The 72,089-nt window shown below is 38.0% G+C and overlaps 1 protein-coding gene across 1 annotated transcript; it reads right to left on the reverse strand.

The window, feature by feature from the left end:
* Positions 1-12,216: 12,216 nt before the first annotated feature.
* LOC128049530 (transmembrane protease serine 11E-like) lies at positions 12,217-46,462 on the reverse strand. Its single transcript, XM_052641772.1, has 10 exons — positions 46,224-46,462; positions 44,297-44,421; positions 40,343-40,464; positions 37,870-37,937; positions 28,590-28,753; positions 24,466-24,504; positions 21,574-21,751; positions 19,826-20,085; positions 18,623-18,765; positions 12,217-12,378 (listed from the first exon to the last, which is right to left on the reverse strand). The coding sequence occupies exons 1-10, from the start codon at positions 46,460-46,462 to the stop codon at positions 12,217-12,219; spliced, it is 1,500 nt and encodes a 499-aa protein (XP_052497732.1).
* Between the last annotated feature and the right edge of the window lie 25,627 nt (positions 46,463-72,089).

A 72,089-nucleotide genomic window follows, 5' to 3' on the forward strand; every position in this document is an offset into this window, starting at 1 on the left:
GTACATCATAGAATTCTAGTTACTGTTGAATAGAATGGGTGATAGCTGGCATCCTTCTCTTGTTCCTACTTTTAGGGAATGTTTTTTGGTATTTCACCATTGAATAAGATAGTTACTATCATTTTATCAGATTAAAGAAGTTTCTTTTTGCTTTTAGTTTGCTAAATTTTATAATAAATTAATTTTGAATTTGACCAAATGCTTTTTTCCATTTATTGAGATAATCATTTTTCTATTTTTGTTTGATCAATATTGTGAATTAAATTGATATTTAAAAGTCAAATCAAACATATTTCTATTACAATGACCCCCAACTGTATTGCAAATAAAATGTGATACATTTTGTATTTTACTAGGTTTGATATCTTATTTTCTTTAGGAGTTTTGTATTCATGCTCCTGAAAGAGAATGACATAATTTCATTGTCTTTTAATGTCATTGTTAAGCTTTGTAATCAAAGTAATGTTCTTATGAAACAAGTTGGAAAGCAATTATTTTATTGAAAATAAAATTCTAAATTTATATAAGGTGGAAAAATTCCTAGAGAAAATATTCAAGTCTCCAAAACTGACATAATCACCACTGTAAGAATTGCTACCTATCCTTCAGGAAAACCACATTTTGAACTTTACACATACTTAAACTTTCTCTTTACATACTCACTGAGATTCAGAAAATTATTTGTTGAAACAGCTATTAGAAATATAATCCATAACTCATGTATATGACATTTACTATCTGTTACCTTCTTAAAATAAGTCAAAGATTTGAAGCTAATGTATGTTATGTATTTATGTTAGATATCAATCGTCTCATGTGCAGGCATACGTGTCAGTCATTTCAGTTGTATTCGACTCTCTGCAACTCTATGGACCATAACCCGACAGGCTCCTCTGTTCATGGGATTCTCCAGGCAAGAATGCTTGAGTGGTTTGCCATTTCCTCCTCCAGGGGATCTTCCCAAGCCAAGAATCAAACCCATGTCTCCTGGGTCTCCTGCATTACAGGAGGATGCTTTACCCACTGAGCCACCTGGGAAGCCCCAGTCATCTCATATGCATCTCTTTTTTCTTTTGATTTGCTTCCTAACATCAAAAATAGCAACTTCAGAAGATGTGTTCCTTCAACTTTCCTTGGATAAACAGCGTTGCTTATGAAACAGTATGAACCTTTCTTCCATCCTAAACAAAGCCTAAAATTTCAGTACTTATGCTATTTTTCTCCCTTTGGTCCCATAACTGCAAAAGGCCTCTCCATTGTAAAGGAAAAATATGTCATATTATATTAATGGCTTTGTTGAATCACCATTCTCTAAATGAGTACATTATAGAATGTACATGTGTTCCAAAACATTCCCATAGACTGCATGATCCAGTTTCAATTCAATTATGAGGTCTCAGTGTTTTAACAAACTCAGATAAAAATTAATCAAGTGCTCCATAGCAGCTGGAATTGTCCATCTTATGAGAGTACTTTTTCTTCCTGGGTTTATATTTTCCCCAAGTTGTATCATGACATTTGCATCCAAATACATTTCTTTTCAAAATTTTCAAAATCCTTCAAACCCACCTTAAGATTTTCTAGTCTATTGAATCTTCTGAAGTCACTCTGCCCACATTAATTTTATTATTTTCTGTCATAATAATTGCACATACCTCATAACAATTAATTATTATTTATTGTTCTATTTGTGTCACATTTATTTCCCCAAGAAGATGATAAGATCCTAAAATGTAGGGTTTACATCTTATACTAATTTTTCTTACACTCCAGTTTCTCAATAGGCACTTACAGTCTCATTGTCAGGAACAGGAAGCAAGCACCTCTTCTTTCTTTTTATTGCTTGTTTATTCTTACATAGTGCTGTGCTGTGCTTGGTTGCTCAGTCATCTCTAACTATTTGTGAACCAATGGACTGCAGTCCACCAGGCTCCTCTCTTCATGGGGATTCTCCTAGCAAGAATACTGGAGTGGGTTGCTATGCCTTCCTGCAGGGATCTTCCCAACCTAGAAATCAAACTGGGGTCTCCTGCATTGCAAGCAGATTTTTTTACCAGCTGAGCCACCAGGGAATTCCTACATGGTATTTGGCTCTTATTTGTACTATTTTTTTTATTTAGCATTTGCAATATTTTGGTTTAGCTTGTCTGGAGAGCTACTAGCAGCCTTTTAAAGGGCACTGTTTCTTAATAAGCATACTTCTCACAGGACTTAGTTCTCAAGATAGCAAAACTAGAAGCTCAGTTTTACCAATAGTTCATCATGATCAAGCTCTAGGGAATTATTTGATATTTATCAAACTCATGACACTGTTTTTGACCAATTTGTCATGTAGTGAACTTAGAATGGGAGCTGCAAGATTCTCTATCTCTAGGATGCATGAGTCCATAACTAGGATATTACTTTCATATTCTCAAGGAATCTGGATAACCTAGTTTATAAGTCCGTTACTCAAATGATGTGTGTGTATCAAATCCAAATATTCTGATACTAGACTGCCTGCCCGCTTCCTATAAATTCTCTAGATTAAAGCACCATTTTTTGTGCATTGGTAATTTTTGTTACTAAAAATATAACTTCATTATATAATTTATTCCTACTAAAGAAAGACTCAAGGAAGACTGACATTCTTTGCCAACGCTTGTAACATAGTGAACCGAAGTCTAATACAATAAAAAGATAGATTATAAGAGACCAAATTGCGGTTTGATGAGTTTCAGTCTTTTGTAAGATGAATTACATTCCTAAGTACTAACAGTACTTACAAATGAAACTATGTGTATTGTTATAATATAGCTAATGTTTATGAGATTTTGATGAATCATAAAATAAGAGGAATCCAAGAGTGGAGATAACATAGTTTATTTTTTAACTGAGGAAAGTTATTAGTGAAAATCACTTGCCACTAAATCAGAAAAAAATTGGGGTTAAAAAAAGTGGAGAAATTACTAAAAGTATGGCTTGGTCAAATCTAAAATTGGAAGCAGTCATTACTTGAAGCCTATGTTGATTCAGTTAAAATAAATATTGTCAGATTAACTTTATACCACTTTTAGAGTAGGAGATTAGGGCAATGTGGTAGACCGAGTTACTTAGAATTCTTACTGTCTTCATCATCACCTTAAGAATTATTATCATTATTAATACAACAAAAGTAATAACTATCATTCATTGAAGGTACACTAGTAGCCTTACTTTTTTATTTCCCAATGTCTCTATATACCTCTTTCATATTAATTTTTTCAACAATTCTATGAGATAAATGGGCTACCTTGGTGACTCAGTGGTAAAGAATCCACCCGCCAATGCTGGAGACATAGGTTTGATCCCTGGGTTGAGAAGATCCCCTGGAGGAAATGGCAACTCATTACAGTATTCTTGCCTGGGAAATCCCAAGGACAGAGGAACCTGGAGGCAGTCCATCGTGTTGCAAGAGTCGGAAACAATTTAGTGATTAAACATGAGATAAATATTGTCACTCCCACTTTACAAATGAGGATATTAAACTTCAAAGAGTTTGTAACTTATCAAAAGTTACCTAGTGAGTAGTAAAAAACAAGATTAATTTTTTTTTAAATGCACGGAACTGGTATTTCCTAAGATGATGGACTAAGAAAATGAGACCAACATTCCTGAAAATTATAGTAGGAAAAATGGGTAAAATAGTTAAGAACTCTGTTGATGACATCATAAAGCTAACAAAATAAAAATTCCAAGGCCAAGATCTTGGTGAAGATAAACTCAAAGAAGTAAATTAGCCTGCCACTTGGAGCTGCTATTTCTGAAAAAGGATGCTAAAGCTGAGAAGGGCATCTAATAGTATCAGGGCAATAGCATCAAAAATTGGAATCCAGGGTCCGTACTGAGTAAGGGTAGTTGTTAAACCCACCATGCTTTCAGTTGGGCTCCTGAAAGGCAATTCGCTTAGTGTGACTATATGCCCAATATCTGGATTGGATATCTATGAAAGAAAACCAATGATACTTGACCCCTACATGGCATTCTATTAATGGAGGATCATAGATCTCAATGCAAAATAATAAAACTTTTAGAAAATAATTTAGGAAATAATCTTCATGATTGTGAAGACAGCCACATCTTCACACAATAAAAAGGTATTACCACAGAAACCATACTTTGTGATATTTTCCATGTAATAAAACATTCTGCAGCACTTTAAGTAAAAGAACTTCAGATACATGCATCAACATAAATGATTTTCACAAATGAGAGTCATAATATATACTATACAATTTCATTTCTGTAATATTCAAACACTGTTAGATGTAGGGTATTGAATTTTAAGTCCAGGATACTGTTCTCTGGGATGCTGGCAGTGTACTATTTCTTGTCTAGGTGATAATTACATGGCCGTTTACCTCATGACAATTTATTGATCTGTACATTTGTCTTCTGTGTTCTTTTCTGTGTTATACTTCACCACAAAACTTCTGAACAATTAATATATATGCTATTAGAGAGGGAATTATTTCTGTATGAAAGCAAAATAAAGAGCCTGCCAACAACATGTACTGAAAAGTTGCTGCAAGGTGCTGTGAAAGTAGATATAAAAGATACAGAAAAGAATGCAATCTGCAATCTATAGAGATTACACATGATAAGAGAAATTAAATATATATGAACCAATACCAGAATATTGTTATAATAACAGCATGACTTTTTCCAAGAAAGCTGATGTGTCCAAGAGATACACATTTCAGTGCACTCAATTTTCATAAAAAGAAAGTGAGTACTCATTATTTGTGTAGCTAAATGCGTAATCCCCTGGAGTAGCAAATGGCAACCTGCTCCAGTATTCTTGCTTGGACAATTCCATGGACAGATGAGTGAGCCTGGTGGGCTATAGTTCATGGGGTTGCAAAGAGCTGGACACAACTGAACATGCATGCATAAACATATAAAATTTTAAATACATAGCTGGTTGTCAAACTTCTACTCTCAAATCTTTATAGCCATAAATGTAAATATATTTATTTGATAAATGAGATTTTGTTTATGCAATTAAGCATTTCAAATTTAGCGTTAACAAATACTTCCTAAATTCTGGGGCAAGAACTACTAAACTCATGCTGCTACTGCTGCTGCTAAGTCACTTCAGTCATGTCCGACTCTGTGCAACCCCATAGACGGCTGCCCACCAGGCTCCCCCGTCCCTGGGATTTTCCAGGAAAGAACACTGGAGTGGGTTGCCATTTCCTTCTCCAATGCATGAAAGTGAAAAGTGAAAAGTGAAAGTGAACTCGCTCAGTCGTGCCTCCAGCGACCAAATGGACTGCAGCCCACCCGGCTCCTTCGTCCATGGGATTTTCCAGGCAAGAGCACTGGAGTGGGTTGTCATTGCCTTCTCTGGCCATATGGACCAAAAAGAGGAGAAAACAAATCTTCAAAGAGAAAAGAAAGAATAGATGGGCAGAGTAAAACAAAGGTAAGAGGAGACAGTCCTATGGGCCTTCCAGTTATTCCTAGAAGCCGATCTGATTCCTTCCTGTTCTTGAGTTTTAAAAGCAAGATCTATATACTGAGATACTACAGATTTCTATTACTTGCAACAAAAAGGTCCAAGTAATACTGGATTAACTTTCTTACACATTATCTCTATTAGCACCCTGAAGGCAGAGGCTGTCTCTTCTATCTGCCAGACTAAGACAGGTCCTGTCATTATGGCTTGCAAAGTATTTTCAGCTTCCTGAAGATACTAATATTTTTACCACTTCACATGAGTTTTTTTGGGGGGGAGCGCAATCACAAATAGAATAGAATTCTCTTCTTCTATAATGTTTTTAAAATACAAATATCCTAATTGTCCTCACAGAATTCCTCCGCGTAGACCAGCAGATTTTCTCTCCTGACTGAAATTCTGATTTTCAGATTAGTAACACCATCTGGAGTTCTACCTACATATATTTCTGTGGGAAGAAAAGTCCATTTAAAAAATACTTCTATTTTATATTATACTATAGTTGATTTACAATGTTGTGTTAGTTTCAGGCATACAGAAAAGTGATTCAGTTATACATACACATATATCTATTCCTGTCCCATTTAGATTATTACAGAATACAGAGTTTCCTGTGCTATATAGTAGGTCCTTGTTGGTTATCTATTTTCAGTATAGTAGAGTATATATGTCAATTCCGAAATCCCAGTTTATCCCTCCTCCCCACCTTTCCCCTTTGGTAATCATAAGTTTATTTTCTTAGTCTGTGAGTCTGCTTCTGTTTTGTAAATAAGTTCATTTGTATCTTTAATTTTTTTATTAGATTCTCCATGTAAGCAATATCATATGATATTTGTCTTTTTCTGTCTGACTTACTTCACTTAATATAATAATTTCCAGGTCCATTCATGTTGTTGCAAATAGCATTATTTCATTCTTTTTAGTGGCTGGGTATTATTCCATTATGTATATGCACATCTTCTTTACCATTCATTTGTCAGTGGACATTTAGGTTGCTTCCGTGTCTTGGCTATTGTAAACAGTGCTGCAATGAACAGTGTGATGCATACATCCTTTCAAACCATAGTTTTTCTCTGACTATATGCTCAGGAGTGGGATTGCTGGATCATATTGTGGTTTTATTTTTAGTTTTTTAAGGAAGCTTCATACTATTCTCCATAGTGGCTGTACCAATTTACATTCCAACAGTACTTTCAATAGCTTAGAAATTTCCCTTTTCTCCACACACTCTCCAGCATTTATTGTTTGTTGACATTTTGATGATAGCCATTCTGACTGGCGTGAGGTGCCTCATTGTAGTTTTAATTTGCATTTCTCTAATAATTAAAGAAATGTCTTCTTTGAAGAAATGTCTATTTCAGTTCAAAAAGTCCATTTGTAATGGCACATTGCATGCAATTTATTTAATAATGCCCTCACATTTATTTTCAAATGTAGAATTACTTTTTAGGGTTAATTGTATTAATAATGTTGTACATTAAACCTATTACTTATTTATTTTATAACTGACACCATGATCTTGGATTTCCCAGCCTCCAGAACCACAAGAAACAAATTTCTGTTATTTTTAAGTCACCCAGTCCATGGTATGACTGCTTCTTTTTGCAGAAAGAAATCTGAGCATCACCAGTATTTGTCAATTTACACCACCAGAAGTGTTAGAACTAATAAGAGAAATATTCTAGATTTAATAAACATCATTGCTGCACTTGCTTTCTGCTAAAATCTATTTCTTTAAAAATGTTTTGTGAATTTATTGAATGTCACAAAATTTGATTATTAAATTCCCTATGTTTACATAAAAAGATATTAATATAATAACCCTATTAAGATATAACCTTATTGTATTTGAACATATATTGGCCAGGCAAAGTTTCCAAGTGGCCAGTAAGTGCATAGGATGGTACAGCAGGAACAGTGGTAAATGTAAAGTGTGTACACAAAGGAGGTTAGGGTCGACAATTGATGCGCTTCTGCATAATACTTTAAGATCGAGAAAAAAATGGAACCGTACAAACAATGAACAGTTATGTTCACACAAAGACCTACACATACACAAATATTGTAGTAGCTTTATTCATAGTAGCCAAAAACTATAAACAATTCAAATGCCCTTCGATGTATGAATGGTTGAACAAATTGCAGTGCACCCATACTGTGAAACACACACAACAATAAAGTAAGAATGGACTGTCATGTGCGGGCATGACACATGCAATTTGGATTGATCTTAAAGGAATTATGCTGAGTCAAGAGGCCAGCCTCCAAAGGAGACGTATTGTATGATCCCAGTTATTGATATATAACATTCTCAGACAAAATTATATAGATGGAGAACAGATTAATGTTTGTCAGGGATTACAGACTGGGAATGGGGATGGGGATGATGCCAGATGGCTGTGCATAGCATGAGGGATCCTTGACCAAACTATTCTGCATTGTGACTTGGTGGTGCACACAAATCCACATGTGAGATAAAATTATATGGAACTAAATACACACACACAAATAATCGCATGTTTTAAAAACATAAACTCTCATAAGGTTGATAGATTGTCTCATGGTCAACTTCCTGGTTATGTATTGTACTACAGCTAATCAAGATGTTACCATTTCCATGAACTGGATAAAGAACACATAGGATCTCTCTGTATTATATTTCTGGTCTTCCTAGGTGGCGCTAGTGATAAAGGACCCAACAACTGCCAGTGTAGGAGATATAAAAGATGTGGGTTCCATCCCTGGGTCAGGAAGATCCCCTGGAGAAGGGCATGGCAACCCACTCCAGTATTCTTGCCTGGAGAATTCCACAGACAGAGGAGCCTGGAAGGATACCATCCATGGGATCACGCAGAGTCAGACACAACTGAAGCAACTTAGCATGCATGTATTATATTTTACAGCTCTGTGTGAGTCTATGATTATCTGATTATAAAAATTATTTTAAGTGGTCAGAAATTTCAGGAAAAAGAATATCTCCACTTGAGAGAGTCGAGGAGGCCTCATGGAGGAGGCATCGTTTGAACTAGACTATAGATCTTCATATGGTCCAGTAGCTCTATAGCTAAAAAGGTTTATCATTTTTAAAAGTTGAAATGAAAAATGAAAATAACAAACAACTTGGTAATATGTTTTGGAATGATCGCAATAAAAGTTCTTTTGTAGAATTAAAATTAAACAAGAAACCAGCCCATTCTGTTGATCTAATCATCTTTTCATCTTAAAAATACTTACTCAACCTATTAATAATCAAGTAGCAATCATATAACACTGTAGCTTACAGCAACAGTTATAATCGCACAATTTCTTTAGCACCTGCTATGTTCTAAGAACTTAGTTAAGCACTTTTGAATATCTCATTTTAATCTCTACAGCATTCATTTGAGGTGAATATTATTACCCCTGTTTTATAAAATGAGTATATTGAGGCTTAGTGTGTTTAAATAACTGGCTTATATCACCCGGTGTAAAATCTGGATTACTTCTTAAAATTGATGTGTAAATAGTAACAAAGCTACACATTCTGCATAATACAAAAATAAATGGTCAGTTCAACAACATTTATTGAAAGACTATTATATGCAGAGCACTTTACTAGGTACTGTGGGAAAAGAGATAGAAAATATAGCTGAGAAATGCCTGCCTTCTTGCATAGTTAATAAATATTATTTGTCATGACTTCTTAACTTTCTCCAATGAAATGGCTAAAAAAGACAAGTTCAAGAATGCTGAAACCCTTTGTTGTGTTAGTCACTTGGTCATATCTGACTCTTTGCCACACCATGGACTGTACTCCAGGCTCCTCTATCCATGGGATTCTCCAGGCAGGAATACTAGAGTGGGTTGCCGTTTCCTTCTCGAGCAGATCTTCCCAACCCAGCGATTGAACTCTGGTCTCCTGCATTGCAGGCAGTTCCTTTACCAGTTGAGCTACTAGGGAAGATCTGAAATCCTGTAGAAGTTAACTTTCAAAGAAAATTGTCTTTTAAAAATATGATACTGTTTTATCTATTTCTCTGTGCACATTAAGTTTGAACTATCGCTTATATATTCACTATGGCCAAACCTCTATTTCTAAGATCTTTTGAGAAATATTTCTCTGAGAAATATGATGCCACTGTGAAATTGAACTTCTAAAATTTCTTCTTAATTTAAACCTCTTCAAGTTTGCCAAAAAAATTCCTATCACATTGCAAATTTTACCTAATTTGGAAACTACCTCCAGAAATGTGGAAAATACTAACATGCTGTCAATTTATATGGATTAATTTTTAAACACCTTCTTAAGGATGAATTGTATCCTTTTGGTTTTACAAGACCCTGATACAGAATGCCTACTACAGCTTCCATCACTTGACACCTTAACAGCTTGCTTCCCTTTACCTACCGACTACGGGTGCCACCTAGAGGCCTAACTGTGAAGTATACTCAAACAAGAGGCTGCGGCTGCTGCTAAGTCACTTCAGTCGTGTCCGACTCTATGTGACCCCATAGACAGCAGCACACGAGGCTCCGCCGTTCCTGGGATTCTCCAGGCAAGAACACTGGAGTGCGTTGCCATTTCCTTCTCCAATGCTTGAAAGTGAAAAGTGAAAGTGAAGTCGCTCAGTCGTGTCCGACCCTCAGCGACCCCATGGACTGCAGCTTTCCAGGCTCCTCCGCCCATGGGATTTTCCAGGCAAGAGTACTGGAGTGGGGGTGCCATTGCCTTCTCCCAAATAAGAGAGAATGGTAGGAAATGTGAGCGTCCCTTGAACTGCAAGGAGATCCAACCAGTCCATTCTAAAGGAGATCAGCCCTGGGTGTTCCTTGGAAGGAATGATGCTAAAGCTGAAACTCCAGTACTTTGGCCACCTCATGCGAAGAGTTGACTCATTGGAAAAGACTCTGATGCTGGGAGGGATTGGGGGCAGGAGGAGAAGGGGACGACGGAGGATGAGATGGCTGGATGGCATCACCGACTCGATGGACGTGAGTTTGAGTGAACTCCAGGAGTTGATGATGGACAGGGAGGCCTGGCGTGCTACAATTCATGGAGTCACAAAGAGTCGGACACGACTGAGCGACTAAACTGAACTGAACTGAACTGTACTTAAGTCTTTCTTTAAAATTCATCGTTTTCCTCAATGTTTTCAAAAGAAATCATTAAATTAAATATATGTCTACAAAATATTTAACAGTAAATTCAAGTCAGATTTCATATCATATTTTAGCCTAGTGCCTAAATTGTATCAGTTCACATGCCAATGCTATTTAGGTGGATTTTTTTTTCTACTAATGTTTCTTGCAAAGTGGTTATGGTACAATACAGAACTCATATGAGTAGTTATACACAATGAGGACAGGGTAATGCAAAGATTCAGTGAAGTCTCACCACTAACATGAAACCAATCCTAACTTCATAGTGCCTATATCACTTGAATGTTGTATATCTAACAACTCAATAGTAATTTATCAAAGCTGAAATCAGGAAAGTGATTGATATTAGGCTTTTTCTATCAATTTTCTTTCCAGGCAGTGAGCAATTCAGGGTCATGCTAGATGTAGCAGGGAGGCATCTTCCAGGATAAATTCCCCATAATATCCTCCCATCTGAGCCCAGGGGAGTCTAAGAGACACATGGTGTAAGAACAGACTGGAAATGAGGGCAAGGAGGTGGAGTGGTAAGGCCAGAATCAGCAGTCATCTCAAAATAGAGGTCTGACCTTTAGCTGCATTTATACAACTATATACACTCACACCTGGATCTTATTTCCCTTCACAGCTATGCAATGTGAAAAAACTTTAAATACAAACACACAAGCTCTTGGTGATAATACCATTTCATTCAACAGTTCATACAGATTCTATTTTTATTTCCTCCCACCCAACCATACAAAAATCTTACCACATAATATACGCTGCTTGTTCTTAGGTAAATTTTCACTCTAGCCTCAGATTTGAAAGGAATTCGCGGTAAATTGACGAGTAACATTTTCCCCATCTTCCCCTTCTTTGTGGATTATCAAAATGTCAAGCAAATTGATGATATTTATTTTTTATTATGATATGTTGACATTCTCAGTAGTGCCGTGTTAAATAAATACTATTTGCTTTAACTTAAATACATTACATAGAGTTTGTATAATTATTATAGGCGACAAGAAACTAGAATCTTCCCCACATTTATCTCTGTCAGTTTGCTGGAAGTGCAAACAAATTATATCTTGGTTTCTCTTTATTTCCTTAACTTAGTTCCCATTCTTTCACCGTCATGAAGTATTTGGTTTTCTGCTGTCTCTTTACCTGACCTTTCATAATGATTATGATCATTTTTTTCATCGCATTAAGAAAAAACACCTAATACTTTTCTGTATGTAAAAAATGTAGTTTTTTTCTTTTCATATTTCGTTTTACTCTTTGTCCTGCACCTTGAAAGTGGAAATTTACTGAGTTGAGAAAAGCCAGCGAAATGAAGGAAGGGATCACTTCAAACTGCACACACACATGAGAGAGATTTATGTCAACAAGTCAAAATTTGATGACAGAAAACTTCTAGAAAAACAAGTGACTGCAAGTTGAGACAGAATCCATCTGGTAGAAGCAAGATGGTGTGCGGAGAAGAGCTCGGAAGGAAATAGCAGACGGTTTAGTTCGATTGGTCAGATCTAGGTGACCTGCATGATGACTTCGGCAATTCTGTACCTCTAAGAATGACCTGTACACAAAAGTGTGTTCCATTCTGCTAGGCTGTTCTCTTAGACACCAGTTTTGGAAGTGATCCAGTCCCGGAAGGCAGTCACTTTAGTATAAACACCAGGCTTATTGGGTTGCCCACATTCGTCTCCCCAGCTCACGATTCCAGCAAGGTACCAGATATCTCTAGCATCTGGACTAACCAGAGGTCCTCCGGAGTCGCCCTAAAGGAGAAGAGAGAGATTAGTAATTAATATTGCAGCTTATTACAGAGAAATGTGTTATTTTTTAATGTGAATTTAATGAAAGGGGCAGTTTTAAAAAATCTTCTGTGTGCTCAAATGACAAGTGATGTCCTTTACCTATGCCAGTAATTCACATAAAAGAGGAGCTCCCCTGCCTGGAGAGCTGGTTAGACTCAGGGTTCAGTACTCTGAGATGAAAAGACTCCATCTCTTGGCAGAACAGCCCCAATCTGATACATCTGACAAATAACTGCCCACACTCTACCTGTATGACACATCTCCTAAAAGAAGGGTGAAGAGTTTAGTACTGATAAAAAGCATGGACATCAGAGTCAGACACCTGGGTTTAAAGCTCAATTCTGGCCCCTCCAAGCTGGCTAAGACCTTTAATTTACTTATTGCTAATGCTCCTAATAATACCTACCTGCAATGATAATTTTGAAGATTACATAAGACAGTGTACATAACGTGCTTAACATAAAGCCTGGCACAAAACAGAACTTAGTGAATATGTATATATAAACACAAACTCCAGTTGTTTATGCCTTGTGAAAGTCAGTAGGCTATTTCTTTTATATGGGTCATAAAAACAAGGTGCTGACTGATCTTCCCCCAAAATCCTAGGATCTCCAGTTACTGACCACTCATTACATGTTCAACACTATATGAAGTGCTTAAATAATTAATATATTATTTCATTAACTCGTGTAATTCTGGCAGCAAAGCATGGAGTTAGGTTTCATTTTCTCTATTTTAGCAATGAAGAAGCTGAAACTAACAGAGTTTAGCAATTTTCCTGATATCACATGCTATTCAATATCCAGAGTGATTTCACTAAGAAGTCTATGCTTTTTTCCTTTACATTACACTAATTTCTTTGAGAATTTTCTTTCATTTACATAAAAGTACTAACTAACACTAATAATAACTCAATTAGATATAATGTATTTGTAATTTTTAAATCAATTCACCAATAATTATATTTCCTTATACTCTCATATGTGGTTAGAGATGTAAAAAGCGTCTAAACACATGAGCCCTCCCCTCAAGGAGTGTGCAATGTACTGATAGAAACAAAGTGTACTGTATGAAGCTATCAGATAACAAATCATTTTGATAATTGACACCTAGGCCTATGTGAAGACATAGCAGATTAGGAAAAAGAAATGGAGTATGCCAGAAACTGCAAAGCTTAAATCTGTTTAAGAGACAGGAGTGAATGAGTCTAATAAAGTAATTAAGGGAAAAAGACAGCAGTAAGTCTAACAGCAATACAAGCTGAAAACTTAGGTGATGTCCAGCAAGTATCAAATGGAGAAAGAGACAGTTGGTTCTGTTAACACTAGTTAGCTCACATATGATTGGTGAACAGGGGAGTTACATCAGTACAAAGTGGAAGTTGTGATGGCTTATAGGTGTTTGGACTTGGGCAAGGGAGCCAGAATAATGGGAGTAGAACTGCAATTTCCAGAAAAAAAGGTCTCAGCTCAGCTATTGCACAGGCAGAAGCCTTGGAGGTTCTAGTTTAAGAAAATGTTAAGAGTGTCTATGCCCAGGAGCCCTTCTCCCTACCCAGAGAGGCACACCCTATCCTTGCCTAATTCTCAGGTCCTGCCAGGTTGTACTTCCTCCTCTGCCCAGAGCTACCCTCCCATGTACATTGTCTCACCCTCAGCAAGCCAGTATTTCTAGTCAGTATTTCTACTCTATTGTTTTTGTGCATTTTTAACTTTCCCTCAGTCAGCCGCCAGCCACCCTGGGCAATCTGCCTACCTACACTAAGTTATTTTTCATGGTACAATTATTTTTGCTGTTGATGATGTTGTTAATTCTCTGACTATAAAGTTGCATAACTTTTGAGGGGTCCGTTGGTCTGTATCCACTGCTATTTTTCTCTTAAATGCAGCTATTTTTAGTGAGTGGTTTAATGAGAAACAGAGCAGGAAGTTTATTCAAGGATATGGGTATGTATAGCTGATTCACTTTGATGTATAGCAGAAACTAGCACAACATAGTAAATCAACTACTCCACTAAATTTTTTTACAAAAGAATGTACATATCATATCAGAAACTTAAAGCCAGAAGCTAAACAAGAAACAAATTTTAGTGATTAAGATATGAAGCAATGAAGCAATAAATTAAGTTCTTAAACAGAAAGAATGGAGACGAAGAGATAAATATGGAAGAAATAGTAAGGGGAAAATACTCTATGATTTAATTGATTACATGTGAAAGAGATTTAAGAGTAAAAGTTTTCAAGAATAATGAAGCCAACCACATAAATGAGAAACTTGAAATGAAAACAACATTTCATGGACAGGGAAGCCAGGCATGCTGCAGTCCATGGGGTCTCAAAGAGTCAGACGTGACTCAGCGACTGAACTGACTGAAGGCCTATTGCATTTAAGATGGAACATATGTAAAAGTTGTCTTATACTAACAACTTAAAACATATAAATGGAAATGGTTTGGTGGAAATGCAAGACTGAATTTGAGCAAGAGATGAATTTTGGAGATGTATATTTGGAAGACATTAAAGTGGCAGCTAACTTAAAGAAAAGGTAATTTCTCTGAAGGTATATGTAGAGAAAAAAAAAGATGAGTCTTAAGGAACAGCCAAGCTTAGAGACAGGCTGAGAGGGAAATAAAGAGAAACCAAAATAAGGAAACAGAAATGAGTTGTTGGGAAAGGAGGGAGGGGGAAATCAGCATATTTCAGGATTATAGAACCCAAAACAAGATCATATTTTAAGAGGAGGTAGCCACACGCCGCTGACATGGGAGGGAGTAAGAGATCCAAGTAAAGATTTCTGCATAATAAAGTTATTGATGATTTTTGAGAGGGGGAAGTACCAGATTCCTCCTGAAACAGAAAAGCAGTGTGTTATAATCACAAGGCCAAACTTGGTTTCTCCTCTTTAGTTCCCCAAATTTATGAGACATTCACATCTAATAATATCATCAAAAAGGTATTGTATTAACAGAAGAGGTAACATATTTTCAAATGAAATTATACACAACTGTGATTTACTTCAAAATAGATCTGGAGTTGAGGATGGGAAGAAGAAGGTTGGGGGTTAAAATAGGTAGGAATGAAATAAGATTGGTCATGAGTTGATAATGTATAAGCTGGGTGATTAATGTGTACACACTGTGAGTCAATCACAAAAAAAAGTGTGGTTCCATCCCAACCCGATCAGCAAGGGCCAAGTGGGGAGACTGGACTTCCACCCTTACAGAATCTAAGGAAGTCCAATTCCCACCTGACTGGTGTCAGAGGAGGCTGAGTGAGGAGCCTCTCTTTCATCCCTGCCAGGTGATGATGAAGCCTTCCTCTTCCTCCCCTGTGGTAACCAGCTGGGGAGCATGGACTATCCCCCAATATCGATGAGGCAGAACTCTCTCTCCCTCTAGGGTGATGTCAGAACAGACCTAGTGGAGAGCCAAGCAGTGATAAGGCCACTATCCCATGATGTCAGTGGAGACCACAAGGAGAGCAGTAACAAGTTGCCCCCATCCAGAGTGGTATTTTTTTACTTCATCCTCACCATCCCAGACTTTATATGTGAAATCCCCTAAATGGAGCATGTGAGGGGATTTTCTGTTCCTCCACCAAGAAGGGTGAGGAGGGAAAATGGCATATATTTTTTAAAAAATTAGATCTAATAAGTTTCAGGACTTTTCTGGCAGTCCAATGCAGGGAGCATGGGTTGGATCACTGGTTGGGGAACTAAGATCCTGTATGCCAGGCACACCATGGTCAAAAAATAAAATAAAATAAATTTAATAATTTTCTCCCATCTTAAAAGAAAAAAAAAAACAAAAAACCACACTTAGTGAAAGTGATTCAGTCATGTCTTATTTGTGACAGTCTATGGAATTTTCCAGGCCATAATACTGGAGTGGGTAGCTTTTCCCTTCTCCAGGGGATCTTCCCAACCCAGGGATCAAACCCAGGTCTCCAGCATTGAAGGTGGATTCTTTACCAGCTGAGCCACAAAGGAAACCCTAGTGAGAAGCCTGCAATTCCACCTCCATCCAGCAGTAACAAAGGTCTCTTTCCCCACCTTGGCGTCAGGGGACAATGAATGGGAGAAGTGCTACCTCATTCCCCCACCCACTCCACTGTCATGTCAGAGGAGTCCTGTAAAAACAGAAGATTTAAATAAGATGCCGAAACTCATAACATAATATCCAAAATGTCCAGGATATATCTGAAAATCACCCGATACCAAGAACCAGGAAAATTTTGAATAAGAAAATTTTGAATAAGAAAAGGCAATCAATCAGACACTGACACTGAGGAGACAGATGTTGGAATTATCTGACAAAGATTTTAAAGCAGTCATCACAAAAATGTCTTAATGGGCAATTTCCATCATGAAACAAACAAAAAATCCAATAAAAAGCTCACTAGAAGTGCTTAACAGAAAAATGAAGGAGATGATGGAAGTAAAAACAAAATCAATGAAATTGAAGATAGAATGATAGAAATTGCTCAGTCTGAACACACAGAAAGAGGAATAGAAAAAAAAAAATGAACAGAAGCTCAGAGATCTCTGAGAGCATAATGAAAGTGCTAAATACCTATTATTGGATTCCAAAATGAAGCTGAAAATTTTTCAAGGAAATAAAGGCTGAAACTTTCCCAAGTTTGTCAAAGGGCATAAACTTGCAGATTAAAAAGGTGAGCAAGCCCTAAGCAGTATAACCAAGAGAAATCCATGCCAAGATACAAACTCAAACTTCTGAAGACTAAAGACAAAGAAAAAATCTTGAACATAGCAAGAAAAAAATGACACTTCATCTGCAAGAGAAAAACAATTCTAATCACAGCAAGTTCCTATCATAGATTACAGAGCCCATGATTTAAGCACTAAAAAAAAAAAAACAAAAAAACTGTCAAGCATAAATTATATGCCTGGCAAAATTATGCTTTACAAATAAATAGGAAATAAAGAACTTTGCAAACAAAGAAAATCTAAGGGAACTTGACACTAGCAGATCTATACTTAAAAAAAATGGCTAAAGGAAGTTTCTGAAACATAAAAGAAATGATATAAAAAGAATTTTAAGCATATACATTGCCATATGTAAAATAGATAGCTAGTAGGAATTTGCTGTATAATGCAGGGAGTTTAAACCTGGTGCTCTGTGACAGCCTAGAGGGGTGGGAGGTGAAAAGGAGGTTCAAGAGAGAGGGGATATATGTATACCTATGGTCGATTCATGTTGACGTATGGCAGAAACCAACACAATATTGTAAAGCGATTGTCTTCCAATTAAAAATATTTTTTAAAAAATTTTAGAAAACCAGAAGGGAAGAAAGAACAGATGAGTAAATAGACTTCCCTTCTCCTCTTAAGTTTTCTAAGTTACATCTGGCACTTGAAGCAAAAACTTGTCTGATGTGGCTCTCAGTATTTATAGAAAGGAAATATTTAATAGTTATATTTATTAATATTTAATATTATGAATGATGAAAGGTTAAAGAGGCTTAAGGGGAAGTATGTTTTCTATTTCAAATCGAACTAAAACTAGTAAAATCTCAACACCAGTAGACTATGATAAATTATGTGTATTTAACTTACAGGAATCATATAATTTTCCTACAAAGGGAGAGTATGGTTAAAAACACTAATAGACAAATCATGGTGCTTTTCAGGTCTACTATATTACTATACTTTTCTGTTTACTTATTCTATGAATTTTTGAGAATTTGATATTAAAACTCCAACTAAAAATCTTAATTTATCTACTTAAAAAATAATTGTAATATACAGCAGGACTATAAAAAAAATCAAAATGGAATTCTGAAAAAAGGCTACTGTATGATTCTGCTCATACAACATTCTTGAAATTACAAAATTATAGAGATGGCAAATAGATTGGTGATTGCCAGATGTTAGTGATGATAAAGCGATGGGGGAAGGAAATGGATGTTTTTATAAAGGAAGAAAGATCTCTGTGGTGATGGAAGAGTTCTTAACTGTAGTCATGATGACACAAATCTGCACACGTGATAAAAAGCAAGAAGTACACCTTGTACCAAGATCAGTTCCTAGCTTTTATATTCTACTCTAGTTATATGAGATGTAACCACTGGAGAATACTTGGTGAAGGTTAGAGGGGACCCCTCTGTACTATCTTTGCAACTTCTTGTAGAGCTGTAATTATTTCAAAATAAAAGGTGAACAAAAAATTATGCACTCAATCACTTACCTGGCATGCATCTCTATTTCCTTTCAAGGAGCCAGCACATAACATTGTAGGAGTTATGGCATTATTGTAAGCTTGGGGTGCATTGCAGCTTTTAGTGTCTATGAGATCCACCTGTACTTGCCGAAGATGATTTTGACTGCTACCTAAAGGGAAAAAAAAATAGACTTCATATTTATATATATACATATATTCTATAAACCTGAAGAAAGTCTTTTATAATTAGTTATTGGATGAGGTGGCACATAGAATCTTAGGAATGTATTTTTTCAGGTACAGTGGTATTTGGGAAATGAAGTATAACTATTTTAAATGAGATGGTTGTATGGCATCACTGACCCGATGAACATGAGTTTGAGTAGGCTCCAGGATTTGGTGATGGACAGGGAAGCCTGGGGTGCTGCAGTCCATGAAGTCGCAAAGAGTCGGACATGACTGAGCTACTGAACTGAACTGACTGATTGGATGAGATGGCACATAATATCTTAGGAATGTATTTTTTTAGATACAGTGGTATTTGGGAAATGAAGTATAACTATTTTAAATGAAGTTAGGTGGCTAGAAAAGAACCTCAAGTTGCTTAACTAATTACTATGTCATTATTAAGCTTAGAAGTTAATTTCAGTAAGGAAAGATGGTTTAATGATTCTCTGATCTTCACAATTGGGTGTAAGTATTAATGATCCCTAATCTCTTATGTGGTTAATACCCCAGTGGCTCAGATGGTAAAGAATCTGCCTGCAATGTGGGAGAGCCAAGTTTGATCCCAGGGTCAGGAAGATTCCCTGGAGAAGGGAATGACAAACCACTTCAGTATTCTTGCCTAGAGGATTCCATGGACAGAGGAGCCTGGCAGGTTACAGTCTTTGGAGTCACAAAGCGTATCAGATACAAGTAAGCAACTAACACTCCCACTTCACAATCTTACGTGGTTATTACCCTAGTAAAAATTTCAGACATATTCACTCTTTCAGCCATCTTACCAAGCACCATTACTATAGTTGTAGTGATGTACTTGAAAGTAACCTAAAGTATGAAGGAATTTACATATCTTCTAAATCACTTAGTTCCCAAGTAGGACCTGATTGACCCAGGTCCATGTGACCAACCCACCAACATATTTTGGCATAACGGCATTCCATTCTTTAAATGCCTTAGCATACCAAATTAGGTTACTATGATTTGACTTTCTCCTCAGATGCTCACCATCATTTTGCAGTGCTCCAAATCCTGTCACAAACATCTCATCACCAGGGCGGAACTCATGGGATGCATCGGGGAGACAAATTTTGTGTACTGCATTTGTGTAGGAAACAGGCCTGGAAAGCTCTAAGACTGAAATATCATAGTCATGTGATGGATATTTGTATTTTTCATGCACAATTATCCTCCGGAGGGCTTGTTTCATTTTTGGAGGATGTATTGTGACTCCAAAAGAAGCAGTCCACCTGGCTGGGTCGTTATACCTGAGGATAAAGTATGAGGAACAAATCCCACTTTACCATGTTACTAATATAACTGTTTATATTAAATAATTTAGCACACACATGTCAAAGTAAATTTTCCTTTTAAAACTATGGTTTCTATGCATAGATACAAATGCTTTCCAATCTAAGGTTCAGGGGTCAGATAAGGTGGAAATACCACTGTGTCATGTTTCCTAGGGCTTCCCAGGTGACTCAGTGGTAAAGAATCCACTTGCCAATGCAGGAGGACACAGGAAATGCAGGTTCAGTCCCTGGGTCAGGAAGACTCCCTGGAGAGGGAAATGGCAACCCATTCCAGTATTCTTGCCTGGAGAACCCTAAGGACAGAGGATCCTGGAGGGCTAAAGTCCACAGGGTTGCAAAGACTTGGACATGATAGGGCAACTGAGCACACATACATGTTTTCTTAGGATGTACACTTCATTCTGCATACCGAGTCACCCACTCCAGATCCTAGGGCCTTTTGATATTTCTGGGCATCAGTGACTCCAAGGGACATATGGAAAGCATATCTTGTACAGAATGAGAGAACTGTATGCATTCTGTGTGTACCATGTTGCCTATCCACACATTTCTCTGAAAATCAAAACCGCTATACAATAATTTAACAAAGCATTACTTATCTTGTACACCTTGGGCATTTTGCAATGGGTTGGAAGATTGAATCAAAATTCCTTGAAATATAACTAGTCAATCTATTCAGTTGTATCAATATAATTTGTTACTACCAAATTTCTTCATATATAATTTTTTCTTAGAATTTCTCCATCAGGATCAAAACAACAATTCACTTAGCATCTATCTCAGGTAGATATGTAGAATCTACCTGAGAAACGGCTCTTGTTTTTCACAGCAAGCTCAATGTCCAGAGATAATTCTCAAAATCCTGCTTCCTTTGATAAATTACTGTATAATTGTCAGTGGATAATTTATCTACATGTTCTTTGATACCATTTCTATTTCTAGACTATAAAACCTCTTACTAACATTTATGTGTTTCCTACTCTCTTGTATCCGACTCTTTGGGACCCCATGGACCATACAGTCCATGGAATACTCCAGGCCAGAATACTGGAGTGGGTAACCTTTTCCTTCCCCAGGGGATCTTCCGAGCCCAGGGATTGAACCCAGGTCTCCTTCATCACAAGCTAATTCTTTACCAAGCCACCAGGGAAGCCCTTTGTGATAAAACATGCATATACATACATATGTATATATATAATCTTTAATTTGTATTAAACTCATTTCTCATGAGGTATTTCAATCCTACTAAGCCCAATGCACTTTGCTTACCCTTAGTCATTCTCATGGGAAAGGAAATAGAAACCCACTCCTGTATTCTTGCCTGGGGAATCTCTTGGATGGAGGACCCTGGGAAGGCTAGAGTCCATGGGGTCGCAAGAGTCAGACAGGACTTAGCGACTAAACCACCACCACCATCCAGTCATTTCAAGGTTCAATACTTACGTTCTAAAGCAGTGGGCAGCACTCACAAGCCATGTGTCATTAATTAAAGTTGCTCCACAGCGATGGATCCCATCCCATTGCAGACTAGCTTGCCAAGGCCATTCACCCTCTTGTACCTCTGTTCCACCAACAATCCTGAGACTCTGTCCTGAGGTTTTGTTCCTTCGTGTCCCACAACCTGCAGAAGAGAGGATGCATTTGTTAGCAACTGTTTTTATGCATCAAACTGTTGTGCATGCTCAGTCATGTCCTACTGTTTGCAACCCCATGGGCTGTAGCCCACCAGGCTCCTCTATCCATGGGATTTCCCAGGCAAGAATACTGGAGTGGGTTGCCATTTCCTTCTCCAGAGGATCTTCCTGACATGGGAATCAAATCCAAGTCTCCTGAATCTCCTGCATTGGCCGGTGGGTTCTTCACCCCTGAGCCAACTGTGAAGCCTGTGTATGTATATACATATGTATATATTTATCTCTATATACAACAGATTAGTATATATTAGTACATAAATTATTGTATGTATATATATCTAATATTAGTAATAGAATATTGTTTATAACAGAGTTTCTCAATCTTGGCATTACTGACATTTTCAGATGGATAATTCTTTGTTGTGGGGGTCCATCTTGTGCATCACAGAATGTTTAAAAGGATTCCTGGCCTATACATATTAGATACCAGTATTATCCTTGCCCCCCAACCATCATGATAACCCAAATGCCACAATAGGACGTAGTCACTTGGGAGGGGGGGTCAAAATTGCCCCTGTTTGAGAACTACTGCCTTGTAATTCTGTGTTCATGTGTTAGTCTCATATATCTAGTCTCAGTGAAGTGTAAGCTGCTTTAAGCAAGGATTAAATCACCCATTTTATGTCTCTATTGACTAACATAGCACTAGTAGATAACAAGTTCCCAACAAATACTAGTAGTGAAAAGATATGCCGTGTAATGGGATTATTCATTGGTTTTACATTTAGTTAACCCTGTGAATTAACCAACATTCTGAGCTGATGAGTAGTACATTTCATCTTTTGATATAAAGGTATTGTGTAATTCTGTTAAATATCAAATATATTCTCTAAATCATGGTAGGGTATTCTGCCATAGGAGGAAGAAACACTGTGCCTTGAGTCAGTACCTTTAAAATATGGGTGAAGATATTATTTGAGCCTTCAGTAATTTCATCCACCTATACTCCAGTCCCGTCACTTCAGTTCAATTCAGTCGCTAGTTGTGTCCGACTCTTTGCAACCCCATGTGCTACAGCATGACAGGCCTCCCTGTCCGTCACCAGCTCCCAGAGTTTACCCAAACTCATGTCCAACAAGTCAGTGATGCCATCCAACCATCTCATCCTCTGTCATCCCCTTCCCCTCCCGCCTTTAATCGTTCCCAGCATCAGGGTCTTTTCAAATGAGCCATCTCTTCCCATCAGGTGGCCAAAGTATTGGAGTCTCAGCTTCAACATCAGTCCTTCCAATGAACATTCAGGACTGATTTCCTTTAGGATGAACAGGTTGGATCTCCTTGCAGTCAAAGGGACTCCAAGAGTCTTCTCCAACACCACAGTTCAAAGCATCAGTTCTTTGGCCCTCAGCTTTCTTCATAGTCCAACTCTCACATCCATATATGACTACTGGGAAAACCATAACCTTGACTAGATGGACCTTTGTTGGCAAAGTAATGTCTCTGCTTTTTAATATGCTATCTAGGTTGGTCATAACTTTCCTAACAAGGAGTAAATGTCTTTTAATCTCATGGCTGCAGTCACCATCTGCAGTGATTTTGGAGCCCCCAAAAATAAAGTCTGTCACTGTTTCCCCATCTATTTGCCATGAAGTGATGGGACCAGATGCCATGATCTTAGTTTTCTGAATGTTGAGCTTTAAGCCAACTTTTTCAGATGGCTCTTTTCAAGAGGTCCTTTTCAAGAGGCTGTTTAGTTCTTCTTCCCTTTCTGCCATAAGGGTGGCGTATCTGAATATCTGAGGTTATTGATCTTTCTCCCAGCAATCTTGATTCTAGCTTGTGCTTCCTCCAGCCCAGCGTTTCTCATAATGTACTCTGCATAGAAGTTAAATAAGCAGGGTGACAATATACAGCCTTGATGTACTCCTTTTCCTATTTGGAACCAGTCTGTTGTTCCATGTCCAGTTCTAACTGTTGCTTCCTGACCTGCATACAGATTTCTCAAGAGGCAGGTCAGGTGGTCTAGTATTCCCATCTTTTTCAGAATTTTCCACAGTTTGTGGTGATCCACACTGTCAAAGGCTTTGGCATAGTCAATAAACAGAAATAGATGTTTTTTCTGAAACTCTCTTGCTTTTTCGACGATCCAGCAGATGTTGGCAATTTGATATCTGGTTCCTCTGCCTTTTCTAAAACCAGCTTGAACATCTGGAAGTTCACAATTCACGTATTGTTGAAGCCTGGCTTGGAGAACCCCAGTCCCATAATTGTCAGCAATTTTTATAATATGAGTTAATAACATCAAGATTTTATTTAGTGTGGAGTAGCACTAAGTTTCTGCCTTTAGCTGAAAAATATCGATGTACAAATTATTTCTATACAATCTTTAGAAAATTTTCATGAGGATATATTGTAGATATCTACAATCAGAACATTAAGAAATATTTTTGGCTTTTCTTTAACAACTGTACTGCTCACTTCTACTACACATCTGCCACAGGCCCCATACATCCATTTCAAAATCCTCCTAGTTTTTATCCTTTTGCAATAGAAGGTACTTCAGAGGTAAGATAAACACCATGAGATGTGCACAAATCAAACTTCATTCTGATCCCATAATACTGACAAAGTAAACTTAAATAATCTAGAGTTAACTTTTTTCATTCGGGTAATGCAATTTTAATAAATGTGTTAAACTTACAGTTGTTCAGGAAGTTGTCTGTTTCTGTCTTGTTGATTTCTGAAACACACAGAAATGGTCAATAGAATAGGGTCTGCACATCAGAATTTCATAATGCCGCTGAGTACTTAAAATACTAAAGGTTGCTCAATTCCATTGAAAAATAGTATCTCTATGATGTAAAACTTTCAAAAAGCAACACAGTTTATCATAGACATAGTATATTCGTTTTCTTGGGGAGAAGGGAGATTTGAACAGTTTCTTAAACTTTAGTGTGGCTGAAAGTCACCTAAAGAGCATCTTTATAATGTAAATTCCATTTCCTTTTCCCAGTAATTCTGAGTTTGTCCTGAAACCCAGGAATCTGAGTTTTATAGCAGGAAATAGGATGTAGGTAGTCCATAGCTTATGAGGGGAAATCCTGTTGTAAATTGCAATATTGATTCCCCAAATGCAATCATATTTTTATTGACCATTATTTCAGTTTTGTATTATTTGTTTTACCGAATTCATAACCATAGTTCCATCTATACAACATACCCTAGTGCATGTCCATAAATTAGTTCTCACTCCCATTGAAAAACAAAGCTGTCCATTTCTTGGTCTTCTTTTTGCTAAAGTTTTAGCAAGACAACTTGCTCTCAAATTGTCATTCAACTCTAGCCAGGGGCTCCTTAGCTCAACTATCAGACCCTAATCCTATCCAAATGCTAAACCAACCAACAGTTACATAAAACTCTCAATACTCAGATTTCCTGATTCAGTAGATTTCGAATGAATGAACCTATTTCTTTGAACATGGCAAGATAGGGTTTCTAAAGATTAAAAAAATAATAATAATGTTAATTTTTCTAGTATTTAATAGTATTGATTCACAAAAAATCTATTTTCTAGAAAGACTTTTCTGACTTTATTCTGGCTACATTTGGGGAAAATGAAACAATAAGGAAGAAGTCGCCATTTACTGTTAGTAAATATTTAAAAACACCACCACAAGTCTCCCTACTTCAATATTCTGTTCTTTATTTCAAGCTTTTCCTAGAGAAAATCCGGGCTTTGCATGTTGATAATATTACAAAAATAAATAAGGGACTCCAAATGGCATCATTGTGCCAAGTCCCACATCAGTAAGCCAAACTTACCATCTAGCCTATTCAATCTATTTCAGAAATGTGACTTTTAATCAGTGAATCTGGAATTACCTAGTCAGCACTAGTGAAGTAATCTGTCTGCCGACCCCATCGTCCCCCATATGAAGTTGCCCTTTCCTGACACAATCCACTTTGCCAGAAAACTTCCTTGTCTTGCCTCCTGGCCATCTTGTATAGCTCCTCGGAGTTCCTGTCTGTCCGCTAAGGCAGAGTGCTGCCCAATCCGTAAATCATTAAATAAAGTCAATTAGACCTTTAAATTTACTTCGTTGAATTTCTTTCTTTTTTTTTTTTTTTTTTTTTACATACTACTGACAAGGTTGACTTCATGGATGCATGACGTGTATCTGCACCAAGTCCTATACTCAGCATGATCTTGCACTTGGTTTAATGCTCACTGTGTTGAAATTCGTAATAATTGTATGTCATAATTTGTGTTTGGAAGTGCAGTTTGAAAGGATAATTGAGTATGGCATGGGCAGAGGAGATATATACCATGTGTCCATGGATTCATGCTACCCCTTTTGCATGTGTTATTCATGATAGCCTATGAACTAAGAATTCCAATGGACCCATGATGTTCAGCAAACTCAAAATGAGTACAAGACAGTGTTTGATGTCTACCACTATATAAACAGAGGTTACCAACAGCCCCAGGAGGCCAAGTTTTCTATTTCAACCAGAACTTGCTTAGAACACTAAAGAAGTAATGGCATTCAAATGAACACAAATGACTAAGGCACCTACCATACCCTTTCTTGTGCCCATTACCTCTTTGTATTAGCCAAAAGCTTTAGCTGAAAATAATGATATAGAAGGATGTTTTGGTCCTTCCTCACATAAGCTGATGGTAGAGAGCACTGGTAAAATGTGCCTGTATCTAGAAAGAAAATAAATAATGTTGAGCTAGATTTCTCTAGCATTTCTTTGGTTCTGGTAACCAAGATACATGCATGGATAAGCTATGAAATACAGTTGTATAATTTTCATGATTCCAAATAAAAATTAAATGCTTTTGTATTTGCATTTGAAATTGACATTTCACAATATAAAGGTGATCAGCAAAACTCATGCTACTAATTTAAAATTTTGACTTTATCACTTACTGCTGCTGCTGCTGCTGCTAAGTCGCTTCAGTCGTGTTCAACTCTGTGCAGCCTCATAGACAGCAGCTTAACAGGCTCCCCTGTCCCTGGAATTCCCCAGGCAAGAACACTGGAGTGGGTTGCCATTTCCTTCTCCAATGCATGAAAGTGAAAAGTGAAAGGGAAGTTGCTCAGTCATGTCTGACTCTTCACGACCCCATGGATTACAGCCTACCAGACTCCTCCATCCATGGAATTTCCCAGGCAAGAGTACTGGAATGGGTTGCCATTTCCTTCTCCACTTTTTCATTTAAAATGTCATTAATTAATAGATAAAAATACCATGACAAATCAAGAAAGATCATGAAAGAAAAATCGTATATCTTAGCACCTTTAACAGCACTGTCTAATTGCTTCTCAAAAGAGTCTCAGACTTTCACTTCTCACTTGGCCCCACAAATTACATACTAATAGCTGGCCCTGACTAGTGGGCCTCCTTTTCTAAGCAAGTAGAGGGACTAACCACCAGGTTTGGTCTCTGGTTACATCTGTCAGCTTTTATATTAGCACTTTTATTCCTTCTTTCTACTTGTGCTTTATTCTGTAGTTTCTAGTCCTGCCATATCCAATACTTTATTTACCAGCCACATGTGCCTAGTAAGCTCTTGAAATGTGGCTAAACTGAAGTGCATTATAAATATAAAATATACAACTGATTTCAAATCTCATGAAAAATGTTTACATGTACTATTTGTCAATATGAATTACATTGTGAATACAATGTATTATAAACTACATTATTATTTCAAGAGTAGACAGTTATATGAACTACTTGTTGAAGTAGTACTACTTTGGATATAGTGGGTTAAATGCATAAATTAATTAAATACATTTGACATGTTTACTTTTACTTTCTTAATGTGGCTACCAGAAACTTTAAGAATATACATGTGGCTGGTACACCATTTCTAGAGACTAACACTGTACTGTAGCACATGACTGAGCTTTTAACCAATCTTATATTTCCCCCGAGGGTCTTGTGTGTTTTTCACTTTCTATTTATGAGGACCTATCACTGTTTATCTTGTTCCCTTGCCCTGACAAAAACAAAAAATTTAGATTTTTCAAGTTAGTTGTAAAATATACCAAAAATAATTTTTGCCAAAAGATAAACGATATACTTTTCATCAGCAAAGGGTCTAAGAGAAGAAGCTGCTGCTGCTAAGTCACTTCAGTATTGTCCGACTCTGTGCAGCCCCATAGACAGCAGCCCACCAGGCTCCTCCATCCCTGGGATTCTCCAGGCAAGAACACTGGAGTGGGTTGCCATTTCCTTCTCCAATGCATGAAAGTGAAAAGTGAAAGTGAAGTCGCTCAGTCGTGTCCGACTCTTAGCGACCCCATGGACTACAGCCCACCAGGCTCCTCTGTTCATTGAATTTTCCAGGCAAGAGTACTGGAGTGGATTGCCATTGCCTTCTCCGAGAGAAGAAGATAATAAGGTTTGTTAATGACATTTGAATGAAAATAGGTAGATGGCATGAATCTTTCACAAAATCTAAAAATCAGTAGCATATAAGCCATCACACTCAGAACATAAAAGTAAGCAACAAGAAGAGGAATAAATACACAGAGCCACTTTTTCCATTCATTGGATTCTATAGCTAAAGTGTAAGGCTAAATATAGAAAAAGAATCCAGGCTCACGAGTTAGTGACAGACTTGCAGGGGAGATGTAAGTTTAAGGTAGTATTAAAATTTTAAAAACTTCATTTGGATCAATTTAGTCCCAAAGAAGTATTCTGTTGGTGGCAAGACATAACGAAAAACATCCAAAAACTTTTAAAGATTAGTGCCCAAGACCAAAGTTATTCTATGTAAGATAATTGAATTAGAAGAAATAAACTTACTTTTAATTTCAACTGAATCAGGGTCTAATTTAGGGGGTCCTACAGCATCTTGCAGCTTTTCATGTAAAACACGTTGTATTTTTTTATTGATGGTTTCAGGGTCCTCAGTAGAAGGAAATCTAAAAATCAGCAGCATATGAGCCAACACTCCATGTTCCTCTTGACTGTGGACCAAACAAAGAAAAAAAGAGAGCAATAGTTTTAAAAGATTAAGTTCCAAATATGATTTATGGCAATATCACACTCTATTTTTTCTTTATAACTCATTTGAAACACAAACACAGAAAACAAATCTGTAAATGAAATTTTAAAAGATCTAATTTGTTTTCTTCTATATTTCTGATGCTGGGAAAGATGGAGGGCAGGAGGAGAAAGGGGTGACAGAGGATGAGATGGTTGGATGGCATCACGACTCAGCAGATATGAGTCTGAGCAAACTCTAGGAGATAGTGAAGGACAGGGAAAGCCGGCGTGCTACAGTCCATGGAGTCACAAAGAGTCAGATATGACTTAGGGACTGAATAACAACAACAATATTCCTATTGTTTGTCGCATTCAAGACTCCCATCTCAGCCTTTCAGCTAGTAGCCTATGATCTTCCTTACCACCACAGGATCTAGCTGAATACTTGAGATATTAACATCAAAAGACAATTTTCTTGTCAACCATTCAAAATTATCAAATAAAATGTATGGTAAATAAGAAACCAACTCTGGCTTTGTCTTTCAGGATTAATTAAATCCAGTAATTTCTCCCAAGCAATCTTCAGGCTCTTCTAAACAACTCCTAATCCTAAAGACGTTAGAAAGCTTGACCAAGTTATCTTGACTTCATGTGGTTTTATTTCCACAATAGAGTGTTAATGAGCCTTAGCATTATTTGAATGAATTACTACTTTGGAACCACCCTTGACTACTCTTTCTCATTCTCAGTCTATACTCTACCCCTTCCTTCACAATCACAACCAGCTGCCCCTCAGTCTGGGTGCAATAGGCTGCCACTGTGCTGGGCCCTGAGGAGGGTGAGTCCAGGTGCATGGATACTTTAAGAGCCATCTCCCAGAGACATACAATTTTGTAGATCTCAGCACTTGACTCCCGTTCATTTTCAGAGTTAGATGTTTTGAAGGCTTGTCTCTAGGTACAGGTCCTAAAAGTTGAGGTGCCTGATTTGGGGTTCAAACTTTTCACTCATCAGGGAGAATCTCTGGGTTTGAGATTTTTTCCTGGTATGGCAAAATAGGATTTATGGCAAGATTGTGTCCCAGCCTCTCCAACCTGCTTCAATGTGACTTTCTTCTCATTTGCCCAATGTGCAGTAGTTACTCAGTCAACTTGGGTTTTTGTTTGTTTGTTTGTTTGTTTGTTTTAAGAGAAAATTGTTTCTTCTGTATCTGTAGATTCAGGGAGTCTATGGGAGGAGGTAAGTTTTTTCTTCCTGCTTCACCATCTCAAACCAGAACCCCAAAGAATCTTACTCCTCACCCATATGTTGCATCAACTCCTGTGCTCCCAAACTGTAGGTAGGAATACCAACTAGAATCTCATTTTTGCAAGGTGATTTATCTGTTATAAATTTGATTATCCATCCTCTCTGATGCAACATTTCTACTCTTAGAAGTTTAATCTTCAAAACACACTCTTTTGGTGCAAGGAGATATGTACACATACAGCATCTTAACTTTGTCTTTAAATCAAAAAAATATTGTAACAACCCAAGTGCCCATCAAAAGGGCAAAGGCTAAATCAATCTTGACATACACTTGCAGTGAAAAACTATATAGCCAGCTAAATCTATACGCAGTCACTGAAAATATTAAAAGTAAATTACTAACAAGATGTGTTGGGCAGCTGCGTGCAGGCCAAAGAGTCCTTCCTCCTACTGGGGCTCTTGGCATTGCTGTGACCAGCAAGCTGGACATCTTCATGGGGAACATGACCGTCATCAACCAGGATGTGAATCACCTCTGGCTGGATGGTGATTTGGTGAGCAACGTGGTGGCCCTGAGGGTGTGCTTGCTGGGGAATCCTGAAGCAGCCCGGGGCCACAGCAGCGATGCTCCAGAGCAACACCATGGACCACTACGGTAATTTCCATGTGCTTGAGCACCTGCTCCATGCACCACCAAAACTGCGGCACCAGCTCATCTTCCAGATCCCACCCTCTCGACAGGCACTGTTCATCTAGAGGGACTCTGCCTCTAACCAGGCCTTCATGCGGGAGGCGCTGGGCAAGAATCTGTCCAAGGGCACCAAGAAACACCTGGATGACATAGGCACCAAAACTGGTATCACCCTCAAGAGCTACTGGAGACAGTCTGATAACTTTAAGCGAGTCTTCAAGGTGGTAGAGGAAATGAAGGCTCCCTGGTTGACAACACCCAGCAGCACTTTCTCCTGTTTGAGCGACTGGCCAGGGACTATGCAGCTATTGCCTTCTTTGCCAACAATTGCTCTGGGACAGGGAAGGAAAAAACTGCAGTCCCTAAGCTTTGGGGATTTTGCCTTCTGTGCTGAGTTCATGATCCCGAACTGGACCCTCGGAGTGGGGTGGATGACAATGAGGTGGACTTAGAGAAGGAGAGTCTGCAGAACTTGAAGGAGAGTCTCCAGGACTTGAAGGAGAGTCTCCAGGACTTGAAGGAGATAAAAGTGCCCTCTTTCTGAAGACGGAAGCCAGGTCCTGGGGGCTGGTGAATGTGGCCTCCAAGCTGACCCACAATAAGGATGTCAGAGACCTGTTTGTGGACCTTGTGGAGAAGTTCATGGAACCCTGTGGCCCAGACCACTGGCCATTGAATGATTCATCAGTATTGGGCATTGGTCCACGCCCTGGATGACTCCCGGCACCAGGCCCTCTGGGAGGGCTACAGGGACACCCTCCCACCCTCCTTGGCTGCCTCCTGTGTCTCTATCATGACTGAGGCCACCGCCACACACTGACAATAAAGTTGCCATGACTTTGGGGAAAAAAAAAAGATGTGTTATTTCTGGGCATGAAACTATTAAAGAGGGGACTTTTGCTTTCTGTTTTTTTGTAATCTTGTGTTATTTGAATTTTATACAATTTTGTATCGCTTTTGTAATCTGGAAAAATAGAGCTTTAAAGGGATCATTGTTTTTTATCTCATCCCCCTTTTCACTGCCATAGCACCCCGATACATCCATTACTTACTCTTTTCTTCTTTCCCATAAACTACTCATCTACTGGCTGGCTGATAGAGACAAAAACAAAACCTCCCTCTACCCTAGCTATATGATTTACCTCACATCTTCATATCACAGAAAACCTTCTTGAATGGGTAAATTACATTCTCCCTCACATCACATTTACTTCATTGCAGTCTACTTGCTCCCCTTCTGTTCAACTGAGTCATTTCTGTACTGGAACACTAATGACTTCCTCATTGACATTTCCCGTGGATTCTTTCTAGTCATATTACTCGGTCTCTCAGGAATCTTGTCAATGCTGACCACTCCCTCACTAAAGCTTTCTGTTATTAGCTTCAGTGGTGCCTCTCTTGATTCTTTGTTTTGCCTGCTCCTTCCCTGTCTATTTCCTAGTTTGCTATTTTTCTTCTATTTCCTTAAATATGTCACTCCTCAAGTTTTCTTCATGATCCTTTTTCTCTTGCATTACCCCTTTTCTGAGAAATTTTGTTGACACCCACATTTTCTAATACTCTGAGTTGATGTTGAGCAAATTTATGTCTTCAACTCAGTTTTCATTTCCTCCCTTATGTCAGACTCATATTTCGGGCTCATAGGATCACTTACTATCTCAAATCAATATCTCTAAGACTGACTGTATCTTTCCAACAAATTGGCACACCTTCCTATTATGGTAATAGAAGAAAGAATAATGAATAGAAAGATTTCTGGGATGAAAGGGTAAACAAATTAGAAAGTGATTCAAAAGATAGAATTGATTGTTGTTTTTCAGTTGCTCAGTCATGTTGGACTCTTTGCAACCCCATGGACTGCATCACACCTGGCTTTCCCACCCTTCACCATCTCCCAGAGTTTGCTCAGACTTATGTCCATCAAGTTGGTGATGCTATCCAACCATCTTGTCCTCTGTCATCCCCTTCTCCTCCTGCCTTCAATCTTTCTCAGCGTCAGAGTCTTTGCCAGTAAGTCAGCTCTTTGCATCAGGTGGCCAAAGTATTGGAGCTTCAGCTTCAGCATCAGTCTTTCCATTGAATAATCAGGGTTGATTTCCTTTAGGATTGACTGGTTGATCTCCTTGCTGTCCAAAGGGAATCTCAAGATTCTTCTCTACTGCTACAGTTCAAAGGCATCAATTCTTCAGCACTCAACCTTTTTTATTATCCAGTTCTCAATCCATACATGACTACTGGAAAAATCATAACATTGACTATATGGACCTTTGTAGGCATAGTAATGTCTCTGCTTTTCAATACACTGTCTAGGTTTGTCTTTGCTTTAGTTGCAAGGAGCAATAGTTCTTCTCCAGTAGCATATTGGACACCTACTGACCTGAGAGCTTCATCTTTCACTGTTATATCTTTTTGCCTTTTCATACTGTTCATGGGGTTCTCGAGGCAAGAATCCTGAAGTGGTTTGCCATTCCCTTCTCCAGTAGGCCACATTTTATCAGAAATCTCCACCATGACCCATCCATCTTGGGTGGCCCTACATGTCATGACTCATGGTTTCATTGAGTTAGGCAAGGTTGTGATCCATGATTGAGGTCTTCATTCTGTCTTCCCTCTGATGGATAAGATGCTTGTGCAAGCTTCTTGATGGGAGGGACTGGCTGTGGGGAAAACTAGGTCTTGTTCTGGTGGGCAAGGCTATGCTCACTAAGTCTTTAATCCAATTTTCTGCTGATAGTTGAGGCTGTGTAATGGCAGAAATGAAATTGAAAGAAGCTTACACCTTGAAAGAAAAGCTATGACAAACCTAGACAGTATATTAAAAAGCAAAGATATTACCTTGCTGACAAAATTCTGTAAGGGCAAAGCTATGATTTTCCCAGTAGTCATGTATGGATATGAGAATTGGACAATAAAGAATGCTGAGCATCAAAGAATTGTTGCTTTTGAACTGTGGTGTTGGAGAAGACTCTTGAGAGTCCCTTGGACTGCAAGGAGATCCAACCAGTCAATCCTAAAGGAAATCAGTCCCGAATATTCATTGGAAGAACTGATTCTGAAGCTGAAGCTCCAATCTTTTGGTCACCTGATGCAAAGAGCTGATTCACTGGAAAAGACCCTGATTCTGAAGGAGATCAGCCCTGGGATTTCTTTGGAAGGAATGATGCTAAAGCTGAAACTCCAGTACTTTGGCCACCTCATGCGAAGAGTTGACTCATTGGAAAAGACTCTGATGCTGGAGGGATTGGGGGCAGGAGGAGAAGGGGACGACAGAGGATGAGATGGCTGGATGGCATCACAGACTCGATGGATGTGAGTCTGAGTGAACTCCGGGAGATGGTGATGGACAGGGAGGCCTGGCGTGCTGCGATTCATGGAGTCGCAAAGAGTCGGACACGACTGAGCGACTGAACTGAACTGAACTGGGAAAGATTGAAGGTAGAAGGAGAAGTGGACAACAGATGTGATGGTTGGATGGCATCACCGACTAGATGAACGTGAATTTGAGTAAGCTCCAGGAGTGGCTGAAGGACAGGGAAGCCTGGTGTGCTGCAGTCTATGCGGTCACAAAGAGTTGAACACAACTGAGCGACTGAACTGAACTGAACTCTACTGAATGGCAGTAATGGTGACCTCCTTCAAAATGACTTATGCCAGCATGCCAAGCCTCCCAGAACTGTTGTAGTCAGTTCCCTTGACCCCTCGATAGGCCGCTGTTGACCCGGCCACTGTTGACCCACACCTTCTCTGGAGACTCCCAAGCACACACAGGCAAGTCTGACTCATTCTCTTATGATGTCACTGCTCATTTCTCCTGGGTCCTGGTGCACACAGGGTTTTATTTGTGTTCTCCAAAAGTCTCTGTTTCCCCAGTCCTGTAGAACTGGTAGAACTTAGTTATTCATGAAGTTCAAGCGGCCCAGGAAAGGGAGGAGCATGGATGACTTCCAGGTTTCTTATTAGCACAACTAGGTTTTTCTTGAGTTTGAGAATTTTCTGTGAAACACCCACATGGAAGTGTGCATGGGCAAGCATATAGTTCTAGAACCAGGACAAAAATTTAGACTGGAAATAGAAACTTGAATTTTCATAGCCTAAGAAACCATGATGTGGGTGAATGAAGTCCCCTTGAGAGAATAAAAATTTGATAACTGGAGCAGCAGATACAGATCCAAGAAAAAGGAATATTTTGAACATCAAAGAGTATGGAATTTTCAAGAGAAAGTGGGCAACTAAATAATAGGCTGATGAGCAACTTGGAGCTTTTGTCATTGAAATAATGTTGGAAATAGCAGCTATTTTATTCTGGAAATTACAAATAATTTGTATGAAGATAATACATTATTTTAAGATCTTCATATAGTATTTTGCTTTAAATGTTATGCCTTGGATTCTGTTTACTGATGGTTGATGAAATTGAAGAAAGTGGAGAAAATCACTAGACCATTCAGGTATGACCTAAATCAAATCCCTTATGACTATACAGTAGAAGTGAGCAATAGATTTAAGGGACTAGATTTGATAGACAGAGTGCCTGATGAACTATGGACAGAGGTTCCTGACACTGCACAGGAGACAGGAATCAAGACTACCCCCAAGAAAAAGAAATGCAGAAAGCACAATGGCTGTCTGAGGAGGCCTTACAAATAGCTGTGAAAAAAGGGAAGTGAAAATGAAAGGAGAAAAGGAAGTATATAAGCATCTGAATGCAGAGTTCCAAAGAATAGCAAGGAGAGATAAGAAAGCCTTCCTCAGCAATCAATGCAAAAAAATAGAGGAAAACAACAGAATGGGAAAGACCAGAGATCTCTTCAAGAAAATTAGAGATACCAAGGGAACATTTCATGCAAAGATGGGCTCAATAAAGGACAGAAATGGTAGGGACCTAACAGAAGCAGACGATATTAAGAAGAGGTGGCAAGAATACACAGAAGAACTATACAAAAAAAAGCTTCACTACCAAGATAATCATGATGGTGTGATCACGCACTTAAAGCCAGACATCCTGGAATGTGAAGTCAAGTGGGCCTTAGAAAGCATCACTATGAACAAAGCTAGTGGAGGTGATGGAATTCCAGTTGAGCTCTTTCAAATCCTGAAAGATGATGCTGTGAAAGTGCTGCACTCAATATGCCAGCAAATTTGGAACACTCAGCAGTGACCACAGGACTGGAAAAGGTCAGTTTTCATTCCAATCCCAAAGAAAGGCAATGCCAAAGAATGCTCAAACTACTGCACAATTGCACTCATCTCACATGCTAGTAAAGTGATGCTCAAAATTCTCCAAGCCAGGCTTCAGAAATACATGAACTGTGAACTTCCAGATGTTCAAGCTGGTTTTAGGAAAGGAAGAGGAACCAGAGATCAAATTGCCAACATTCACTGGATCATTGAAAAAGCAAGAAAGTTCCAAAAAAAACATCTATTTCTGCTTTATTGACTATGCCAAAGACTTTGACTGTGTGGATCACAAGAAAACTGTGGAAAATTCTGAAAGAGATGGGAATACCAGACCACCTGACCTGCCTCTTGAGAAATCTGTATGCAGGTCAGGAAGCAACAGTTAGAGCTGGACATGGAACAACAGACTGGTTCCAAATAGGAAAAGGAGTACATCAAGGCTGTATATTGTCACTCTCCTTATTTGACTTATATGAATAGCGCATCATGAGAAACTCTGGGCTGGAAGAAGCACAAGCTGGAATCAAGATTGCTGGGAGAAATATAAATAACCTCAGATATGCAGATGACACCACCTTATTGCAGAAAGGGAAGAAGAACTAAAGAGCCTTTTGATGAAAGTGAAAGAGGAGAGTGAAAAAGTTGGCTTAAAACTCAACATTCAGAAAACAAAGATCATGGCATCCAATCCCATCACTTCATGGCAAATGGATGGGGAAACAGTGGAAACAGTGCCAGACTTTATATTTCTGGGCTCCAAAGTCACTGTAGATGGTGATTGAAGCCATGAAATTAAAAGACATTTACTCCTTGGAAGGAAAGTTATGACCAACCTAGACAGCATATTGAAAAGCAGAGACATTACTTTGTCAACAAAGGTCTGTCTAGTCAAGGCTATGGTTTTTCCAGTAGGCATATATGGATGTGATAGTTGGACTATAAAGAGAACTGAGCACTGAAGAATTGATGCTTTTGAACTGTGGTATTGGAGAAGACTTTTGAAAGTCCCTTGGGCTGCAACAAGATCCAACTACTCCATCCTAAAGGAAATCAGTCCTGAATATTCATTGGAAGGACTGATATTGAAGCTGAAACTCCAATACTTTGGCCACCTGATGCAAGGAGCTGACTCATTGGAAAATAACCTGATGCTGGGGAAGATTGAGGGCAGGAGGAGAATGGGAAGACAGAGGATGAGATGGTTGGATGGCATCACTGACTCAATGGACATGGGTTTGGGCAGACTCCGGGAGTTGATGATGGACAGGAAGGCCTGGCATGCTTCGATTCCTGGGGTCACAAGGAGTCAGACACAACTGAATGAATGAACTGAACTGAACTGAGGAACAGATCTGAGATCTTAAATATTTATAGCAAAGAAAAAAAAAACAAACAGATGAGTGGAATGAAGGGAAAGAAATATGGTAGGAAGGAGTACCAAGAAGAGAAAATAAAAAACTCCTCTACTACACTATTTTACATAGAATGCTTATTTGTTATTAAACCAAGAGATGTGGCTTAGGTCCCTATTGGTTCTAACTAGTTTCCAAAAAACAAACAAGTCAAAAAACCCAATTCTATAATATAGCCACAGATAACACTTAGAATATGCCTGCAGTGCAGAGACCTGGGTTTGATCCCTGGTTTGGGAAGATCTGCTGGAGACAGGAAAGGTTACCCACTCCAGTATTCTGGCCTGGAGAATTCCATGAACTATACAAACCATGGCTGTTGCAAAGAGTCAGACACAACTGAGAGCCTTTCACTTTCATTTTTCCTCAAAATCATCTTGCAAATTCTTTCTTTTGGATTTAAAGAATGAGTAAGGCACATTGTAACCCACGACTTAACACAGAACAGATACAAAATTAATCTGTTAAATTATATCACATATGAACAATTCAAACTATTTTTTACTGACCAGATTAACAGCTTTAGCTTCAAATTATAATCAGAAGTCAGTATTTTAGATCTACATACCTGAACTTGATAATGTGAGACTTGACAAATTTTCCCCTCAACGAAGATTTATGAAATGCATTTTTTACCTGTTCCAAAAATATTCAAAATATGTCAGCAAGGATAATTTTCTAAAATTCTGCAAACTTATTCAAAGCTTAAAACATTTTTTAAAAACAAAACACACTGACCAACATTTCACAATTGCTGAACTTGAGGAGTCTCTTTTCGTACTCTGTTCAGTGATTTCCACTGAACTCTGCCTTAAGAATTATATGAGCTGGGAAACCATAGGAGGCGGGCTAGGAGTGATGTCTGCTGTGCTACACTTGGAAAGAGATAAAAGAGAGTAAACAGACTGAGTTTTGAAAAGCAAGAGAAGTATTCACACTAGGAGATAGAGACTTTTACTGTAGGTGGACAAAAGAAATGAAAAAAACTGTGGCAGGTGGTAGGTCATAAATTCAATCCATGGCCACACCATCCTGAACACACTGGGTCTCATCTGATCTCAGAAGCAGGGTTAGGCTTGGTTAGTACTTGGAAGAGATAATGAATGTGAGAATGAATGCATAATGGTGTCACATGGTTCTCAAACCTAGTGAAAAATATTACCAAATATCCTGTCATAATCTACACCCAATTCGGCACTCAAGATGCTCTTAGGAAGGCTCAGATGAACTGGGATACAGAGCCGATGGGTGTGTGTGTGTTAGTTGCTCAGTTGTGTCCAATTCTTTAACTCTTTGCAACGCCATGGACTATAGCCCGCCAGGCTCCTCTGTCCATGGGATTTTCCAGACAAGAATACTGGAGTGGGTTGCCATTTCCTTCTCCAGGGGATTTTCCCAACCCAGGGATCAAACCTGGGTATCCTGCTTTGGCAGGCAGATTCTTTACCACTGAGCCACCTGGGAACCAAACACAGATACTACGAGCTGGTGACTAATTGACAAACAATGAGCGTTTTTATTCTTTCTTACATTTTGTTTGACTTCTGAGTCTTTGTTCCCAAGGACAATTACTTTAATTAGGAACAAATCAGCACAATTCAATTGAGCCCTTTAATGACAGCATTTATTTGGAAATAAATTTAAAGGTTTTTTTTTTTAAATCAAATATCTTCAAAATTACTTGTTTTGAAGAGTCCTAGAGTCCTATTCATGTTCCTTTATGTTTAAGTCAGTCTGAATCTTATACAAAATTTAGTGACTAGCACAAAAAAACAAGAAAAATAGTTGCATTTTTACTTTTATATGTATATATGTATATATATATGCATACATATTTTTAAGCAGATATATCTCCTTAAAAAGAGCTTATTTGATATTTCCCTGATGTGGTGTTTACAAATATGAATTCAACCAGGATTTGATCTTCTCCTCAGCAAAGTATCCAAATCCTTAGGCTTCTATTTACCAGACAGTTTCCAGGTGGACCACTGCCGTTCTGTTCTCTCTCAGGATATCGGAAAACAGTTTGGGAATTTTGTAGTCTAGTGGCTTAATTTTCACATAAGGGAATTTTTCCAGAATGACAGAGATGTGCCAAATGACACATCACTGGCTAGTAGATGGTCCTAGAAGTAGGTGTCCCAGCTCCTAGTTTAGGGTGCTTTTCATCACATCATTTCACTAATTACCTCACAGACTATCAGGAAACTTCCAAATTATTCTCTAAGTAGTCTGACAATGATAAGTCTTCACCCAGGCTCTTGCTCTTTTGGCCTATACTGCTAAGTTTTTCCAGGTAGTGCTAGTGGTAAAGAACCCACCTGCCAATGCAGGAGACATAAGAGATGCAAGTTCGATCCCTGGGTTGGGAAGATGCCTTAGAGGAGGTCACAGCAACCCACTCCAGTATTCTTGCCTGGAGAATCCCACAGACAAAGGGGCCTTGTAGGCTATGGTCCGCAAGGATCACTAAGAGCCAGACATGACTGAATCGACTTAGCATGCATGCCTAGCTTTCCACTATTTAAAATATTTCATTTATTCCTCAGGATACATGTTGATGACCTAAGGATAAAGATGAATATCCAAGGATTTCCTATATATTTATGTACCAAAAACTTGTCCAAGGTTGGATACTTTTTAGTACTAAAATACTACTCAAGTATGTGTCTGAATAGTTTCAATCTTGTGTCTTTTGCTAAAGGTCTCTTCTTGAGGAAATCAATGACACAACCACCATATTTTGGGTCACCCTCACATTCTCAGAATTTCTGGACTCTGCTGGTCAGTAGTGTATCACTAGCTAAAGAAGGGTAAGAAGAAGGACAAATAGAAAAGACTAAAGGTCACTCGGTTTAATCCTGTAAGGAATATTCCTCAAAATCATGTATTGTCTATTTTGTTTTATCTCTCAGGTAGGGTCTGTCCCCATTTTGCAAAGATATACAAGATCAGTTGAATGGATGTTTGAGAAGCTAGAATACTAAAAATTTTGGTAGGAAGTGATAGCAAATGCTCTAGAAATGGGGGGAAATGCTTACCATTGATTCAATTTTCTGGCTCATTTCTGTGAAATTTTCAGAAGCCTCTTTTCCAAACTCATCATATACTTTGTTACTTGTAAATGACAATGTGCTGTAGTAATTGTAGGTCTTCTTTTGATCTATAAGGAAGAGGCAAAAATGTATCATACTTTTTCTCAGACGTGTGTAAAGCATCAGGCATTTCCTTGTTTGGTAGTTGCTAGACGGACTGAGACAGAAAAAAAATGTCCCACCCAGATCATCTCCATCATCCTGCTCTGAGCTTCATGGTTATCTCAAAAATAAAAGACAACAACACTCATCATTATAAGATTTAGAGTGTAAAATCCATACGAAATGCTCGGTGTTCCTGTAGGCTAATTAGTCACATGGATATTTCTGAATGAACCACAAGAAGCAGCTAGTCAGGCCATCTGAGCTTCTGAATAGATTCAGAAGCTTCCCAAGAGCAAACACACTTTTATATTTTAAAAGTAGGTTTCTCCCAATTCCATAAACTACCCATCGATTCTGGCTGCAAGGACTCTAGAATAAGCAAATTTATTCTGGCTAAAGGAGAAGGTAAAGGTAGGGATTAAAATGCCAGGAGTTCAGTGTATAGAATTTTAAGGAGCTAGAGCTGCCACCTTGGTAACCCTCCAGGGACACTACATAGTTTCACCTGGTTCCCTTGGCTCTCCATTTATTTTCTCCCTCCAGCCAGAGGCATTGGCTTTTTTTTCTTTAGCCAATGTCTCCACTTTCTGCATCCAGTTCAAGCAGCCCAAGTTTTTGGTTTCCTGAAGAATTAATGCAGCATAGCTTTTCTTCTACTCTCCTTTACATGAAGCAAGCACAGAGCTAAGAAGATTCTTTCAATGAAATATTAATGCTGACTATGTTTTGTGTGAGAGACTGTGCCAAGCATTAGGAATACAATGGTGACCAAGACTGTTGCATATGGTTATAATAGGAAAAGGGAGTGTGCCTCATTCAACCTCAGTTTCTCTCTTGCTTCTCATTCTTTCTCTCCCTTAAACACCAGAGGGAAAGGAAATTAACATTAGACACCTATATCCCTAGCATATTCACATGTCTCACACAGTTTAAAATAACCCTCATAAAAAAGCAGTGTTATCCACATCTAACAGTAAGGACTGTAGTCTCAGAAATGTAAATGCATTTGTCCAACCTCAACATAAGATGGCCAGAAAAGATTAAATTGGGTTTCAACCTAACATCTAACTCCCAAAGCACACATTTTCATGATACACTGCTTCTTCAAATGGAAAAAAACAAACTCACTCACTGAAGCTATAGGAGAAATCTCTAGTTATGCATGAGAGCCATCAAAAAAAAAGACTCTACCAGATCATTCTGGTCATCCTGAGGATTTGTTGGGGTAGAAAGGGAAGCCACTGGTCAGATTTGGACAAGACCTAGGGAAAGAGTAGTGATTTGTAAAGGAGATGGATGGTGCTGAACTGTCAAGCTCTCCTGAGCATTTGCTACCTAAGTGAGGGTCTAGGGAGGATTTTCCTTCCTCCTTTCCCGGCCCTGAATGGCCTGTGTGACCTGAACTGCAAACAGATCACAATATATGCAATTTCAAGTATGATTTTTAATATATTAAAATAGTGACCAATAGTTTACCTTCAGTCTAAAGCTGGGTCCAAGACTGCATTTCTAACAAGCCCCTAGGTTCTGCTGATGTTGCTGGTACCAAATCATACATTGAATAGTAAGGTTCTAAAAAAGAGGTGAACATACTCTTCTATATCCTTAGGCTTGTTTTTTTCTAATTATTAGATTGAATTATTTGAAATTGCCATTTATATAAGTTAAAAATGGTCAAATATCAGCAATTTCATATGATACAACTAAATTAACAAATTACTACAATCAATATTTTAATTTGCCTGTTGAGTCAAATAGGTTGCTAGGTGTCAAAATACATTTCCAGTTGACAGAATTATATGGCATGCGTAATTGATGAAAAATACCAGAGAGTGTTAACAGAAAAGTAAGAAAAATGAACATGAGTTGGCTAATAATATTCTAACAGGAAATAATTCATTGTAGGTGATTCTATAACCCGCAGTGATGTTCACAGGAGACATACTGCTGTTGTTCAAGTTACTGAAGAGATAGGAACATAGTCCCAAAGGCCACCAGACACAAACTGCACACACAGTTCTATATTGCCTGGGTTTTATGCCAAAATGATGTTTTTCCAAGCCTGATCATCTCCATCTTTATCTTTTTGTTTCTACAATAGATTTGTTTGGCTCACTTTGGTTCTTTAGGCATGCCAGCTCCTAAATGCTCATGTACTTTATCTACTCTGTTCTTATGTTACATCTGTAAACAGAAGATAGGGGACAAATATGACAGCAACACATATCATAACAATCACTATTTATTCACGTGTATTGTGTGGGCAGTGGAAGTTGTGTGTTCCATATTACTCAGATGATCATCTCAACAATAGGATATATAGGAACAGGGTACTGAAGAAATATTACCAGGTTTTTATTGTATGTATATGAGCAAAATTTGTAAGCTTTATAATACATGACTTGGAAAGAGGCAAAGAAGTACTAAGGAAAATTTTCTCTCACTGAAGTAATGAGATCCCTAACATTACTAGGACTTCCTTGTTAAGTCAGACAAGGCTAAATATGCTCCAAGAAATCATAGGTATGATTCACTCATTTTCATCATTCAGCGTTCAATAAACATTAATTATCTAACATGTGCCAGGAACTTGCTAAGTTCTAGAAATACAAAAGTGAATAAAACATAGTCTTAGACATCCATGGAGATGAATAATGATGTTTGCAGCATAATGAGACTTAGTATATTCAGAACAGAGCTGTAGAATTATAAAATTATTTTAGTTATTCTCTTTATATTTAAAACATGTTTCAGAGAAATTATCAAAATGCAAATACTACAAATTCAAAGACCTGCATGTAGGCAAATTCTATCCCCTCTTCAAAAAAATCTTTAAATACTTTTTCTTTAAATTTCCCAGAAATAATCCACCTTGTTTAGGAAATGAAGATTGGATTTGTGTCTGTTAGCAGAAGATAACCAATTTACAGATCACCATCTTTCTTCACAGGAAAGCAACTTCTGCAAACTCCCAATTAAATTAGAATCATGTGATTAGATTCTTTGGTTACAGGGTCTTAAATATCAACACATTATCAAGTTACTAAGGGAGATATTAAACCAATAGGTCAAAATGGAGTCAACTAATTAAAACCTGAGACAGAGTAAGAAGGAAACTTGAGAAGGGTTGTTATGCCCTGGAAAAACAGTTCTGAAGTACCCTGGGGACTTTTCTAATAACAGAACAGTGTTCATGCTTCATCTAGCAGGGAGGTACCTGATTACCACAGAGTGAACCTCTTTATAATTAACCTTCTCAGCATATCCTATCTTCTTTAATCACTTGCAATATATCCCAAGATGATTTTAAAATAACGACAATAAACATTTATTCAACATATACTGCTATAAGCATTTTTCCAACTTACTAGTACAGAATAGAGCCTACCAGTTTATAATCTCTGATTGTATAGTTTATTGAACTGTCAGGATTTCAATGAGTTGGTGTTATTTTAAATCAAGATGATTTAAAATCCTATGACCTCAAACCTTTCCAAACATTGGACTCTACCTTTCCTATGGTTTTCCCATAATTAAGACTTGATTATTGCTTGTCAATGAATATGAAAACTAGCATGATAATCCCAGCAGGAAGCATTGCTACATCAAAGATAGAAGAATCTTCCTTGGCTTGTGCAGATTAAATGAGTCACAAAGCGGGTAAAGATCCTTTTGAACTATCCATGCGAACAAATTATGGTAATGAATGAATAAGCCTGAGACAAATCAAAACAGAAATGTAGATCAGGAAATATTTGAGGTAAATCACATGATGCCAGGGCAACCCATACTTACTGTATCTTGCATAATGAACGATGAGTCCAATGCACACTGCCAGGACAATTAAGGAAATAAAGCTGATGAGGCCAATAACCCAGGGCTGCAGACAAGCCCTCTTCCTGGCCCTCACCACAGATGACCTGAGAAAGAAAACAAACGGATGGATTATATTATAATGTACACCACACTCACTCCTTAGGCGAAACAGATATTCCTGGGGAATTAATTTAGAACACTCAGAAGGTAGAGTACTGTTTTGGTTTAAAACATACCACAATCCCAGGCTGCTGAAGCCATTCCTGGCTCTGGTTGCCTGACCTTAGGCAGGTAATTTGATTTCTCTGTGCCTCAGTTTCCTTGCTCAAAAAATGAAGATGATAATGATAGCACCAGTCTCAGAGGATTATCATTAAGGATTAAATGCATTACTGTAGGTAAAGTGCCTACAACAGTGCCTAGCATGTAGCAAGTGCAATGTAAGAGTTCGCTATGATTTACTGAGCTGGTCACAGGCAAGATGCTTGTAGGCACTGTACAAGCTATGAAAATGTTTAAAGCCTATTTCCATCATAGAATTTTAAATGGCCTGTGATACATGTTAGGGCTTCCCTGATGGCTCAGTGAGTAAAAAATCTGCCGGCAATGCAAAAGACACAGGAGATGCAGGTTCAAGCCCTAGGTCTGGAAGAGCTCCTGGAGAAGGAAATGGAAACCCACTCCAGTATTCTTGCCTGGAAAAGAATTCCTCCCATGGACAGAGGAGCCTGGTGGGCTACCAGCCAAAGGGCTGCAAAGAGTTGAATTCAACTGAGTGACTAAACACATAGACCACCAGGGAACTCCCTAAATCCTAAACTTTGGGGCTTCACAGGCAGCACTAGTGGTAAAGAACCTCCTTGCCAACATAGGAGACACTCAATCTCTGGGTCAGGAAGATCCCATAGAGGCAAACACGACTGAAGTCACTTAGCATGCACATGATATATGTTATAGCTTGAACCATACCAGGTTCCAGGCAAAGCTCCTAATTCTGTTCTCATAATATTTTTCTGAAACAAACTTCTAGGATACACATAACTCTAGAAAAGAACCAGAGTTCTTTTCTACAGAGCCAGAGTGTTTGAACTGATGTTTACCTCTAAACTTCAGCAATGCTGCAGGAAATCCCCTCTGCATGCAACTTCCTCAACCTCTCCCATTTGTTCTGCTTTCAAAAATATGTTACTGAAAAATGCTGATCAACCTGCTTTTTGTTTGATTAGTAAAGTTACCATTCCCTTGTGTTACAATAGCTTCTAAACAAACTCAAAAGTTAGAGAAAATGAAAAGTCAGAGTGGGTCAAGTTGTCGAATCATGATGCTGTTATTTTTGATTTCTTGGGGTATTTATCATGCTGGAAGAAACAAGGCATGTGTTCTTGTCTCCACAGAAGCCTGGTACATAAGAACTGGGGGAAAGGAGAGGGTTATCCTGGAAGGTGGATTCAGAATAAAGAGAATTCCAAGTCCAACCCTTTCCTTACCAGCTTGGACAAGTTATTTAGACCCTGAACTAAGTTGCTCCCTCTAAAGCACATTGACCGTAGGACCCTGAATGAGATCGTGAATGGAATGTTAAAACTTCTTGAAAATTGTGAAGAATTTTGCAGTAAATAATTGTTGCTTACAGAAATCAAGGGGACTCCATTTCCTGGTGATTCAGGACTTGTTGTTTAGTCACTAAGCCATATCCAACTCTTTCGTGACCCCATGGACTGTAGCCCGCCAGGCTCCTCTGTCTATGGGATTTCCCAGGCAAGAATACTGGAATGGGTTGCCATGCCCTCCTCCGGGGGTCTTCTGGACCCAGGGATTAAACCCACATCTCCGCATTAGCAGGTGGATACTTTACCACTGGGTCACCAGGGAAGCTTGATACAGGACTAGGAAGTGGTATAATCACTTTGGTCTCTGGCACACCTTCATCCCATCTGTCTCAATGTCCTGTTCGCTGGGAACACTGTCACAGAAGCCAATAGTGTCATCACTACAGATCTCTGCCTCTGCTGAAGTCACTGGGATGTAGTGAAGGCTCCAGGGATCTACGTGGTCTCCTCCCTTGGTTCTGTGATTTCCCCATGGGGCTGTAGCCAAGGAAACTTTATCTTCCTCTCCCCAATCTCTTCCATCTCCAGTTCTCATTTAAGTGGGATTCCAAACACCTGTTCCTAGAATGACGATTAGTGAAGTATAAAAACACGTCTCCACTTGTGCATATTTCTGAAGTGAAGATGTGCTTAAGAAGCTTATAAACTGATTCCTGTCCCTCCATCCCTGAATGCTTGGTATTCACTTGTTGCAGAAGAAAGGAGATGTGTACAGCAAACATAAGCAAAATGTTAGAGGGAATACACGGAGGGAAAGGCTTCGTAACTAATTTCAACACATGCCAGATGATTATAATTTGTAATTGTAGGAGACAATTGGTATAATCATCAAACAAACGTGTAAAATTGTGAAATATAAGACAGAAGTTATATTTATTCTACAATAAGTTTTCATTGAGATAGAAAATTTTAAAATGCAGCCACTAAATTTATGAGGTAGTGTTTACCTGTATCAGCATACAAAAGACCAATGAACTATTTTAATGAAAAACTGTTGCAGAATAATATGCATCCTATGTTTGGCTTCTGTAAATGTTAATACTAAAAGTACGTGTGTGTGTGCATAGAGAAGTATATTAGAAAAACACAAAATTTTTAATAGTAAGAAGTGAAATAACAAAAGTAAGTGAGTAACTTTTAATGTATGTATTTTTTATGATGGATTCTTTTAAAAGGAAATATCATGGCTTTCAAATTAAATGAGAGAGAAACTAAGCAGGACAGTTATACATGTCTTTTTAAAAAATTGATTAGAGTGTAGTTGCTTTATAATGTTGTTAGTTTCTGCTGTACAGCAAAGTGAATCAGCTATATGTATACATGTATCCTTTCCCTCTTGAGCTTCCCTCCCATCCTCCCCACCCAATCCTCTCTGGGTCATCACAGAGCACTGAACTGAGCTTCCTGTGCTATACAGCAGCTTCCCATTAGCTAACTATTTTACACGTGATAGTGTATATATGTCAATGCTACTCTCTCCATTTGTCCTACCCTTTCCTTCCCCATCCATGTCTACATGTCCATTCTCTACACCTGCGTCTCTATTTACGCCATGCAAATAGATTCAGCTGTACCCTTTTTCTAGGTTCCATAGATATGCATTAATATACATGTCTTTTCATGGAGTTCCTATCACTAACTTGTTTGAGATACTACTGCGTCTTCTGTTCCTCTCTCTCACCTCTCAAAACTATTTTATTCGGTGGCTTTGAGGGAAATAATAGGGATAGCATAGAATAAACCAAGAGAATCCATTAAAAACACTCTGAATAAACACTTAAGAGAGTATGTTTTTGATTCTGATCACCAGCTTATTTATTGTACAGTGTGATACCAGAAGGTTCAATTCTCTCCCTTATTTTCTACATAAGAAAGACAAGGATAAGAACTACAGTCCCTTCCTAACTTGATAAGCTCTTAGAGAGAAAAATGATAAAATATTTTATTACTTTGAGCTGCCAAGTAGAAAATCATTGTACAAATAGTAAGAATTACTATTATCATTATTTTAATTATTAATAATAATGGCAATGGCCGTATTACTGAGATTTTGTCCTTGGAAATATCTGTTCCCTTCCCTGTATGGCATTGCTTTTCAAACTGATTAACCCTGTTTCTTAACTACTTTTTGGTTTGCTCTCTCTGCAAGTGACTCAGTGTTGAATTGCTCCAAATTAGATGTAGTGGAAATGTGCTAAAAAATATATAGAGAGAGGAATAAATCTATTTTACATATCAACAGACACTTGTGTAACTAACCCCTTCCTGCACATAAACCCTTGTCCAACTATGATTGGGGTCTGTTAAAAATTATCTGAACCTCCTCATGTAAAACTACCTTCAGATAGACTAGATAAACTCTAATAGCTTCAGTGGTATCAAATTTCTTTCTTTCTACGATTTTTCTTTTCAACTGAGGACATGTTTAACTAGACAGTGAATGTAACAGGTGAACATAGCAGTTAAAATATGGTTATATATGTGGCAAAAAATATGGTTATATATAGTGGTAAAAACCCTCCTCCCAATGCAGGAGACTTAAGAGATTCTGGCTCGATCCCTTGGTCAGGAAGAGACACTACAGGAGTAAATGGCAACCCACTCCAGTGTTCTTGGAGAATCCCAAGGACAGAGGAACCTGGTGGCCTACAGTCCTTAGGGTCACACAGAGTTGGACACGACTGAAGAGACTTAGCACAGCACAGCATAATTTTATAAGCCCCAAATTGCCAGAAGGCAAGTCCAGAGTTGCATTAGCATGATCACTTCTTAATGTGTCATTTCCTAGAACAGTATAAAAAGAAAAGCAGGAGCATTAACAAAAATGTGAGGGGAGGAAAGGTATTTATACTATCGCAAATAAACCTCATGGCAAGCATTGGAGAACCATACAACAAGGCTCACAGTGCTTAGAGGAAAGTTTACCAAAACAAATGCCAATGTAGAACTACCACCATGGACTGATTAATAATGGATATTGAACTCACTATCCAGTCTCTGTAAGGGTGGTGGTGGTTTAGTCGCTAAGTTGTATCCAACTCTTGCAGCCCCATGAACTGTAGCCTGCCAGGCTCCTCTGTCCATGGGATTTTCCAGGCAAGTGGGTTGCCATTTCCTTCTCCAGGGGATCTTCCTGACCCAGGAATCAAACCTGGATCTCCTGCATTGCAGGCAGATTCTTTACCAACTGAGCTATGAGGGAAGCCCCTTCTGTAAGGGTAAGCAGTACTAATATTCTTAGCTGGAATGTTTCATTTGCTCAGTCCAGTTGAGGTGTTTTGAATGAACATGTGCACAATGTCTATAAAGCTGGTGATCTCAATACATTATTAACTACTTAACCCACAGATCAGCAAAGTTTTCGGTGAAGGCCTCATAGTAACTGCAGGCTTCTCTTGTGGTTCAGCTGGTAAAGAATCCTCCTGCAATGCAGGAGACCTGGGTTCGATTCTTGGTTTGGGAAGATTCCCTGGAGAAGAGAAAAGCTACCCACTCCAGTATTCTGACCTGCAGAATTCCATGGACTGTAAAGTTCATGGGGTCACAAAGAGTTGACAGGACTGAGCAACTTTCACTTTCACTTTCATAGTAACTTTAACAGATTTCTGTGAAGGTCCCATAGTAACTGTAGCAGATTTCTGGTTTTCTATTGCAACTAGTCAGCTATGCCATTGTAGTTTAAAAGCAGGTACAGCTAATATACACAAAAATGAATACGGCTGTATTCCATAAAACTATATTTCTGCACAGCGAAATTTGAATTTTGTATAATTTTTACTTATAAAAAATTTTTTTTATTCATTTCAACCATTTAAAAGCTATAATTCTTAGCTCAAGCACTGTACAAAAATAGATGGTGGGACAAGTTTGGCTCTTGGGCCACAGATTATTGATGGCTATTGTAAGCACCGTCTTACAAGTCAATGTTAATTCTTTTGAGAACTTATAATAATTGCATTTTTTAGTCTCAACTACATGGCAAATCTAATGTAACATGTCTCTAATCCCATTACCACTGACCTTGTTCTAACAAGTTTCACTAAAACTCATCCTATAGCTTATTTCCCTAATCTCTAAATCATTGTCTATTGCAGTAAGCTGTTCTGGAAATGATAGAGCCAATGACTGAAACCACTAGAAATCCAAGTTGGCCTCAGCTGGCCTGGCATTCACATTCTTCCCCATGAGCTTTCTGGCTCTTTGTCTTTGCTCCTGCTGCCTCCTATATAGAGTAACTTAGAGTTTGTATTTTGCTTTCATCATAGATGCCTCTGTATACATAAGATTCAGTTCCGAAAAGTCCCCGCCACTTCAGTAAGTTTCATTCACCCCTATGGCAACCCACTCCAGTACTCTTGCCTGGAGAATCCCATGGACGGAGGAGCCTGGCAGGCTACATACAGTCCACGGCGTTGCAAACAGCTGGACACGACTGAGCGACTTCACTTTCACTTTCAAGTGTCAGCATCAGAATATACATCTTGAGTTCCCTTGAGGATAATGTCTGAGCCTTACTTCTCTCTATTCTCTGACCACTCTGCTGCTCAAGATACATTCACAGAGGGAACTGAATAGAAGTTGATTACTCCAAACTGAACTGATCATTTGTCAGTACCACAGTATGGGTTTTAACCTCCAGTCCTTCATAGCACTTCTGGTCTGCCTCAGTCTTACACACAAAACTGGAATATTACACACGGGAAAAGATAAGTCAGTCATTATGAAGACTATTTACTATTTAAGTAAAGCATGACTTTCATAAAACACTTTAATGTAATAATTAAACTTTTGGCTAATATGTTTATTTTACCTGTTTAAAATATATAATTTTCCAACTGTGATTTTATCTATCTACTGTTAAGTATTATTGTAACACAGAAAAGTGATAAATTAAAATAAGGGGACATTAATTTCAGGAGACATATATTATTTGGGATCATTAAATGTCTGTACATAATTACAATATCCAAACAAAAGCATAAGGAAAGATACCATGATGAAGTAACAGCATAGTCCCTTATGATGTTCTCATGCTCATGTTCAGTTGTTAAGTGGTGTCCAACTCTTTGTGACCCCATAGCTGCCTCTCTGGCTCAGTGGTAAAGAATCCCCCTGCCAATGCAGGAGACATGGGTTCAATCCCTTGGTTGGGAAGATCCCCTGGAGGAGGAAACAACAATCCACTCCAGTATTCTTGCCTGGAAAATCCCATGGACAAAGGAGCCTGGCAGGCTACAGTCCATGGGGTCACACAGAGTCGAACACAACTGAGCGTGCAACTTATGACATTGCCAGTTCCCTAAGTCAGTGCTTCAGTTTTAAAATATCAACCGATAAATATTGATTCAGGTTTTATTTTATATTTAGCTCATTTCTCTACATCACAGAGTGTGCCTGCTTGTTTCATCCGCACAAATATTTCAGATACTTTGTGTTTTGTGGAAGACTTGTATCCACAGGTACTGGTGAGATCGTCAATCTTATGACATTAGAGTCTTACTATAAACTAGAACAACACTATTAAAATATCCAAGGTGGAACTAAAAATTTGAATATATGTTCATGGATCATATGTTTTCATTGCCATGTTTTGTTTTGTTTTTTTAAGAAATACAAATGCATTACTCCTTATAAAGTTACAAATAACATGTTTGTGTTGTGTCCACTGTTATACAAATACACACATAAATCTGATAGCATCAGCCAGACCCTTGGACTGAATTATGTGTGTATTCCCTACAATAAAAACTGAATAGTTCTCAAAGAGAAGTTACAATCATAACAAAGTAGTAATCTAATTTCTAGACAGTTGTTTCCGTTTTCTTTTTATATCACCAAGATAAATGGTGGGAAGCTCATTATTTTTATTATAAATGTTTTTATTTATATTTTATTTTGTTCTAGATTGATTTAAGGTACCCCCATAAAGATATATGGGTTTCTCTGTGACTCATATGGTAAAGTATCTGCCTGCAATGCAGGAGACCTGGGCTCATTCCCTAGGTCGGGAAGATCCTCTGGAGAAGGGAATGGCTACCCACTCCAGTAGATATATACTTTACATTTATATAATTATTAAAGTATATATAGTATTAAATTACGTTTATATACGGTTTTATTTAGAGATTTAGGAAGAAAGTAAGACGTAAGTGAAAACACAAAATGAGACTAGTACTAAAACTACTTATCATAATTCCCCATCTGGATACTTCCTTAAGTCAGACCACAAAATTTGAAGCTTTCTAGCAGCCAACTCAAAAACAAAACAAGGAAAACAAATAAACCCTGTTCATGTACATTCTTCATGGTACCCATAAGATAAAACCTGAACAATTATTTGGCTGCAGTGAAATTCTTTTAGATTCTAATAGAAAGAATACTCTGTAATGTCATGAACAATATTCTCTGTAATATTCTTAGCATAGAAACAAAAATTAGTTTTATAATAATCTTAATATGTTCCTCAAGACTGGAAAATAGCACCAATTATTATTCAGTAAAAACAATTTTATGTGTGGGGGGGCAATGTGAAATTATATCAAGCTCTAAGATAATTTTTTATCTAACAACACTTCGCTAATTATTGAAATGCCTTTGTGTGGCATTTTCACATTATAAAGAAGCTAAAAGTTATTAAAATCATAGACATAAGAATACAGTATTACTGTGTGCAGTAGTAAATTTTTAATAAGCATTGTATTACTTAATACAATAGTAAGTTTTTAGTAAATGTTGGAAAAGATAGAAAACCCTACCACTAACTGTTAACTTAGACAAAACCCATAGCTTAATGATTCTTGTATTTAACTGACCATAAAACTCAAGTGATAATATCTTTCATCCTGCCTACATTAAAAGGAATTTGTGATTACACATATGGTATCATCAGACTTTTTTGGACACATGTTATTATATAAGCAAATTCAACAGTAAGGAATGTCTCTGATCTCAACTGTGTTATCAACCTGCTCTTTATTAAGTTCCCAGCCAGATATGATATAGCACAAACTACAGACTGAGACTTAGGTTGGCACTCTGCCTGACCTCTAGAAATTTATAGTCACAGATAGATGGGATACAAAAATATAAAGACTGTATTAAGTAACTGGATATGGGTCTATATACTTATAAAGTGAGCTATTTTAGTCCTTAATTACAGTGAGATATTTGCTTTATTTTCTTCAAACTCTTTCCAGGTCAACATAGTAAGTCAAAATGACCTGAGTAGGCAATTTTAAAGGCAGCAGTTTCACGCAGAAATATTGATGAGACATCATTACAGCTAGCCATAGGGAATGGTATACACTTGAAAATGTGGAAGGAAAATAAGCACCAACAGGGAGTGCATGAGTAATTTTGGCAGGAGTATCAGAAGAAAACAATGATTGAGAAAACTGAGCCAGAGACATTCTTGAAGCTGTTAATGTACAGCACTGACTTTCAGAATTTTTTTGTAGCATTAGGTGTCCTCTTACCAAATCTTTCCCATGACTTTGTCTAGATGCCTCTTATAACAGTTCACACGATGTAGCAGAAATAACTCTGAACTGAAAGACCAGTGACATGTGTCTCTGTATTAGACCTTTTATTTAAGAACTAAGTCCTTTCCTGTAAGTTTTTTTCAGATGAGAAATCTGAGAGAGCAAATTCAACATCCCAGAAGTTCCAGCAACCCGTAATTCCCAACTTAAATGATGTTGAATATGCTCTCATTTTCTTCATGTAGGAAACATTTGGAATTTTAATTGATCTATATATGCTTTAGTTTCCACCAAAGCTAGAGTTCCATGTCTCATATAATCTAAGAAATGTTCAACAATACTACAATTAAAATTCACAATTTTCTAAGCAATCAACTTTAGCATAATTTTTCATACGTATCATTTTTCTGAGGGATGATGCCAGATTATTTGGCATGGTCAAATTACAAGTCTGCAAGTCATTTGAAATAACCTGAGTTTTATATGAGAAAGTCATAAAGTTTATTGACTACTTACATCCTAAGCCAGTTTTAAAAGTCCCAAACTTGTAAAATTGCATTTTGTACAAATCACTGATGGGCCTTAAAATTAGAATGTGCCAGCTGGAACATGTGTTAAGACTCTGTGGTGTCCTCCTCATTGTTGTTTCCCTGGCAAGCACTGTATGCCATATACAAATAATCCCTTAGAAAATCTAGAAGTTTATGCATATAATAAAACCCATATGAATTAATTTAACAATGAGGAAGAATTGGAAAATGTATGGATTCTGTTAATGTTTATATTATTCTTACAAAAGTGGGATTTTTGGTTAGTGAATTTCTTGTACCAGTTGCTGACCTATAATATAATGGATGTATTGAGTTTTAACTTTTGGATGGAACATAAATTTGTAAAATTAATCATTGGATTATATACTCAACTTAGTTATAATTTAATGTATTGTCACTGTATAGTAGCAGTGAAATATGCTCAGATTCATATTAACATAAGATAGAATTAATAGTCCAAATTAACACTGTAAAAGTATAAGCAAAGTATCATCTTATCCAAAAGAACTAAATATTTTCAGTCATCAATGTTTGTGGCTTTAATTCACATCTAAATGCTAATGGCTACCAAATCTATAAATGCAGATCACATGTCTAAACTTCATACTCATATATCTATCTGCCTACTATTCACAACAGGACATATCTCTCATCATTCAAATTTAGCATGTCTGTGCTAGAGACTCATAGGTGCCTATTCCAAATATTTTCCTTAGTTGTAGAATCTTTGACTTTTGGTTGAACATATGGCCCCCTGGAAAATAGAAGAGTGTCCCTTATTCATAAATCTCCATATGGATCTAAGTTCTGACCAATGGAGTCTCTATCCCAGTGGGTAGAATCCTAATGTGTTAGTTGGAGTTCAGGCAATCACACTGAACCATGATTGGGAGGCTGTATATTCATGTCATGGGACAACACAGCAATGGAAGCCTGGATTCCTAAATACTTGGTGAATCTCCCTATCAGCCATTACTTTCCTAACTCCAGACTTGCCTTACATTAAACTGAAATAAAATGACATTTTATATAAGACACTTTAAGTTTCCAGCAGTCATAGCTGAACTGGAACTAATCCATTATGCAAAACAGATTAGTTGCAACCAAGGTAAACTGTGATTTTTTAATGTAATTATCTTTGTGACAAGAGGACATTCAAGAAATATATTTACTAATTACCTTGCAGGTCAGGAAGCAACAGTTAGAACTGGACATAGAACAACAGACTGGTTCTAAATAGGAAAAGGAGTACGTCAAGGCTGTATATTGTCACCCTGCTTATTTAACTTATATGCAGAGTACATCATGAGAAATGCTGGACTGGAAGAAACAGAAGCTGGAATCAAGATTGCCAGGAGAAATATCAATAACCTCAGATGTGCAGATGACACCACCCTTATGGCAGAAAGTGAAGAGGAGCTAAAAAGCCTCTTGATGAAAGTGAAAGAGGAGAGTGAAAAAGTTGGCTTAAAGCTCAACATTCAGAAAACGAAGATCATGGCATCCGGTCCCATCACTTCATGGGAAATAGATGGGGAAACAGTGGAAACAGTGTCAGCCTTTATTTTTTTGGGCTCCAAAATCACCGTAGATGGTGACTGCAGCCATGAAATTAAAAGACACTTACTCCTTGGAGGAAAAACAAAGAGTCGGACACGACTGAGTGACTGAACTGAACTGAACTGAATTACCTTGAAGTTTTACATATGAGAGATACATAAAGTATTTTACTTAGTATTCCCTGGCTACACAATTTTGAGATATGAGTAATAAGTCTGATGCTAATAAAAAAAAGAAACCAAGATTCCACTTAGGATTCATTGTAACAAGTTCTACGACTTTATGCAAATAACTTCTATTTTCTTGTTTGTGGATATAGGTCTGGGCTTTGGGGTCAAACAGCTTGGGTTTAGGCCCAGTTCTACTTCTCACTTGCTGCAAGCAAGTTAACCCTCTCTCGGTCTACATTTCCCCTCCTATAAATAGAGATAATGATAGATCCTAACTGTATGGTTCTTTTAAGTGTTAATGAAATAACACATAACATAACACATGGAGCAATTGGCACCATGACAAGTAAACAGTATATGGTCAACAAATGTTGGCTTTGTCATTATTCCTACTTCATAATGAAGAATTAAGTTGCTTTCAAAACAGGTTGAAAAATCCCTCAATTCCCTCATGTGCCTGAGGGGATACAGAGATGATAGAGCAGGTAAGGTCTCCAAGTCTCAGTCCCACTCCACCCATAGCAACAGTGCTCCATACAGCAGTGGTTTGCATGAATCTTGTGTGTAAACAGATGGGGAAACAATGGAAACAGTGAGAGCCTTTACTTTCCTGGGCTCCAAAATCACCACAGATAGTGACTGCAGCCATGAAATTAAAAGGCGCTTACTCCTTGGAGGAAAAACTATGACAAACCTAGACAGCATATTAAAAAGCAGAGACATTACTTTGCTGACAAAGGTCCATCTAGTCAAAGCTATGGTTTTTTCAGCAGTCATGTATGGATGTGAGAGTTGGGCCATAAAGAAAGCTAAGCGCTGAAGAATTGATGCTTTTGAACTATGGTGTTGGAGAAGACTCTTGAGAGTCCCGTGGACTGCAAGGAGATCCAACCAGTCCATCCTAAAGGAAATCAGTCCTGAATATTCATTGGAAGGACTGATGATGAAGCTGAAACTCCAATACTTTGGCCATTTGATGTGAAAAACTGACAAATTGGAAAAGACCCTGATGCTGGAAAAGACTGAAGGCAGGAGGAGAAGGGGATGACAGAGGATGAGATGATTGGACGGCATCACAAAGTCGATAGACATTATTTGAGCAAGCTCTGGGAGTTGGTGATGGACAAGGAAGCCTGGCGTGCTGCAGTCCATGGGGTCGCAAAGATGTGGACATGACTGAGCAACTGAACTGAATTGACCTGTGTGTAAAAGGGCTTCAACTGGTAAAGGAAATGTGTAAAAGTACTCATCTTTGGAGCTGTCTAGCTCTAAAAATCTGTAAATCAAGCCAATGATCAGCCATGAAGTATACAGTTTAGTGCAAAGCTTTAGAACTCTGCTTAAGAAGCCCAAATCTAGCTCTGCTGTTGGATCCAGTAATATAGATCCAAGTGCTTAATTATGACTTGAATGTATTTTAAGGTTTGAAAGATTGCTTTGCAATATTTTATACGTATCATTTATTATCTTTGCTATTTTCTGGACTAGGGAAGTGGAGACACTAAGGTTAAGCTAATTATTTAAAGAGCAAGGAAAGGTTATCTCTGCTTAACCAAGAGAGTGGGCTTCCCTGGTGGTTCAGATGGTAGAGAATCCACCTGCAGTGCAGGTTCGATCCCTGGGTTGGGTTTGATCCCTGGGTCGGGAAGATCCCTTGGAGGAGGGCGTGGCAACCCACTCCAGTATTCTTGCCTGGAAAATCCAATGGATAGAGGAGCCTGGCGGGCTACAGTCCATGAGCAACTGAGCACTTAGTGCAACAAAAAAGGCACTTGAGATTCTAGGGATCATGATGTGGTGGTGGCAGCAGGGAGTATTAGAGAGTTCAAGCCCAGAGTTAGAGGTGTATGTTCAAACTCCAGTTCTACCAATCACTTAGAGGTTTGGAAGTCTCAGTCTTCCTAATCTTTGGTTTTCCTATCTGTAAAATCATGATCATATTAAAATTGTCTGCCTCACAGTTGTTGATAGGTGTCAAGAATATATGTTGAAGTTTTGTGTAAAGAACATAGGTGCATATATAATATATCCATATATATGTATATCCATATATATCCTAATATATATACAGATATATATCTTCTGAACTTTACTATGACCTGATAAGCTTTTAATGTGCAATAAGCAATTTTTTAAAGTCCATACATTTCTATACATATTCAAATGGCAATAATAACAACAGCAACAACAATATCTCCTGGGTCAGGTAGACACCTGTGTTACTTTAACTCTTCTACTTGGTAACACCGGACTCAGTACACAGGTGAACTGGGAGGACAGATTCCATCTTTAGTATTGACTGACTCACTCATTCATGTGATCACACGTGAATTACTTAATCTTTGACTGTGATATCCCTTAATTTATAGAACACAGAGAGAAAGGCTTTCTGTCCACTAGCCTCAGAGGTCTACTTAGAAGACTATCCATTGAATGATAACATTGTTCCTTGAAAATATAACTTCTATATCTTTTGACACATGAGACTGTTATATCAGCATAGCAGTAGCACTACTGAGGTAGATAGAGGAGGCATTGTGGGGATGGTATAGCATTGTGATTAAAAACCTATGTTTGCAATCAGATAGACTGGAGTTTGCAATCAGATATTTTGGATTCCAAAGTATCATAGAGTCACCATTAAATTGTATCTTGCAATCTTTCATCTGAAGATGTCAGATGATATCTTTTTTGAAGCTGCAGAAGCAGATACAGAAGGATTTAGCACTCTTTAAAGTTTAGCTATAAGTCAGTGCAGAACAAAGTAATAATTGCCATCATTTGTTTCACATGTGCTGTGCGCTACCTACTGTTCTAAAATATCATGTGCATTTAATCTTTATAAAAAAAACAATGGTTATATTATTATATCTATTTTCTAGATGAGGAAACCAACGCTTAGTCAAGTAACAATATTTGCCCAGAGGTGATAAATGGCAGAACTGGTAATTAACCCAGGTCTGTGTGTGTGTGTGTGTGTGTGTGTGTGTGTGTGTGTGTGTGTGTGTGTGTGTTGAGTGTATTAGTCGCTCAGTCATGTCCAACTCTGTGCAACCCCATGGACTGTAGCCTGCTATACTCATCTGTCCATGAGAATCTCCAGGCAAGAATACCAGAGTGGGTTGCTATTCCCTTGTCCAGGGGATCTTCCCAACCCAGGGATCGAACCTGAGCATCCCATATTGCAGGCTGATTCTTTACCATCTGAGCTACCAGGGAAGCCCTAACCTCGGTCTATCTGATTGCAAACATAGGTTTTTAATCACAATGCTATACCATCCCCACAATGCCGCCTCTATCTACCTCAGTAGTGCTACTGCTATGCTGATTTAACTGTCTCATGTGTCAAAAGATATAAAAGTTATATTTTCAAGGAACAATGTTATCATTCAATGGATACTCTTCTAAGTAGACCTCTGAGGCTGGTAGACAGGAAGCATTTCTCTCTATTTTGTTGTTGACAAATATCATAAGCTTATTTCTATCATCTTGGGGTTATTATTCTAAAAATCTCAGAAATTGCTCAATTATGCAGGCCATGTATGTAAATAGGAGAAGGCTGGGCTTGCAGGTTCTGGCATGACATGGTACCTCTGCAGCCCACTTTTCTTTCTCAACCTCTTAAAATTTTCCTATTCTCTAACCCACTCATTTCAAAACCTTCAACTTATGCTTGAAACCATGAGACCATTCTTCAAAATTCTCATCCACCATCTTCAATGAGAGTATGTCCAAAGGAGTGAGCTTTGAAAAGTACTTAGCAGAATTCCTCTAAACTCTAATCCTGAGAAAGTCGTGAAATGCAGACAGAATGCCCATTTCAGCACTAACAGTCTTAGAAGGCCTGTTCCACAACTGCCTGGTGCCCCCATCCTCAAGGATGAAAGCATCAGGCATACTTGTAAATCTCAGTGCTGACAAGAAAGCTGTGATGTTGTTTTATTTTTCGAATGTTTCTATTTATTCCCATATTATACTGAAACAAGGATATTTTGGACGAAAGCAGACAAAAATGAATAATAACAAAGGTTCACTAGACAGTTACAGTTATTACAGACTAATGAATTTCTTCCATGAAATGGGGCACTAAGGAAAACTTGATTTTCACACTGTAGCAAATGCTGCAATCTTTTTTAGAAAGCAATTGTGTAATTGAATGCTGATCACTTTTGAGATAGTACAGTAAAGTTAGTTCACATCCTTTTGTTTAAATACAGAGACAATTTTAAGAAAATTAATTAAGGACAGTCTATGAATTCTTCAAAACATTTATAAAGATCAATCAATGAAAATAAAATTATACCACCCGCCTTCCTCCTTTGGTACATATGTCCATTCTTTAATATTAACCAGTATTGACTTATTCCTTTGCCTATACATTATATAAACAGGTATTCCTACACATGCATACACATTTTTTCCATGTGTGTATATGCATATGTGTGTGTTTTCCATTTCTCTTTTAGGAAGCCAATTTTCCAAAGACTCTTCTTTTAGCTTCCTACACACAATAGACAGTATTATAGTAAAAATAATAGACTACAGAGCCAGAAAGGTCAAGGTCAGTTTCTCCATCCAACACTCACTAACCCCAAGCTGCAATTATTTCGTCTTTTAAAGAAGAGATCATAATAACAGTTTCTCAAAGGATTGTCAAAATTAAATCAGATAGCATTTTACAAAAGGTGTAATACATAATATAGGTGCTCAACAAATCAGTTTCTTCCACAAAGAACTTAGTACAGAATGAGAACTCATTAAAAGTTGTTACGTGGACCAGGCTTGATCTCAGCTGAAAGAGAAGTGACACAGGGCATTAAACACTTGGAGCACCATCATAAAGCATCTCTGGACCTACACCTCACCCTTCATTATCACTATCTGTTGACTAATTTCAGGGCAGAAAGGAAGATGTTGCTAGATTAAATTTACATTGAGATTTTTCCCTGTAAGCAAACACATTTTTAACCCAAGTAAGAACACTCTCTCTGTCAGACACAAACTACCCAAATTATGTCTGTATCCACCCTCAGTTTCCCATACATTCTGAAATAATCTTCTCTTCCTTAATCATCACTATGTTGTGTAAATGACTATTCTTCTCCCTTGGAGGAAAAGGTGACTGGGAAGAGAACACCTCCCATTAAGATATAATTATACCGATTTAAAGAAAATAAAGGGCCACCTCTTTAATAGCTGACCTATTTCATTTCTACTTTAAGTTCTTTCTGTCTTAAAAGTTCCTTTCTTTTTATGGCTTTACACTGTATCAGTTCTTTACCGAATTGCTCTGTGTAACTTTTAAAAATACAATTCCCATACCTCAACCAGAGATTCATGGGAATTCTTGAATGAGAACTGAACTTTTTTTAAATGAATTTAGTGGAGGGGATCCATGGGTTATAAGTTGAGAGATAATGGTTATCTACTGAGTAAAAATTAAAGTTGTCCGTTTTGTTTCATTGGAATAGTACTCAGTTTACCTTCATCTGTCTAAACATGTGAAATATTAATGTCTATAAATTCTGTCTGCTGTCAGTGGTTGCTGGTTGTCAGTGCTTGCTGGTGAATACAGTCGGCAGACATGTCCATCAATATTATTATATTATTATATATTATATTATTGTTTAATAAATATATTCTTCTTTTCCAAAATCTCTTCCCTGTAAGCTTACACCTGAAAAAGTTTTCTTTAACCTTCTGTTGTATTTTTTTTTAATAAAAGTAATGTATTGATTTCTTCATGTTCAAAGAACAGTATAAAATCAGAATTTGGAGAAAACAACAGTATTTGAAGAATAATGTTTACTTGATCTGAATTTCTTCTAACTTTTAAATTCTAAAATTCAGTTCAGTTCAGTTCAGTCGCTCAGTCATGTCCGACTCTTTGCGACCCCAAGAACCATGGCATGCCAGGCCTCCCTGTCCATCACCAACTCCTGGAGTTTACCCAAACTCATGTCCATTGAGTTAGTGATGCCATCCAACCATCTCATCCTCTGTCATCCCCTTCTCCTCCTGTCTTCAATCTTCCCCAACATCGGGGTGTTTTCAAATGAGTCAGCTCTTCGCATCAGGTGGCCAAAGTATTGGAGTTTCAGCTTCAACATCAGTTCTACCAATGAACACCCAGGACTGATCTCCTCTAGGATGGACTGGTTGGATCTCTTTGCAGTCCAAGGGACTCTCAAGGGTCTCCTCCAACACCATGGTTCAAAAGCATCAATTTTTTGGCACTCAGCTTTTTTTATAGTCCAACTCTCACATCTATACATGACTACTGGAAAAACCATAGCCTTGACTAGACGGACCTTTGTTGACAAGTAGTGGTTTTCATTTAGAACAGGTAAAGTAATGAAGGAGCTATGTAGCTGAAGTAGTGAAGAAGTAGTGAAGCACATCAGAAATATGCTTAAAGAAAAAGTAGCAGAGTTCAATGTTACATGCCACCCAGGATGGGAGTAAGGTTTGGGGAAATTGGATACACGTATATTTATGGCTAAGTCCCTTCACTGGTCACCTCAAACTATCACAACACTGCTAATCAGTTACACCCCGAAACAATATGTTTTTGGTGTTAAAAAACAGAGGAGAAAAAAAAAAAGAAGCATGTCATTTGATAAATTTTTCCACCTGTTTCTGATTTGCCTTCCCATTTATGAACGGGTAGCCTTAAAAAGAAATTGCCTATAGAGAATGGAAATCCTTGGGAATAATCAATGGAAATGAAGAAAGGAAAAGCTTCAGGAGGGCTGATTTCTTGATCTCAGTGCTTTTGACACAAATGTGTTCAGCTTATGAGAATTCACTGAGTTGTAAAAATATTTAATGCATACTTTACTATATATACATTATATTTCAGTAAAAAATAAAACCTATAACAATTACTGTTAAAAAATGAAATTTCTTATATATTTCAATATACCTCTTTCTTCAAAGCATTCTAGTTGGTACATTTATTCCAGCAACTGTGCATAATAAGTTTAATCCCTTTTGACTCTACCCATTCTCTGAACATCACCTAGGCTGACTCAAACATAATTATGCTCCACTTTCTATACAATTTTTAGATCAGGAAGTTTTTATTTGTTTTCTGTTGATACATATCTTTCATCTATGATGAAGCAGAACTGAAAATATTTTTTGCTTCAAATTAGACATTATACTCAGAAAAATTCATTCCAATATCCCCACATTATAACTCCCCTACACAAAATCCAGACTCAGATCAATGTAGCCTGAACTCAAATTTAGAATCTTGAGTTTGATTGGATTATATATTTAAATAAAAGCCATTTTCTATAGTAATATTGTAAAAAGTAAGGCAGACAAGAGGGTAGATACAAACCCATTATGGATTATAGAGAAGTACTTGAAAAAGGCAGGAAGCCTTGAAAAGTCTGATTAAATTTGTGATGTCTCTAGCTCTGAGTTGACTCACGAACAAATATAGAGGGTATTAAAATTCTCATAACTTTGTAGGACTCTCTATCAATTACAGAGCCTGCATGTTCTTCATTTTTAAGATCCCATTAGGAGTTTTATACTTTTCAAACTATTTTCTTCTCAAAGCAGAAATTTAAAAAAAATAACATGCCAATATTTTAATCAGAGAAAATAAATTTTTAATATAAGGATAAAATTTTCAGAGTCCAAACAAGTACATTGTAAACTTGTTACTGTTTAGTTTCTAACTCTTAAAGAAAACAGCCTCAAAATAATTATGATTTCTCTGTTAGAGAAGTTGTGTCTAGGTACATCATTGGATTTATTTTGAAAATCTAACTATAATAATTTCATCCCATTGTCTTCTTAAATTTTTCTTGTTCTTTTAAAACATATATAGTTTTTAAAATTTATACAATTTATTTACAGAAAGAAGCATAAGTTTAATCTTTAAGGTTGGTTTCAGTTTTTTTCTCATGTATAATTTTAATTAAGTGTCTAATATAGTATAATGCACTATAATATATAACATTATTGTTGTTGTTTAGTCACTCTGTCATGTTTAACCCCATGGACTGTAGCCCACCAGGATCCTCTGTTCATGGGATCTCCCAGGCAAGAACACTGGAGTGAGTTGTTGTTTCCTTCTCCATAATACAGAACATGACTTGGGACAAATAGAACTCAAGGTAAAAACACATTCTATTTTCCTCAAAACAAACTAAAAGACAGTTGTCAAACACCATGTATCTTTATCTTTTGTTGAGCTCTTTTGAAAGTATATAGAGAAATATTTTGGAATGAGACAGAAGAGGACAGGGAATACTAGTATATAAAGAAGAGAAATCTATTTCTTGACAAAATTTCAGTTAAAATATCAAAAGTATTTTTCCATATTAAGCAAATAATGAATTAGAGATCTACACATTCCTTGATGTGGTTCATGCCATTTTAAACAAGTTAACTTTAGACACAGGAAAAGAGAACTCACCGATACATTGCTGACCAGCAGGGAAGATTCCTATGGAGACCAAGGTCTGCAATCAAGTGTGTGTATCCAGACTCTATCAGCAACTTTGAGGGCTGGATTAAGGAGAAGAGGGAAGTCACTGATGATCTAAATAGAACCAGTCTGACGGGTCTTGGCTAGTTCATGGAGACTGTGTTACTAGGAAGACAAAGTCAAATTTTATAAGGAGCAAGAAAACACAAATAATACTGGTACTTTCTAGGAGTGGGAACTTAAAAGCTATTGTCTTCAGATTATAATTTAAAAGTGTTACTATAAACCATATAAACTAGATTTTTTCAATAGAAGTCAGATATTTAAATCTATAAAAAATAAATAAATCTTTCTCAACTTCACATTTCCAATAAGAAACTTTGGTTTAATTGAGTTAAATTGGTCAAAATCACTGTTAATACCTCATTATTCTACTAACACATTTCTTTAAAGAATATTTTTGTTTATTAATAAAAGGCACTATGGGGAAATATATATATAAAGGAAGACATGATTTTTGTTGCTTATAAGGGCGACTGTTTTTTTTTTAATTGGAGGATAATTGCTTTACAATGTTGTGTTGAATTCTGATGTACAACAGGGAAGGAATATAGATACAGACATAGAGAACAAACTTGTGGACACAGCCTGGGACGGAGAGGATGGGACAAACTGAGAAAGTAGCATTCACACACACACACACACACACACACACACACACACACACACATATACACCATCATGTGTAAAATAGATAACTGCTGCTGCTGCTGCTGCTGCTAAGTCGCTTCAGTCGTGTCCGACTCTGTGCGATGCCATAGACGGCAGCCCACCAGGCTCCCCGGTCCCTGGGATTCTCCAGGCAAGAACACTGCAGTGGGTTGCCATTTCTTTCTCCAATGCATGAAAGTGAAAAGTGAAAGTGAAGTCACTCAGTCGTGTCCGACTCTTCACGACCCCATGGGAAGATATATAACACCTCTTTTTTGTAAACTAATCTGACATGCTTTCCACTCTACCATGCATATAATAAAAGTTTCACTTTGGTATTAATTGAAAATACATTAAAGATTAGAAAAACATTAATATCTCAAAATTATGTGCCATCATTCTTCTAGAAAATTCATATAGTTTGCATATATTAACCCTTAGTTAGGACAGTGGTGTTTCCTATGGGAGACAGGCATATCTGCCAACACAGTCATTATTATCTTATTTCTGAGAAGATAATAATCTAATTTTTTTAAATGTGTACTGACACATGTATATGCAAATGTCTGTGTATTAGTGTCAGGTAAAATCTTTAAACGGCCTCCTCTAATTCCTGTAAGCTAGGTGTTTCTCCTTTATGATCTCATAGTATCATAACACTTACCATAATGTATTAGAAATTTTTGTTTATTTTATCTCAACCCCACTAAACTGTAAATTCTTAACAGACAGTAACTTTATTCCTAAGACATATGGGCTCTCAAAAATATGCATGGAAAGGAGAGAGGGAAGGACAGAGAAAGGAGGTATGTGGAACCAATCCTAAAAATCATTGTAAAGAAGGCAAATAAGTATGGTTGAATACTTCTACTCAGCCATTTAACCAATGGCTCATCTGAACAGCTGTAAAATTTGGGATCCACAGTGAAGTGTGGGATTAGGCTGCCAAGAACTGGAATCATTCTCTAATGGTAACTCAAGAAACCTCTTCACTGGGGCATTCTGTACTTGGGATTGAAGAGAGCAACACCTTAACTTTTTTTATTCTAAGAGATAACACTGAAGAAAAGCATGGATATCTACTCGAAATTATTCAATATATAGTATTATGTCTCTGTCTGCTGCTGCTGCTAAGTCGCTTCAGTCATGTCCGACCCTGTGAGACCCCATAGACGGCAGCCCACCAGGCTTCCCCGTCCCTGGGATTCTCCAGGCAAGAACACTGGAGTGGGTTGCCATTTCCTTCTCCAATGCATGAAAATGAAAAGTGAAAGTGAAGTCACTCAGTCATGTCTGACTCTTCGCGATCCCATGGACTGCAGCCCACCAGGCTCCTCCGTCCATGGGATTTTCCAGGCAAGAGTACTGGAGTGGGGTGCCATTGCCTTCTGCTCACGCCTCTGTCTACTCACTTGAAATTACAACTCAGCCAGAAACAAAGAGGAAACAATGATGAAGTAAAAACTTCCAGGTTATGACATTAATCTTTTCTTGTTTTATAGCCCTTAAGAAATGAAATCTTCATTAATTAAATGTTGATACTAGCTTCACATACTATATTCTACTTCACATTAAAATTTTATTAAAATTTCGATTATACGCTTTTGTTCAAAGGAACACATTCTCGCCAGAGTGACTTTGGGCTAAGACTTGTTAGACTCATTTTAACAGGACCTCATGACTTTTTTCTCTATGAAAATCTACATTCCAAACTCAAAGAAATTCTTTATATGGTCTTATATTCTTATATACTTAGGTTTCCTGTGCTGTGCTGTCCTGTGCTATACTCAGTCATACAACTCTTTGCGACCTCATTGACTGTAGCCTGCCAGGCTCCTCTGTCCATGGAATTTTTCAGGCAAGACTACCAGAGTGGGTTGCCATTTCCTACTCCAAGGATCTTCCCACCCCAGGGATCAAACCTGAGTCTCTTACATCTCTTGCATTGGCAGATGGATTCTTACCCACTGAACCATTTGTGAAGCCCATATTTAGGTTTATGCATTCCTAAAAATGGAAATAGTGACAGACTTTATTTGGGGGGGGCTGCACAAGCTGGAATCAAGATTGCCGAGAGAAATATCAATAACCTCAGATATGTAGATGACACCACCCATATGGCAGAAAGTGAAGAGGAACTAAAAAGCCTCTTGATGAAAGTGAAAGAGGAGAGTGAAAAAGTTGGCATAAAGCTCAACATTCAGAAAACGAAGATCATGGCATCCGGTCCCATCACTTCATGGGAAATAGATGGGGAAACAGTGGAAACAGGGTCAGACTTTATTTTTTGGGGCTCCAAAATCACTGCAGATGGTGATTGCAGCCATGAAATTAAAAGACGCTTACTCCTTGGAAGAAAAGTTATGACCAAACTAGATAGTATATTCAAAAGCAGAGACATTACTTTGCCAACAGAGGTCTATCTAGTCAAGGCTATGGTTTTTCCTGTGGTCATGTATGGATGTGAGAGTTGGACTGTGAAGAAGGCTGAGCGCCGAAGAATTGACGCTTTTGAACTGTGGTGTTGGAGAAGACTCATGAGAGTCCCTAAAACTGTAAGGGGATCAAACCAGTTCATCCCAAAGAAAATCAGTTCTGAATATTCATTGGAAGAACTGATGCTGAAGCTGAAACTCCAATACTTTGGCCACCTGATGTGAAGAACTGACTCACTGGAAAAGACCCTCATGCTGGGAAAGATTGGAGGCAGGAAGAGAAGGGGATGACAGAGGATGAGATGGTTGGATGGCATCACTGACTCGAGGGACATGAGTTTGAACAAGCTTTTGGAGTTGGTGATGGACAGGGAAGCCTGGTATGCTGCTTCCGTGGGGTCACAAAGAGCGGACATGACTGAGTGACTGAACTGAACTGAATCCTTTTCCTATCACGTGAAGAAAATGTATTCAGAGTTATCTCCACGTGTCTGAGTTAGGATGAACTCTTTCCTGTGTCGTCCTGTGCGACATAGGAGCTGAGTCGGGAGGAATATATTTGTGGATTTAGGTGTCTTGGAAACCTACAGTAGATGTATCACATTGTTGTTCCGTAAGTTGTTTCCAACTCTTTTCGACCCTATCAACTGCAACGTGCCAGGCTTCTCTGTCCTTCCCTACCTTCCAGAGTTTGCTCAGTCTCATGTGTATTGAGTCAGGGATGCTATCTAACCATCTCATCCTCCGCTGCACTCTTCTCCTTTTGTCTTCAATCTTTCCCAGCATCAAAGTCTTTTCTAATGAGTCAGCTCTTCACATCAGGTGATCAAAGTATTGGAGCTTCAGCTTCAGCATCAGTCCTTCCAGTGACTATTCAAGACTGATTTCCTTTAGGATTCACTGGTGTGATCTCTTGCAGTCTAAGGGACTCTCAAGAGTTTTCTCCATCACCACAGTTCAAAAGCATCAGTTCTTTGGTGTTCAGCCTTCTTTATAGTCAAACTCTCACATTTGTACACGACTACTGGAAAAGCCATAGCTTTGACTAGATGGACCTTTATTGGCAAAGTGATCTCTCTGCTTTTTTAACATGCTGTCTAGGTTTGTCATATCTTTTCCTCCAAGGAGCAAGTATTATTTAATTTCACCATCCGCAGTGATTTTGGAGCCCAAGGAAATAAAATTGGTCAATGCTTCCACTTTTTCCTCTTCTATTTGCCATGAAGTGATGGGACCTGATGCCATGATCTTAGTTTTCTCAATATTAAGCTTTAAGCCAACAAAAATTAGTTCCTCTGCCTTTTCTAAATTTATATTGTACATCTGCAAATTCTCAGTTCATGTACCACTGAAACCTAGCTTGAAGGATTTTGAGCATAACCTTTCTAGCATGTGAAATGAGCACAATTGCACAGTAGTTTGTACATTCTTTGGCACTGCCCTTCTTTGAGATTGGAATGAAACTGACTTCTTCCAGTTCTATGTCCACTGCTGGGGTTTCCAAATTTGCTGGCATACTGAGTATAGCACTTTAACACCATCATCTTTTAGAATTTTAAATAGTTCAGCTAGAATTTCATCACCTTCAACAACTTTGTTTGTAGTAATGCTTCCTAAGGCCCACTTGACTTCAGACTCCAGGATGTCAGGCTCTGGGTGAGTGATCACACCACTGTGGCTATCTGCATCATTAAGACCTTTTATGTCTAGTTCTTCTGTGTATTCTTGCCACCTGTTCTTAATATCTTCCGCTTCTATCAGGTCCTTACCATTACTGTCCTTTATTGTGCCCATCCTTGAATGAAATGTTCCTTTGATATCTCCAGTTTTCTTGAAGAAATCTCTAGTCTTTCCCATTCTATTGTTTTCCTCTACTTTGCACTGTTCATTTAAGAAGGCCTTTTGTTATGCAATCAAATTTTTAATTGAATGATACTGTTTTTAACATGGTGAAATGTATTTGGCTAAGTCCAGATTTTAAAAAACAAAAGTATCTAGCCCAACTGTACCACCATACAGCTTTGTACAGTACATTTCATAGGTCAACAGAAAATGCATCTGAGCCCAAAAATAAAAAATATTTTAAAAGAATCATTTTATCTCTGCAAAACAGACATATAGAACTGAAAAGTTATGGAATTAAACAAAAGTAAATTATTTTAAATGCTCATTAAAATGTGTCTGTATACTTGTTATGCCCATTTTTCTAGGGTTCAAAACTTGAGGCATTATTCAGAAATGCTTTTTTTAGTTTTAATTATCTTTAGAATCAAGTGAAATATATTAAATACTAGGTCCTGTTTTCTTCCATCTTTCAGAGATTCATGGAATAAGAGACTAATCTAGTACAAACAGAACATTAAATATTTCTGGGCAGTGGAGAGATAGTGAGTAGGTTATGTGGACGTGGACTTCACATCAGTCCAGCCAGAGCAGGCATTTTGCACATTACAAATGGAATGGGACCAGCCTAACATTGTTCAGAATAGGTTTTCTTTTGCTAAGAAGGCTTCTTATCACTCCTGGCTGTTCTCTGGAACTCTCTTTTCAGTTGCTCATATCTTTTCCTTTCTCCCTCACTTTTTGCTTCTCTTCTTTCCTCGGTTATGCATAAAGTGTCCTCACATAATCACTTTGCATTCTTGTATTTGTTTTCTTTTGGATGGTTTTGGTTTTGGTCACTGCCTCCTGTACAATGTTACAAACCTCCATCTACAGTTCTTCAGACCAGATCTAATCCTTTGAATCTATTCATCACCTCCACTGTATAATCGCAATGGATTTGATTTTGGTCATACTTGAATGGCCAGTGGTTTTCCCTAGTTTCTTCCATTTAAGCCTGGATTTTGAATAAGGAACTCATGATCTGAGCCACAGTCAACTCCAGGTCTTTTTTTGCTAACTGTATGGAGCTTCTCCATATTCAGGTGCAAAGACTCTAATCAATCTGATTTCAGTGTTAACCATCTGGACATGTTCATGTGTAGAGTTGTCTCTTGTGTTGTTGGAAGAGGATGCTTGCTATGACCAGCATGTTATCTTGATGAATCTCTGTTAGCCTTTGCTCTGCTTCATGTAGTACTCCAAGGCCAAATTGCCTGTTACTCCAGATATCTCTTGACTTCCTACCTTTGCATTCCAATCCCCTATGATGAAAAGCACATCTTTTTTTGGTGTCAGTTCTAGAAGTTTTTAAAGTCTTCATAGAACCATTCAACTTCAGCTTCTTTGGCCTTACTGGTTGGGGTACAGATTTGGATTACTGTGATGTTGAAGGGTTTGCCTTGGAAACAAACTGAGATCATTCTGTAATTTTTGAGATTGCACCCAAGTACTAGGTTTTAAACTCTTTGTTGACTATGAGGGCTACTCCATTTCTTTTAAGAGATTCTTGCCCACAGTAGTAAATATAATGGTCATCTGAATTAAATTTGCCCATCTATTTTATTAATAGTTCACTGATTCCTATGATGTTAGTGTTCACTCTTGCCATCTCCTGCTTGAAAAGTGAAAGTGTTAATGGTTCAATCATGTCCAACTCTTTGTGACCCTATAGACTGTAGCCCGCCAGACTCTTCTGTCTATGGGAATCTCCAGACAAAAATATTGGAATGGGTTGCCATTTCCTTTTCCAGGGGTTCTTCCCAACCCAGGGATCGAACCCAGATCTCCCACATTGCAGATTCTTTACTATCTGACCCACCAGGGAAGCCCTATCTCCTGCTTGAACACATCCAATTTACCTTGATTCATGTACCTAACATTCCAGGTTCCTGTGCAATATTGTTCTTTACAGTGTCAGACTTTACTTTCACCCTCAGACATAGCCACAACTGAGCATTATTTCCATTTTGGTCCAGCTGCTTCATTTTTCTCTGGACCTATAAGTACTTGCTCTTCACTCCTCCCCAGTAGCATGTTGAACACCTTCAGATCTGAGGGGCTTATATTCTGGTGTCATATATTTTTGCCTTTTCATACTATTCATGGGGTTCTTGGGGCTTCCCTGGTGGCTCAGAGGTTAAAGCTTCTGCCTCCAATGCGGGAGACCTGGGTTCGATCCCTGGGTTGGGAAGATCCCCTGGAGAAGGAAATGGCAACCCACTCCAGTATTCTTGTCTGGAGAATCCCATGGACGGAGGAGCCTGGTAGGCTACAGTCCACGGGGTCGCAAAGAGTCGGACACGACTGAGCGACTTCACTTTCACTCATTTTCACTATGGGGTTCTTGAGGCAAGAATACTTGAGTGGGTTGCCATTTCCCCCTCTAGTGGACCACATTTTGTCAGAACTCTTCACTATGATCGTCCATCTTGGATGGCCCAGCATGATATGGCTCGTAGCTTCATTGAGTTACACAAGCCCTTTTGCCATGACAAGGCAGTGATCCATGGAGGGGACTCTTCTCCTTTGTTGTCTCCTTATACATATGCGAAGCTGGGTGCTTGTAGTTGTTAGGCAAATCTTTTGACTTCATAGGATGTCTACTCCTACCAGAGGGCAATGACTGTCCCCAGTTTTTGGCATCACTTTGGAGATTTCAATAGGAAGCTGATTCTAAAGCTGAAGCTCCAGTACTTCGGCCACCTGATGTGAAGAGCTGATTCATTGGAAAAGACCAAAGATTAAAGTCAGGAGAAGGGAGCTACAGAGGATGAGATGGTTAGATAGCATCACTGACTCAATGGACATGAATTTGCAAAATCTCTGGGAGACAGTGAAGGAAAGGAAAGCCTGGTATGCTTCAGTCCATAGGGTCACAAAGAGTCAGACATGTCTTAGCGACTAAACAATAGCAATTCTAT

The sequence above is a fragment of the Budorcas taxicolor genome, chromosome 6 (assembly GCF_023091745.1).
Source record: "Budorcas taxicolor isolate Tak-1 chromosome 6, Takin1.1, whole genome shotgun sequence".
In the NCBI taxonomy this organism is placed as follows: domain Eukaryota; kingdom Metazoa; phylum Chordata; class Mammalia; order Artiodactyla; family Bovidae; genus Budorcas; species Budorcas taxicolor.

Bases quoted from the DNA above. Each gene is read 5' to 3' on its own strand.
- LOC128049530 (XM_052641772.1), bottom strand. From the start codon at position 46,462: ATGAGAACTGGAGATGGAAGAGATTGGGGAGAGGAAGATAAAGTTTCC. The intron at 37,938-40,342 runs GTAAGCATTTCC...TTTTTGGAACAG, and splicing joins GCCAGAAAATTGAATCAATG to GTAAAAAATGCATTTCATAA. The intron at 18,766-19,825 runs GTGAGCATCTGA...TTTTCCCTTTAG, and splicing joins TGGAGCACTGCAAAATGATG to GTAGCAGTCAAAATCATCTT.